Genomic DNA, 72,089 nt, shown 5'->3' with positions numbered 1-72,089 from the left:
TTAGGTATTTACCAATGAGTTAGGGCACACTCGGAATTTCTTTCCAGAGTTATCTTTGGTCTTGGAGGTACGAATTCTTGAAGGGAGTTCACAATCACAGAGGACGTCCTTATCTACTCTCTGATTGCTTGAACCTGTGGAGATTCTTGAGCCACTTGACATCTTCTTTCTTCTTCTACGAAATCCCCACTTTTATGTGTTCGAGTTTGAAGCTTCCTGAATTTGGATGTTAACATTCGTTTATAAGGAGTCACTAAGCTAATTAATTTTTATGCAGTTGTTGTTAGGGCCACGTGTGCTTTCACATCAGCAGAACCGATAGAAGTCGGTCAAAAGGATCTATTGTGTACATATTAATAAAATATAAGGGCTTAATTTACAAAAAAAAAAAATAAAAACAAAATGTGTACATTTTAAAAAGTAACCTACCCTTTAAAGTCATTTTCCCTTAACCTTTATTTATTTCACTTTGTTTAGGAATGGACCAATATACCCTTAACCTAATAAGTAATGGACCAATATACCCTTAACCTAATAAAGTTTTCGTTCGTATGTTCACCAGAAGAAAAAGAAACAGCGCAGCCTCCCTTCTTCTCTCGTCGCTCCTCAGGCGATTCCCTATTCCTCGTCGTTGATTGCTCACCGCCGACTTCCATCGTCGGATACCGTCGCACCCACAGCACCGGCGACCGTCGCACACCACAAATACGATTCATGTACGATTTTCTTCATCGTTTACTGCTTTCGTTCAACTGTATTTTGCTGCTCTTGATTTTCCTTTTTCCCCCGATTTCGGTTGAAATCTAAATCATATGTTTGTTGAAATCGAAATATGTATGATGTCTGATAATTTTAGATATATGTGTTCAATTGCTTCGATTTTATTTTTTCCCCTGATTTCAGTTGAAATTGCCTGCTGTCACTACAATGGTGTATCAGCGTGTCTATTCAATTGCTGTCTAATGGTCATAACTGTTCAATTGCTCCTGTTCTTAACAGGAAATACACATTGTGTTCATAACAAGAACATACACATATTGTCATAATATAAAAGGAAGCCCTTTTTGGTAATTTTGCCAAACACCCGCGAATCATCGGCTTTCTCACCTTTGCCGCCGCCGGAACTACCATCAACGTTATCGAAGCTCTGCATCTAAATCTATTTGATAAACTCTGCAACGAAACAAACGTTCACTTACTGTTTTTAGAAGTATGAGGGTTAAGGTTATTTCTCGCTCTGCAGATGATTTTACACGCGAGCGGAGTAATGATCTTCAGGTAATTTTGTTTCGGTGTCTGTATGATTTCGAGAAAAGAATAGCAAATATATTAGATTTACTACAAAACCCCGGTCGAATTTTCGTGTGATGAGTGCTTCGATTGACATCAAAATTCAAGTGTAGTTTTTTTTTTGAGACGATGGGAGTCTGATTATCTCGTTGATGTTAATTTCATTTCCTATTGTATCAGAGGGTTTCTCGAAACTACGACCCAAACCTTCGTACTCAAGAGAAGGCTGTGGAGTATGTTAGAGCCCTTAATGCAGCTAAATTAGATAAGGTAATACTCTCTCTCTCTCTCTCTCTCTCTCTCTCTCTCTCTCTATATTCGATACCTGTTTGATATGCTTTTCATTTTTCTAACTAATTGATTTGTTGTGCTTTGAATGTTAAAGCAAATCATTGTTTTTTAGTTATTTTTTGTTATAGTTGAGATTAATTTTGACATGGACACATGATAGGTATTTGCAAGACCATTTATTGGAGCCATGGATGGGCATATAGACGCCATCTCATGTATGGCAAAAAACCCTAGTCACTTGAAAGGTGTATTTTCTGGTTCTATGGATGGAGGTAAGCTTCAGTTGCCATATTTATTTGTTTCTTTTGGCCTATGTTTTTTCTTCTTTTAATTCAATAACACATACAAATAGATCAAATATTTTCTTTCAAACGTTTGTGAACTTAACTTGATATAGGGAAAGATGTAACACTAAGTTTATAACATTATATATCAATTTTTGTTTACTTACTGGTGATTAATTTTTCAGTAAGATTTAGTCACTGAATGCAATATGTATTATATGTCAAACTGACTTAACAAGTAGGTTTGTGAAATTGCCAAAGCCCCAAAAGTAAGAATGGTATTTTTGGTAATTAACCCATTTAAGCATACAATAATAGTGATGAACACAAGTGTCAATTTTGTATGAGAAGCTTATGTAGATAAGTTTGTCTGTTTGAAGTCAAAAGGAAGCATATATTTTTCCTTAAGTAAGTCGGAATATTCTGAAAAGACAAGTGTTTCTTTTGGCTATATGTTTTTAAAAACCAAGTTATGTTCTGTAACAACTAACATGTTGAATTTGTGATTCCTTGCAGATATTCGTTTATGGGATATTGCTTCGAGGTAATACTGAAGCGTAGGAAAACATGATATATTAATATATAATATAACAACATATGAAGAAATTTGTTATTCTTATAATTCTTTGGAAATCAAACTTTTGTATTCTAGGAAAACAATTTGTCAATATCCTGGGCACCAAGGTGCAGTACGAGGTTTAACTGTATCTACAGATGGTGGTGTTCTTGTTTCATGTGGAACAGATTGCACGTAAGCTTTATGATGTTAGATTTGGGTAGTGTTTGGTATCATGGAAATGTCTATTCAACCAAACTGAGTATTAGTATTTTAGCAATTTATAATCCTGAACTTGAACATTAACTTTGATGTGTTTATTGTTACTTAATTGAATCAGTGTTAGACTGTGGAGGGTTCCTCTTTCAAGTGGCATCGACTCATCTGATTCCTCAGAAAAGGTTAGTGCTAAGTGCTAAGTGCTAATTGCTAACCCTAGTTTGGTTTCTTGATTCTTGCTCATGTTAACATGTTTATGCAAATTTATGTTTTTATGATTGCAGTTAATTGCATCCTATGTTTGGAAAAATGCCTTCTGGTAAGTTTACTAGTATATTACTATCTCTTGCATTGTGAAACTCAACGATTATCTTTTTCATGTTTTCATGGATTTTGACTTTATTATTTTCAGGGGTGTGGACCATCAATGGGAAGGTAGTCTTTTTGCCACAGCTGGTGCTCAAGTTGATATATGGGACCACAATAGGTAATGAGCCAAATTTAGCTCAGATCATTGATACAATGGTGTTTTGTTTGGTATGATGGAATTGAGAAGGGATAGGAATGGAATGCGTCATTCCATTCCATTCAAGACCTGTATAGTTTTGTGTGTCTAATTGGTGTGCTCATGATATAGGTCGCAGCCAGTTAACAGTTTCGAATGGGGAAATGACACGGTTATTTCTGTCCGATTTAATCCCGGGGAACCAAATATACTTGCAACATCTGGAAGGTCACTTGATTCTATATAATATATATAACATTGGCTTAAATGCAAGAAACAGCTACACACTTTTCCTTCCATTCGTTCATCTCTAAAGTTTTTTTTTTTTTTTTTTTTTTTTTTGGTACTTGTGTGTAGTGATCGGAGTATAACAATATATGATCTTCGAACGTCTTCACCAGCAAGAAAACTTATCATGAGGGTATGTCTGCAAATATATAATTATAGTTGATAGATACATACATGTGTGTATAATATAATGCTATCTTCTTAGTTGTAGAACCATTTTTATTATTCAACTTTATATATTTTTCTTTTTTTTCAGACAAAAACAAATTCTATTGCTTGGAATCCAATGGAACCGATGAACTTCACAGCTGTAAGTACCAACTGGACATCATCTACAACATGCACTTTCCACATCCCCAAACCATTATAAATTATAAAAATATTGGAATAATCTACAAAAGTACACATCTTATCAATCATGTGTAAGTTGAAATATTCAAATCACAAAAATCTGAAACCAAAAAACACATCCCATCTGTGCAAAAGACATGAATGCCCGCCCTCGTATATGGTTTCTAACACTTCTTTTTGTGACAGGCAAATGAAAATTGCAATTGTTACAGTTTTGATGCAAGAAAATTAGAAGAAGCCAAGTGTGTGCATAAAGATCATGTGTCTGCAGTGTAAGATATCTACTGTGATTTTAAACATTTTTTATTTTTATTTTTTTGGTATAAGACACTAATAGATTTGATGATGGCTTTGCAGTATGGATATTGATTACTCACCAACCGGTCGTGAATTTGTAACTGGATCTTATGACAGAACAGTAAGTCCTTTTTTGAAAAAAAAAATTAATTTTAAGTTATATTTGTATTCATTTTAGTAAATAAAATATTATGGATTTTCGTAGGTGAGGATTTTTCAGTATAATGGTGGACATAGTAGGGAAATCTATCACACTAAGCGAATGCAAAGGTAATCGTAATTCCCCTTGATTTTGATTTTCTGTACATATGTTTGAAATATGGATTTGAGCATTAAATTGGGGGCTAAGTTTGATAATTGATGAATTTTCAGGGTGTTTTGCGTGAAGTTTAGTGGTGATGCAAGTTATGTGATCTCGGGTAGTGATGACACCAATCTTAGACTTTGGAAAGCTAAAGCATCAGAGCAACTCGGTGTTGTAAGTACATACACTTGTCATTAATATATTAGAATACTTTTTTTTTTGTTATATTGATGTTGTGTAAAATAATTGAATTTTGTGTGGCAGATTCTTCCACGAGAACGTAGGAAGCATGAATATATGGAGGCTGTCAAGAATCGTTACAAGCACCTTCCCGAGGTCAAACGTATATTAAGGTATTTCCCCCCTTTTTTTTTCTTAATTCTTAGTTAACGTTTTTGGTTTCTAATTATATCTAATTTGTTCTATTTTTAATTTATTCTATCTGTATACATAATATATATGTTTTCTTTAAAAAAAATAATAATTTGCAGGCATAGGCACTTGCCAAAACCAATATACAAGGCAGGGTTGCTTAGGAGAACAATGGCAGATGCAGAAAAGAGGAAGGAAGACAGGAGGAGAGCTCACAGTGCCCCTGGAAGCATGCCAAGAAAGTCTGTACGTAAAAACAGAATCATTCAAGAAATCGAATGAGACTCTCATCAACTCAAACTGGAAATTTCATCATCATCATCAATTTTGCTTGATTTATTTTTAAGAAAATCACTGAGTTTCAGATATAGGTTGCGACAACTTGCTTAAATTTGTAATGCAATACGAAAAGTATGGATTTTGTTTTGGATGCGTTTGTTTATTTCTCTGTGCGATAGTTTCAGTTTTTTTACCTTGTTAACGAGTAATGATTTTAGGTTGCAATTTTTGGGCTAAATGCGAGATACAGTATTATTCAATTTTCATTGAAATGATTGGCATATTATTATTGTGTTTTGAAATATGTATGCACATCAAAATACAAACCAGTTTCAAAAACTTTTTAAATTTGTATTTTACCATAGAGTTCTTATGTGAACAGCAACCATTTTGCCAACTCAAAATCTATATGAAACTCGATTAAACCCTTTATAATGTTTATGCATAATGAAGCCTGAGAGTAGGATCGTAGGTCACATAGTTGTGGATGTCAACCATCATGGAGTTTTCGTTTCTAATCCTTTTGTATATTAACAATGTACAACCTTAATAGTTAATGACCTCTTTTTTCTTAACGCCTAAAGATCCACAAATTTCATGTTTTCTTACAAAAATGACGGGCGATTGACCTTATATATGAGCCTTAAAATAAGTTTATATAGTGTAGTTTACCATTAACTTTTTGGAATGACAATATATGTAAATTATTATAATGAGCCTTTGTTTGATTTGATTCAACCTCTAGGATTTCTTTGGTGGGTTTATATTTTATAAGAGTAGATTAAAGATTGTTGCTTTCTTTGCAATGGTTGCGATTTGTGATGCAAGATTTAAAGAACATAAGCCTAAGAACAATTAAGGAACATTTTTGAAAATACAAAGTAGTGGGGGAAGGGGTAGGGTTGAGGGAGGTCATTACATTCCATGGGATGAGTAGTCGGAAATGATAAGGTCTTTTTTATATGTTGAGGAGAGAGATTGGTTGTTTTGGGTGGAGCAGTGGCGGAGACAAAGTTGGTATTTTGTTGCTGGTATTTCAAGACTGATACTGATTGAGACAAAGTTGGTTGCTATTGTTTGCTAATATGACGATTTCATGTTGATTCCAGTTTGATTTTCTACATTATCAAGCTCAATAATTGGTTTATGGTGTTGTTAATAATCGGTTTTTGTGGTTGTAACTAAGTTGTTTTCCTATATTTGGTATAATAATGCTCGTAAAAGTAAGAGGACGATGAATTTGTGATTATTAAACAAAAAAGTTTATGCATTGAAGATTGTACTTAAAGATATATTTCTTTTAATGAAAACATGATTTGACAAATTAATAAGGTACAAAATTACATAAATCGTTCATTTGGTACTCTAAACTCGTATATTTTGTTAATATTTTTATGAAGATTATCCTTATGTTTTAATTTATTGCGTAGCTTGTCCATGTGGTTCCGTTTTATTTCAAAATTGATCTGAAATTACTATTTTACTCTTGATTAGCTTTTATTTTCTATATTTAATTTAAAATTAATAAAATATCCTATTTAAATTTGATATAGAAAACTTTATTAAGCTAAATCCCCATCCCCAGGGAAACGGTGTCATCTTCCCCATCTCAAATCTCGTCCTCCTCTTTTCTGGTTTGTGACGCCCTCCGTTGCTCCTTCCTTCTTTTCATCTTTTCCAAAAAACCACAACAAAATTGATTAAAGCAGATGGACAACATTCAATATTAAAGCCTAAACACTTCATCCCCTCAATCTATCTTTTCTGATGTAGCCTCACTTGAATCAAACCCCACAAAAATCAACATAAACAAAGCTACCCATCACTTCTCCTACCCTCTATTGATTTTTTTTTAAAGACAATCTTTTGGAAATAATATTGCTTGTTGATCTTTTGGGCATACAAGACCCTTGATTTGGGTTATTGAATCCATGAGTTCCATGAGTTGTGATTTATTTATGTGTTTGTTTTTGGAGGTTTGATTCGAGTATCATGGATCACCATCCTTTACTCTAAATGAAATGACTTCAGGTAACTCACTAGGCAAATCCATTGTCTAACTTATTTTAATGTGTGATCAAATCGAAGACCTTAACTCGGTTAGGGATTAACTTGGACATTAAGAAGATCACGAAAAGTATGGTGAGCTAAAATCTTGTTTTAATATGTTTATTGTTAACAACCTCATTAATTTTCAAACTTGACTAACTATATTATTTTGGGACCAAAGTGTTTTTCCACAAAACATAAACTCTAAATTTTTAGAAAAATGTCCACAAATGATTCTTAAGTACGATTTCAACCACCCAAACGCAAGGTGTTACAAAATGTGATCTTGCAATCTTGAGCATTAACATAAAATTTGTGTTTTCTCACAAAATTGGGAATGGTAACGACACACTTTTCTAGAAATAGTGGCTGGCCTCTATGACACTTTAATCTCGATTCCCAAACTTATTTGTTGCTGAGAAGATGAAATGTTGCACTATTACAAAGATAATTTCCTATGATGGGCCGATGTGCGATTGGAAAAACTCGCCAAGCAGCTTGATTAAGGTCAGCGAACAGGGCCAGTCCAGACGGTGGGCAACCCAGGCGACCGCCCAGGGCCCACGAATCCAGGGGGCCCAAATTTTTGGGCTATGTAGTGAATATATATAAAAAGATTATTACCAAAATGATTTTTAGAGCCTAAAGTTAGTTCAAACTCAAAATAGCTCAAAAATAAACAATTTGACTTATTTGTTATTTTTAATTGAACGCGTTTATAGTGAATAATAAATGATAATTTTTTTTAATCTTTATTATATTTGTCTTTAGGGGGCCATTTTTTTTCTTTTCGCTTTGGGCCCCATATACGTTTGGACCGGCCCTGTCAGCGAATTAACTATTATTGTTAATGTTGTTCTTCATTTCTCTTTGCAGGCCTTCAGTGACTAGTGACTACCAACGATGCTCCCTTTCTCCGGATGGAACCTATAAGATTGATCATTGATCTCTTGCGTAAAAACATTAATGCAAAATTATCTATTGCATGCTCTGACCTAAGTAGATGTATAAAATATTTACAATTAAAGTTTTCTTGCTTCATTTGGTGAGCTAGTATATATTGAATCACTTTAGGCTTGGTGTTACACGACATAGGGGTGAATATCACATCGGATGATATGTAGTTTTTGTACAACTAATGTTGAATCGACAAACCACCTTCTTATCATATGTTTGTTTCTGAAGGACGTTAGGCAGTAGCTTCTAAGGTGTTGTAGCATTCCCTCAACAATAATTCTCGCCTTTTCAGAAGTATTGGAGTTACAAAATCGTGATCGTAAAATCGAATCAAGATTATAAGATTCTAACAAAAACATTTTAAAACATTACTCGATCATTTAACAATAAATAGTTTAAAATATGAAAAATACATCATTTAGAAATAAAAAATTCAAAAAAAGTTTTCTATGGTTCATATTCAATGTACTTAGTTATTTCAAGACAAAATTATATAATTTAAAAAAAAAATAGTAACAATCTTGCGATCTTATTATGATCTTGTGATCTTACTATGATCTTACCCAAAACGATTGACGTATTATTAGAATTGATTTACCTATGTAAGATCGTAGAATCGTATGATCCTACAGTCAAGATCACGATTTTAACAACTTTGGTTCACACTACCCATACTATGACGGGCAGATAATACTATGGTCTTTATTTGGTTCAAATTTAAACATAAAAAATAAAATATTAGTTGGTCATATTGGTATTGTTACCTTTTTTTTCTCTCAATTCTCAAAATATAATGTTTGAACTCTTTTTTTGGTCCCGTTGGTCTTGCTAGGCATGGGTTTGTTTTCCTCTCCAAAAATATGTTCTCTTTTTTTTTTTTTTTTTCGTAATATTGAATTTGATGTACGCGTTGGAGTTGGTGTGATGGGATGGATTGCATGGAGAACGGGAGACAGGGCTGCTCCCATTTCACAAGTCATTATTTATAGACTAAATTATAGTTTTGGTCCTTATATTTTAGATCAATTTATAGTTTAAGTCTAAGTTTTCAAAAACTGGTGTGATTGATCCTCATGGTTGCAAAATTATTCACAATCGGTCTCCAGTTACCATCAACACCTCTTCGTTAATTATGTGTAACATGACAAGGTTGCACCTCTTTTTTCATTTTCTTATTATATTTAAACAAAATTTCACCATTAATCATTTCCAACAACTTAACATCGAATCAAAAGCTATCTAGATTCCTTAATAATATATGTTAAAATAGTTCAATCATCAATATAATATATTAATGTAATCCAATTTTTAAATAATTCATTAGATTAATGTAATCCAATATAAAAGTTTTTTTTTTATAAAAATGTTTATTTATTTTAAAAGTATAACTATATTTTTTTTACGTATTTATGTATTTTTATTCAAGTCGTCTTCACCATTTCATCCAATTCGTACAACTTCTTCGAGTATGCCTAGATGATTTTTCTACATACTCACATATTCTAAGTTTTTACCATTCGCTTATCTTGAAATTAAATATTAAATGGGAAGAACTTAAAATATATGGGTATGTAGGAAAATCATCTAGATATACTCGAAGAAGCTGTGTGAATTAGATGAAATGGTGAAGACAACTTGAAGTAAAAATACATAAATACATAAAAATAATACGATTATACATTTAAAATACACAAAAAATATGTAAAATATTTAAAAATACAAACACACACACACACACACACACACACACACACATATATATATATATATATATATATATATATATATATATATATATATATATAACAATATGTTTATATATTTAAAATACATAAACATATATATAAAAAACTTTTAAAAGATACATAAAAATAAATAAAAATGCGTAATACATAAAAACATATAAAAAAATACATAAAAAATATGTAAAATACTTAAAAATACATAAAAACACGTTTATACATTTAAAATACATAAGCATCTATATAAAAAACTTTAAAAAATACATAAATACGTAAAAAAACATCTAAATACATAATACATAAAAAAATAACACATAAAAATATGTAAAATGGTTAAAAATACATATAAATAAGTAAAAAAAAATTATGCTTATACATTTAAAATACGTAAATATATACATATAAAAACTTTAAAAAATACATAAATACGTATATATATATATATATATATATATATATATATATATATATATATATATATATATAGGGTTAAGTTATTTTGTTTTCACTATCTATTATGTGCATGTATAACTGATTCTGGACCAATCATTTTAGTTATTTTAATAAAGTAATTAATGCATATTACATGTTGAAGATATAATAGGTATTAATTACATCTTCAGCATTTAATAAACATTAATTACTTTCTTAAAATAACTAAAATGATTGGTTCATAATCAATTATACAAGCACACAATAGATAGTGAAAACATTTGAACCTAACTCTCTCTTTCTCTCTCTCTCTCTCTCTCTATATATATATATATATATATATATATATATATATATATATATATATATACACACACACACGTAAAAAATATGTTTACACATTATATACAAATTCTGCATAAAAATCCTATTATTTTGAAAAAATTAACAATTTGGTCTCATGACCTACTGAACAGGTCAAATGGACTAAAGTGAACAAATTAGCCAGTTTCTTAGACTTTTCTATTTAAAAAGTAAAGAAGTTGAAATTTTTCTGTTTAAAAAATAAAATTTATAACTTTATTAATTTTTTTTTTCAAAATATTAAGATTTTTTTAAAGATTATTCTTTCGATTTTTGTCGAAATAACCCTTGTTAATAAAAATTTCAAAATATCATAAAATACAATAAATGAGTATAATGGTCGTTTTTGCATTTTTAACGGATTGGACGTGACGGTGACAATCTTAGGGACAAGACGTGTCAATTTTTTAAAGTATTAGGATGATCAGCATAATTGTTTTAAAATTGGACTCTAAGTCTCTAACTCATAGTTATGGACGGCAGCGACGGAATACGTGTATTAGTGGGTTGACCGAGTCAAGACGTAATAGCTGGTGGACCCACTATCAACGCCGCTTTTATCTTTCTCTCTTTCACACCTTGACACCTATCCGTAACAACCCACAAATTCCAATTAGGCTCAACTAAGTATTAACAAAAGGGAAACACACATTATTATAAGCTTTTATAAATATTTTATGGTAGATGAAATTACACTGTAATTTGGCATAAGATTATCCACATTGTATAATACAATGTAATTCATATATTAAAAATATTATATCGTTCTTTTTAATAATTCTCTAATATTTATACCGTATCACTATCTTTTAAAAATGTCTCATTGCCACATCAATAATTACTTTATATATTTGTTAACATATATTTTAAATATTAAACATTAGTAATTACCCAATAATAAATAATAAATATAATTATTATAGTTAGAAGAATATTTTTAAAATAAAATAATAATATAAAGGTCATAGTTTTTCCATTAGTGGAAAACTCAGTTTGCTTCTTATTGATTTCAATCGATCATCAACTTTATGAAGAAAGGTAAAATCTAAAATGATGTGACAACCAAATGAGTAAAGTGAAAAAAAATAAAAAATTTCAAACACTCGAGACATTCTGATGGCATGCAAAATAGGATTTTCGAGAAGTTGGCTCAATCATCTTTCATCTCCCATTGAAAAGAAAATGATATAATACATCTACCATTAAGGCTAAGGGGAGTGGTAACACTCCTAACATCTTTCCAAATCAATTTTTTGAATGCCATGTCAACTTTTTATCCTAACATCTAATTTTTAGCATTTGATAAGGAGTGGTGGTGTGTTATTTTAACAGAGTTTAGTTTGAAAAAAAAACTTAATAGAAAAAAGATAAAAGGGAAACAACCAATCATAACTCAGCTAACCATTTTCTGTTTCCTCTCTCTTCACGCTACATCTTTGGCGAGAGACATTTGGCGAATTGGCTAGCAAATGGGAAGGAATGGGGTAACACTTTACTAGCGAGGGAGGTGGCGAGGCTTAACACCTCCCACTCCCTTAGAGTATACGGTATGGGCAACGAGAAGTGCTATTTTTGCTGATGTGGCACCTCATAATTTAGTCATAACAAGATGAACACCACCCCTCCTTTTTGTTAAGAGGATGTTATGACATATCTTATTGTGACGAACACAAGATGCAACGGGAAGTTTAATTGGTTGTTGCTTTTATCAACCAATCAAATCATTTTCTTTCTTTCTTTCTCTACTTCTTAACATGTTATAACATGGGGAACACCATTTCCCCCTTGGTATTATGGTGGTATTATAGATGAGGTGACATATGAACTTGGTGTTATAACGTGACCCATACATAATGCTCTTAAGCCTAAGAGTATTAAGAATTTAAGATGACATAGTATGAAACACTTGAGAAAAGAAAGTGAGGACATCATTTAGATGGTTAGAAGATAGAGAGAATCACTTTTTAGATGTGAAGTTGGTATAATGAAAATAATACGGAAAGAATGTTGGCTCAAAATCTTTCAAAAAAAAAAGTTATGTGGTTTTGAAGGGTAGACCAATAACATTTGAAGTGGATGTTCTGGTTTTGCTGAAAGTCTTTCCGTAGAGAGGATTAATTAACCGGAAAACATAAGAAGTTAAATCTCTACTACATTAGACCATTCATTATTTTGAAAATTGTGGAAAGCAATCTTAAAGGCTCGAATTGTCTCATGATCTTGAGTTCCTGACGGTATTCATAACATATTACATGCATGTTATTTAAGAAGGTTTCTCGGGAAGAGTTTCATATTGTTAGGTTTAAAATAAATTAAAATATCTATAAAACGGATGGGAGTATCCTCTGTTTATAGAACATAAAGATGTAAGTAAATACTCCCTCCGTCCCAAAATTATTGTCCACAGACAAAAACCACACAGATTAAGAAAAACAATAATTAGTTTTGCTTTTTTGAGTAAAATGACTCCCTTGCCCTTTTTTAAAACCAATGGGAAATGTGTATTTGTAATTATTACAGTTTACTTTATTAAATGTTAAGGGCAACATGATAAAAATGTATATCTATTTTTGGTAGTGGATAATAATTTTGGGACAAACTAAAATAGTAAGGTGGACAATTATTTTGGGACGGAGGGAGTAAATAAAAACACCAAAATATAACCTTTAGGGGTGGAGGGCACTCCCAACTCATTCATAATATAACATCAGTTTCATATCAGTTTTTTTTTTCTCCTATATCTTTTATCTTTTTCAATCAATAACAAATAAAATTTTATTTTTCTAAACCCATTCAATTTTTAATTTTAAAATAAATATAAACTACTAAAACATCATACACAACTAATTTAAAAATTATTAGAAACATATAAAATTAATTCACAAACTGTTTTAAAAAACATACAAAATTATTTTGTTCCGAGTCTTAAAACAAGAGTACAAATACACAATGCATGAGGTACTAAATGATTACATGCATTATTAGGCCATGGGATATGGGGGTGTTTATGAAGAGAGATTGATGATAATGTGGAGTGATGTTAACCCACCCTTGACTCACATGTCAATACCACAAACTTGCCGTCGTTGCCCCAAAAAGTACCGACCTACGCCTCGACTCCGTCCACTATTATAAAGGGTTTTTTGGTTAGATAAAATAAAGGATGATGTGTTTAAAAGTGTTTAATATTATTAGCCCTATTTTCCATTTTTTCATAAAATATTCGATTGTTTATCTAGTTATATAAACTTGCAAATGAAATACTTCAATAATTATACCTAAAATTACAAAAAGAAACATCAGAAGAAATTCAAAAATTACAAAAATGCATAATTTATATTAAGAATTATAAATCTCCTAATAAAATACTGAATAATTACAGAAAATTTAACCGGTCGAGAAAGGGAGCTGCCCAAAATCCGGTCTGCCCGTCCAAAAAAAACCCCACCGTTCTACTCTAAAATACTCAAACAAATGACCCGAACCGGTCTACCCTCAGACGTTACATTTTGAACCCGGTTTGGTCTATTACCAAGTACACAACTATCTCTCATCTATCTTCTTAAACATCTACCGCCGGTGGCGCTAAATTTAGATCAAGATTAAGCTCTCTTCTCGACATGCTTGTATCACAAGGGGCGCTACAATCTGCAACTGATGAAGAGTCCGACTCGCTCAAAACTCCATTAAATCTGTTCACATGTTCCTGTTCAATCTTCGGATTGTACTGATGATACAAGTACGGATAACTCCGATCCATAAACACCATAATCGGCTGGCCATGGATATGGCCATGGGGATGGGGTACGACCGCCACCGTTTTCTGCCCGCCATTATGAAACAACTGGTATCCAGCGACTGAAACATCTAGGCGGCGCGTGAGATCAAGCTCCAACGGCCGGTGGAACGGAGGACGACCATCTAGGGAAGAAGTAGAACACTCGACGATGCTACTTTGGCTGGGGCTCTGGCCGTCGACGTCGTCTATGGATGGAGGGAAGTTGATCTTTGCCTTGGTGCCCCGGAAGTTGACGGCGGCGGTGTCGTATGCTTTGGCTGCTTCCTCCGCCGTGTCGAAAGTACCCAACCACACACGGGTTTTCGTTCCAGGGTCGCGGATCTCCGCCGCGTAACGGCCCCATGGCCGCTTTCTTACTCCCCGGTAATGTACTTGGTCCACACCGGGAATCTTGGCCTCTGTTACAGGCTTTGAAGCATTATTCTTCATAACCATTAGAGAAGTGTTTTAGTGTGTGTGTGTGTATGTGAGACAGTTGTGTGTGTTTATATAAAGGAAGTTGAGTGTGGTGGGGTCAACGAGGGGTTTGACTGAGTAGGCAAAAGGCGCCGCCCAATCGGGTGAATGGAGTAATGAAATGTGGGTCTCGTGGCACGCGGAAGCGGCTACGACGTTGATTTTTGCCGGCTTTATGTTTGGGCGGCGGGCGGCCGCAATTCTATAATAAAACAATTTGATGCGAGAATCACGTATTTTTTTTTTTTTTTATTTAGAACTGCAGAAAGTTTTATAAACAATAATGAAGTACATAAAATACATGAGGATAAGGAATCAGTCACTAAAAAGGTGTTGAATATAACGAACAACACCAATAAGGATGAAGCAGCAACCGTGGATACGATCATCAAACCCCTTGAACTCAGATTCCTATTGACTATTGAGAGGAATTTGTCTCGAAAAAACTCCACACAAATTATTTAATTTTCAATGGCACCCACTTTAAATCTGGATTTGACAATCTTTATTAGCTTCAATTGTGTATAACTTCGGAAATATTTCTTTTAACGGAACATCAGCACACACTACAAGTCTTTCCAAAAATAAGTTAAATTTTCAGCACCCACTTTTCTTTTGAATATATCTATTAAATAAATCCCCAAATCCAAAATATTGTTAGAAATATGGTTTAGTGGCATTTGGAAATCTGAGAATGGTGATAATCACTTTCAAATTGAAGTATTTGGGTGGTACTTCCAAATCCTCAATTGGATAAGACTCAGATAAAATCAGAGAGAAAAGAAAGAGATATTGAGATGGTCGATTGAAATCAATAAGAAGCAAACTGGGTTTTCCGCTAAATAGAAACATCTTTCCAATCTGGTCCAAGGTCATAGTTTACACCGGATGCTAAATAGAAACATCTTTCCAATCTGTTAAGATTCATAATGTTTACCATACATAGACCACTACCCATGTTTACCGTAGAACCTCCATGGAAATAATAAAAAGAAAGGGAGATAGAGGATCACCCTACACACCACCTCCTCTTATAGGAAATTCAATTTTAGGTGAACCATTAACCAAGACCGATGCTCTTTCTCAGTAAAGACAATCCTTGGCCCTCTCAATTTTATCCCAAGTTTCACTTGCTCTAAAACTGAGTCTAAGAATGCCTAATAAAAAGAGTCAAGTTTTTTGTCGAAATCCACCTCGAAGTGATATACCTTCTTTTTAACTTTCTTAGCCCAAGAATAAAAGCTCATTTAGGCTGAACAGAGTCGTGCAACTATTGTCGAACTCCACATCAGCAAAAAGGGGGAGAAGAAACTCGGAAGAAGAAGAAAGGGAGAAGGGAGGGGTGGGTTGTCGAGTGGGGGAGTAGGAAGGAGGAAGAAGAAAGAGACTCGGCACATCTCTACCGAGCTGTCGAACCGAGCTCGGCATGCTGAGGGGTCGGCCCGATGTTCGCCGAGGTCACCGAGCCTATTGTCAAAGCCACTCCGTCGAGCCTTATAAGCAAAGGGCCATCCAAAGTATTTCTTTCCTTCCATATAAGTCGATTGTTCTTGCTAATTACCTTGGCAATTGCTTTTTAGGTCGATTCACAAGCATTTTTGAGAGAAAGCAGTTAAAGTTATTATGATCACCCTACAATTTGGATGCTTTGGATGTTCCGGAATGGTGTTGTTTTCCAAAATATCAAGGTTGTAAAAAGCGTTCGACGGTCGACTGTTGTTAAGGGATTAATCGGTCTTGGCGGGGATTAATCGTGAATTAGTCGGGGACCATAGATTATTAATGAAATATTAAAATTAATCAAATATTGATATATCTTAAGAAAAACAAGTACTTCAAAATTAGAAAATAAGAAATTTTGTAATTTGAAAATTTAAAAGTACGAAAATATGAACATTTTTGTATAATATTTGAAAATTTTGGAGTAAAAAAAATTTTGATTTTTTAATTTTTAATTTTTTTTATACTTTTTTGAGTTTTTTGACTTTTGTTGACCGATTAATCCTGCCAAGACTGATTAATCCCGCCGAACCCGATTAATCATAAATTTCAGATTAATACCCTAATCACCGACGGTTGGAAAACGTCAAGCAATTAATCCACGACTAATCAACGATTAATCCCAATTTCTACAACCATGCAAAATATCAAGTTGAAGAGAATCTCTCTTTTATGATAATATTGTTTTGCATTCATTTGATTGGGTTTATAATATAAGTAGTAATAGATCTATTACTTATGGTTACAAAACCCAATGCTCCAAATAAGGACGGAGCCACCCTAGGACCAGGGTAGGCCTAGGTCCACCCTAAACTTTTTATTTATTTATTTATTTTGTAGGGATATATACAGTAAAGTCCCAATATTTTCATCGATTTGACAAGAAAGTCCTAAACTTTATTTTTTTGACAGTAAAGTCCAAATTACCGGCAGTTTTTGACACTTTTACCATTTTTCCCCGGTTAGCCGGTAATTAGGACTTTTTTGTCAACAAAATAAAGTTTAGGACTTTCTTGTCAAATCGTCAATTAGGACTTTACTGTCAAAAAAATAAACTTTAGGACTTTTTTGTCAAATCGTTCAAAATATTGGGACTTTAGTGAATATATAATTTTTTTGTTAGAAATTTAATGGTATGATACTCTTTAAGCATAACTCTTATTGAAACATTCTCTAATCAGCTAGATCCTATTGAAATCCTTTACGTTTGCTTCTTGTTAAATTATTTTTTTAATCTCAACAAACCGACATTGAAAAAAATTGAGATAATCAAGACAGAAAGAAAGAACCAAGGTTGTGTTGGCTTTTTGCAGTCTCAAAAATGGAGAAATAAGAAACCGAAAAAAAACGAAATTGCTTTCTTTCCCTTCTCCACATTCACACCCTTTTGACTAGGCATGTGTTGTTTGTGTTTGTATAAAGCTAGGGCAATTTTGTTTTTTTAGGTTTCTAATTTCTCCATTTTTGAGACTGCAAAAAGCCAACACAACCCTGGTTCGTTCTTTCTTTCTTGATTATCTCAATTTTTTTCAATGTCGGTTCGTTGAGATTAAAAAAACGATTTAACAAGAAGCAAACGTAAAAGATTTCAATAGGATCTAGCTGATTAGAGAAGGTTTCAATAACTCTTATGCTTAAAGAGTATCATACCATTAAATTTCTAACCAAAAAAATTATATATACACTAAAGTCCCAATATTTTCAACGATTTGACAAAAAAGTCCTAAACTTTATTTTTTTTGACAGTAAAGTCCTAATTGACGATTTGACAAGAAAATCCTAAACTTTATTTTTTTTGGCAAAAAAATCCTAATTACCGGCTAACCGGGAAAAAAGGGTAAAAGTGTCAAAAACTGCCGGTAATTTGGACTTTACTGTCAAAAAAATAAAGTTTAGGACTTTCTTGTCGAATCGATGAAAATATTAGGACTTTACTGTATATATCCCTATTTTGTATTTAGAAATAACATATTATTTTTGTACAAGTTATTTAAAAAATATTTGTAGTTGCATAAAACATAATATCTCTTTCTTAATCACCATGAGTTTTCTTAATCACTATGAGTTGATTCCATGGCCTTATGATATGTTTTTTTAAGTAATTTATTTTTAAAATTATATTTTTGGTCCCTCGTACTTAGAAGTTCAATTCTAAAGTTAGTTTTCAAAATTTACATATTTCACACCTTAAATTTTATAAATTTGCATAATTTTCATTTTTAGATAATTTTATTTATTTTTAGTTTTTCTTTTTCAAGTTTATTTTACTTATATATAAAAAAATGTATTTAAAATACCATTTTTACTTTTCATATAGAGCCTTTAAAATCAACGGACCCGGCCTTATATATATATATATATATATATATATATATATATATATATATATATATATATATATATATATATATATATATATATATATATATATATATATATATATATATATATATATATAATGGCGGATCTACTATGGTGGCACCGGCAACACCTAGTTTTTCCAGACGTAGTGCAAAGTTTTTGATTTTTTTTCTTTTTTCTACTATAAAATGTGTCATCGGCAACACCTACTACAGAATCTTGTATCCGTCTCTCTCTCCCTCTCTCTCTCTCTCTCTCTCTCTATATATATATATATATATATATATATATATATATATATATATATATATATATATATATATATATATACCAATTATTTTATAAGGATCACCCTAAAAAAAATTTTGGCTCCTACCTCCAAATCTCTTTGTAATTTTATTTTCTAGCTTCTTGCTAGTTGTTTCCTTTTTATAAAAATTACCTCTTAGAAAAAAAATTAACTAACTTTTAAGATAATTTTATACAAACATCCGATTAAATTCACATGTCTATAATCCTTTAAAGTCGAGGGGTCAAGAATTTTAGGAATTAACATAATAAAGGCGGCATTACACCCATTATTTAACTTACCCATGAGCTCAAATTCTTTAAAAAAATGCAAAGAAATTGACTTTTACAGGCTCCTAATTTTTTTTTTAAATTTAAAAATGAACTCATCCAGACGTGGTGTTTTTTTTGTCACAACAACACCAATCGCCCTTCTTAATATCTTTTTGAGAGAATGATTTTTCAAGAAAAATCTCATCTTCCTCTGAGATTATACGAAAGCGAAGATTTATTAGCTTTGGCCTTTCGAAATTTGCGTTCATCAAAGAGAAAAAGTTCCAAATTACCTCCTTGATTTTGATCGGATCAGTAACCCAAGTACCACAACAATAGTCAAACCATGTATTCTACATCTTTTTAATTCCCATTTATAACACAGTGAAAAAAATCAAGTGTTTTCTTCTCCCTCTATATCCCATCGAATCCTTACTTTTGTTTAATATCTAATTCATGGATTCAATATCCATAAGCCTTTTCTTCCATTATTGTCGATAAGGGCTTCATTTCAACCATCATCCGCTTTCTTTCTTTTTCCTCTCATTAACATCTCACTACTTTTACAATCATATCTCTATGCTCTTTTTTTTTGAACCGGCAAACATATATATAAATAAAGAAACCGCCTCTAGCAAGTAGCTAGAGACAGGGTAGTACAAAGTTAAGAAGTACAAGAAAGAAAGCTTAAATACATAACAACGGAACTGAGCACCATTCGCTCCAATTCAAGGTCCTACCATAAGTTCCCCGAAAATTAATCCAAGTGAAAACAAGAGATTTTATCAGGTCTGCTATCTTCGCTTGTGATGTTCGCCGGTTATTAAAGAGTCGATCATTCCTCGCCTTCCAAATGCTCCACAAGGTTCCATAGCAGATAACCTGAAGAATGCGCCTTTTCTTGGGACAATTTCCCCATCCAGCAGCGAAGTCAATAACCTCCACAATTGTGTGAAATGGCGTGTGATTTATACCACACCATTTGAGGATCCATTCCCACACCTCTCTTGAAAATGGACATTTAATCAGTATGTGATCCCCACATTCCTCATCATGATTACAGTATGTACAATCTATGGAGTCCAACCAAACTCCCATTTTTTGAAGCGCCACAACCGATGGAAATCTGCCTAGTTTTGCCCTCCACATAAAACATAAAACTTTTGGTGGAACCTCTTTTAACCAGTCCATTTTCGAAATGTTGGTTGGGATACTTTGGTCAATTCTGCTCCTCAAACAATGTACCGAGTAAAGCCCGTCAGGCGCAATTCTACACCTCCACTCCATGACCCCCCCCCCCCCCAATAACAGATTTTGAGATTACATCGGAAACAGGAATTCCAACTCTCACAAATTCCTTTTTTGCCCCTGCTATGTTTTTCCATACACCTGCAATTCTATTATCCGCATAATGATCATCAGGTTTGGATTGGAGGTTATGTATGCATGACACTACTCTACACCAAAGCAGAGATGGATCTGATCTTAATCGCCACCACCATTTTACCATCAGTGCTATGTTTAGAGCCCTGACTGATCCCATACCTAGACCCCCATTGTGCTTTGCTGTTGCAATCTTATCCCAAGAGACCCAACAGATTTTTGAAGTGTCATTTGAACCACCCCAAAGGAAGGCCCTCCTAATTTTTTCCAGTTGTTTAAGTATTCCCGTAGGAGCAGCAAAGAGGAGAGATAATATGTAGGCAAATTACCTAAGACAAATGTGATAAGAGTGAGCCTCCCCACAAACAAAAGGTTTTTGGATTTCCAGGACGTAAGCTTAGACGGGAACTTATCAATAATTAGCTTCCAATTTTTTTTTCAGATTCATATTCGCTCCAACGGGTACCCCTAGATAAGTGAAAGGTAGGCATGAAGGTTCACGTCCTAAAGAGGAGGCCCAATGGGAAGCTTCTGATGTTGAGGAACCGATTCCAAAAACTTTGGATTTGTTGAAATTTACTTTCAAGCCGGATGAGACATGAAAGCACCTCAAAATTCAGGCAAGGTTTTGAATGTTTCTCTTCGACCATTCGCCTAAAAAGAGTGCATCATCCGCGTACAACAAATGAGATATCACCGGTCCATTATTGGGAAGTTGAACTCCCTTAAAGATACCTTTGATACAAGTTATCTTCAACGCCACATTAAGTCCTTCCATGGCAATGACAAAGAGAAATGGTGAGAGGGGGTCTCCTTGCCTCACCCACCTTTCCATTGAGAACTCCTTGGTTGGAACACCGTTGACAAGCACGGATGCTCTAGCCGACTTTATACACCCCCTGATCCATAACCTCCACTTCTCTCCAAATCCCATTTGAATGAGTATCAAGTCTAAATATTCTCAATTTACTGAGTCAAAAGCTTTGTCAAAGTCAGCCTTGAAGAGCAAAATCTTTTTCTTGACCTTTTTTGCCCAGGTACATACTTCATTCACAATTAAAGGGCTAGTATATACCTGCCTTCCACATATGCCGATTGTACTTCATAAATACAATTCCTAATAACCCTTTTGAGGCGAGATGCCAGTATAGTAGAGATGATTTTGTACAAACAACCAATCAAGCTGATTGGTCGAAAATCACTGAAAAACAATGGATCTTTGGTCTTTGCTGTTGGATTAATGTCTAAGTCCATAACTATAATTGGTAAGACTTGACCCGACCCGGCATGGTCCATTTGGGTTGCATACCATCATGCACTTAGATAGACTATAATGAGAGAAATAAGACACTTATGGTTATTAATATATTATAAGTTCTAGTATATTAATAATAAGAATAATAAGATTATTTAATTAGTATTGATCAAGAATTAATCTAGGATTAATTAAGTGATCAAAAGAAGACTAATTAAATATATGGGTTGATTGTGTAAATCATCCATACTTATATAGTGGGCTAATGCTCCATGGATAATCAAGTTGGGCTAAAACCCATAGGATGGTTCATGGATGCTCCATGGTGTATTTGTACCCATGGATCATGGAAATGAAAGGCCATGTCAATTAGGGTTTACATGGTGTAACCCTAACTATATAAGCATCTTATTCTTGACCAAAATCGGCCACTAGTGTGTGAAGTGAAAGGGCTAGCCGATTTCATGAGTTGTAGAATTCTCTCAAGTTATTCTAAGTGTTTTGGTGATTGTGATTCCATTTGAGGCTTCCACACTATTGGGGCTAGGCACTCAAGCTTCATGAAGACTTTCTTCTATCTTGTTACACTCATTGTTTTGTATGCTAGATTAGGATTATACCTTGGAAGTTCTTATTTGCATGTATAATAGAGAAAACATAGATCCAAGGTATTTAGGGTTGCATGTACACCTAGGAGTGTTAGAATGCTCAAAACCCAACAGTGGTATCAGAGCGTAAGCTTGTTTTCCTGTTATACCTGCAATAGAAGCTGAAAAAACGAATTTGTTGTTGTCTGATCATCAGACTCGGCGAGTCCATCAGAGGACTCGGCGAGTCCATGCCTAAAATGTGATCAATTCGATCCAACTCGCCGAGTTGGTTCATGCACTCGACGAGTTGGACCCCCAGTCAACATATTTTCGAGTTTTTTGGCTAGAAATGGACTAGGAACATTACCTTAAGTTGTTTTTGAACTTATAAACTTGTTTTTGATGTGGTAATGTTCATGATAATCCATTTTCAAAGATAATTGTCAATAAATTCATGTTTTGTATTAGTTTAAAGTGTTACTCTAATTACATGGAAAAGTTTGATTTGAATTATCTTGTTCTTATGAGTTGCTTAGATTAATAGAAAAGTTAATTGATTATGTGTTTTCAATCCAAATTAATCTAAGAGTTGATTCTAAAATGTGTTTTTGTAACTTGTCCTCAAGTTATATGAAAAGTCACATTTAAGTTTCATAAAACTCATAAAAGTTGGCAATGGTTACAAAAGGAGAAGAGTCTTGTCCTTAAGTTATGGAGGTTCAAGAGTCACTTCATTAATAAATAAATAAATAAAGTGTAACCTTAAATTAATTCCTTAAGTTATAAAATAAAGAAAAGTTAATTCTTTTATTAGTTTAAAGTCTTCCATAACTTGTCCTCAAGTTATGGAACTTGAAGAGTTTTTGGATTAAAACTACTTTAAACACATAAGTTATGGAATTAATTAGTTTTGAATAGTTTCAAAACGTGCCCTCAAGTTTTGGAATTTGAAAAGTTTTCACTTATGAATACTTTAATTCCAAGTTAGCCCTTAGAATTTTAAAAGTTAAAATTCAACCCTTATACTTTATAATATTATAAGTTAATAATATATATATATATGTATAAGAGTAAAGTCAGTCTTACCGCTAGTACGCCTCATTCACGAAGCCGGACTATAAGGTGGGTATAAGGTTGTTGCCTATAAAATGGCAACTTAATGGGTGTCCACTCTCACCCACCGCTTGCTTGACCGGTGGAGGGTCGTTAGCCGAACGGGTTTGACAGGACTATAATTCTCCCTTCATTAAAAGTATTAATGATAAATACTAAGTAACTAAACTTTTAATAATACCCAATCTTAGTTACTTAGGAAAAAGTGAATAAGGTGCTAATTCATGAAATTACACTTTGCACTTTGTTTGAGTCGGTTAGTGGAGCGTGTGTGGTTAACCGGCACACTAACTCGTATTTAACAAGGTAGGCAAAGGGTAACTTAATGCTTATCATAGTATTGATGGAGCGTGTGTGGTTAACCGGCACATCGATTAAGGGGTAAACACTTAAGGGTACCAAGTAATTTGCATGGTTACTTCACACCTTGTTTTGTGATCCTCGGCATCCCGGTCACAAAACCTGAAGGGCACACTCGAGATTGAAACATGCCTTTGAACAGTTCAATGAATCTCAAAGATCTAGGAGTTTCAAAACCAATTAAAACCTAATAATACATTTCGTTTATCTTGGTGGAAATTGGTGAATCGTCATTCACCTACCTTCAAATATTTTATAGCTTGGATTACGGCATACCTCTTCTAAGTTATAAAATAGTTTGTTGGGTCCTAGCCTTAATATTTCATATTGGGTGTCATATTAAGGACTTTAAAATTCAACTATCTTGAATGTCTCCCAAAAGATGTCTGGTTTAGACATTTATGATCTTCCCAAATCTCTTGAAACAAGCTTTCCTAAATGAAGATGATGTCCCTTGGAAATCATACTTCATTCACCTCCTCCAATTATTCTCCCTAACCCACAAGTTCTTGAAAAAGTTTAAGGTCACTCAAGCCCTATTAGCAAGGCAAGGTCTAGGTGTGGTCACGTCTTGGAGATGTAGTCACATATTGACAAGCCGGGAGAGTTGGGTGTCAAAGTCTTGAGAAAGTTGGTGGTTCAATCACTTTCTAAGTCACATAGTGAGTTCCTTTGGGACACCTATGAAACAGACTATGACAAGACCCTTAATGATCTTATCTATTTGTTAAGATCAACTTCCTTAAAACTTGATGGACATTGACAATAATGACATTGGGTATCTAGTAAAGCATTCTCTTCCCAATGGAAAGGGATCGGCCATAGTCAACTCGGTTGACCAAATGGTAAAGAGAAAAGCTAAGTCTGTGATAGTCCCGTGTACCATTATCAAAGGGTCTATATGTTTATATTGCCAAAGGAAGGGACATTGGTTACGAATCTGCCAAATTTATCTAATGATGTGGAAGTCAATAAGTTTGACTATACTTCAGGTGAAGTCCACTATCTAACTCTGCTAAGTTTCTATTCTGAGATTCTTGATACATGATGTGACTGGGTCACATGGTGATGTTTTAAGAATCAAAGAAAAGTGAAGAAACTTAAAGAAAGAATATGTTGAATCTGATGGCGTAGATGGATTTCTATCGCATAGTTTGAAGATCGGATTCTTGAGCTACTTCTTAGGAGTTATGAGATATTGCTTAGGAATAGATAACAACAAGTTTTCATATGGATTGTAAGGACAAGTTCTTCCACAAAGTTTTTAAAATAAAAGGAAAATTTTTGATTTTATTTATTTTAAAATATCCTTACAATGGAATCTGTGGAAATTTTTGTTGCTTATAGCAAGAGTGGAAATATGAAATTGATTCTTTCATTTGTGGTAATGTCTAAATTTACCAAATAAGGAAAGATTCTCATCACCCAAGTTTCATTTGGACCGGAACTTGGAATTATGCAAGTTGTATAGCATGATGAATGAGAACTTTCAAGTATTGGAAAATTAAGACTAATTTCTTATTCACATGGATGTGTGAGTCAAGTAATTGACTAAGGGATCGAGTACATAGTCTTGTGCACTGATTAAGTCCACCACAAAAGATTGATAAGACTATTCGTCATAGTTTACTAAAGCTCAGTAAATATGATTATACTTAAAAGCTTAAGTGTAACTCTGAGACATTGGAAAAAGATTCCAATGTAAGGCAGAGCGAATAAGAAGAATCAAATTAGGCAGAAAGATAAAAGTTTCTCAAATCTGAAAAGATGGGAGAGTACTTTAGTATCAATTTTGTGATCATCTTAATGATTAAGAAACCATATCAAAATTAGTTCTCTAAGGAAATCTTAGTGCATTCTTATGACTAAGAAGAGGGATCTTGAATTGTTGAAATGGTTAAATCAAGAAGATGAGTCATACTTCGTTCCAATACAAGTCTTAGAGTCATAATCCAAGATTGTAATTTGAGTGACATGTCTCAAAGAAGGTTTAAAACACTTGTCAAATGTAAGAGTAAAAGTTTTCTACTCTAGTACATTTGAAATTGGTAAGTTGTGATGTTTTGGATAAAACAAAGACCAACTTAGGCCAATTGTGTGAAGTGTTTGTCTTGATTAGAATCCACACTATCTCTTGGATATTTGACAAGGGGGTCTTATAGGTCAAGAGGACAGTGGGAGTCTTAAAGGTCTTGAAAGTCTCAAGAACTAATCAAGAATAGAACCTGAAGCTCTTCACTAGCACACGACTTGAGGTGTGTAACCTATCGTGTTGACATATTTTGTGCCCATTCCAGTTAAAGTTGGCTTTGCATATGAGTTCTTAGAGTTCTCAATTGGTTGCATAACAACTTGGAAGCAATGGCAGGCCCTTGAGTTGCCAGGTGGCAAGAAGTTAAGATTGAGTTCAATCCATATGGTTTTGGATTTGTCATTATCCTAGCCTTGTGACTATGGTTTTGACAATTCACATGGGTAGGAACTCATACACCATATAAATCTAAGTGTCATAAGGTTTCTCTCCGATTCATGAAAATGATGGTGAGGAAACTCTTTCACTAAGTAGATTTTATCTAGATAGCAATTGTGATATTTGCATTCTCAAAGTCGTTAGTGGAGCGTGTGTGGTTTACCGGCACACTAACATGGACTTGTGAGAAGTGGCAAAAAGGTCTAACCATTATGATTACGGCATCCCTCTTCATAATTGTTTAGACACACAAGTGTGCTATCTAAGGGAAGGTGTATGATTTTGATAAAGTCTTATCAAAACAATCTAGTATCAGAAATCTGAACTTTGGTAAGAAAGTCAATGAAGTATTGATTTCTAGAAGTCCAGCTGATTTCTGAGTACATGTCAAAGCTAGTGGGAGCATAAGTGTTATGCTAATAATCATCATGTTAGTGGGAGCATGATAAGTATTGCAAGCTAGCAATGTTAATTATAGAAAACAAAAGGTTTCAATTGGGAAAAATGTTGTTTTGCTATAATTAAGGGAGAGGAAATTATACTTCATCTCAAATCTATAAGCTTAGATCATGAGGTTTTAATCATTTAGTCAAGGATATATATATGAATTTCATGTTGGAATGGCTCAACATAAGGAAATTCTGTATATGGGTCCATTATTTGCGTTCTAAAATTCGATTATGATTACGGCATCCCTTTTCATAATCTGAATTATGAGAACTTGGCAAATTGAAATGGTAATAGTATAGCAAAAGACTGGTTTAATTACCTAAGACAAATGTGATAAGAGTGAGCCTCCCCACAAACAAAAGGTTTTTGGATTTCCAGGACGTAAGCTTAGACGGGAACTTATCAATAATTAGCTTCCAATTTTTTTTTTCAGATTCATATTCGCTCCAACGGGTACCCCTAGATAAGTGAAAGGTAGGCATGAAGGTTCACGTCCTAAAGAGGAGGCCCAATGGGAAGCTTCTGATGTTGAGGAACCGATTCCAAAAACTTTGGATTTGTTGAAATTTACTTTCAAGCCGGATGAGACATGAAAGCACCTCAAAATTCAGGCAAGGTTTTGAATGTTTCTCTTCGACCATTCGCCTAAAAAGAGTGCATCATCCGCGTACAACAAATGAGATATCACCGGTCCATTATTGGGAGGTTGAACTCCCTTAAAGATACCTTTGATACAAGTTGTCTTCAACGCCACATTAAGTCCTTCCATGGCAATGACAAAGAGAAATGGTGAGAGGGGGTCTCCTTGCCTCACCCACCTTTCCATTGAGAACTCCTTGGTTGGAACACCGTTGACAAGCACGGATGCTCTAGCCGACTTTATACACCCCCTGATCCACAACCTCCACTTCTCTCCAAATCCCATTTGAATGAGTATCAAGTCTAAATATTCCCAATTTACTGAGTCAAAAGCTTTGTCAAAGTCAGCCTTGAAGAGCAAAATCTTTTTCTTGACCTTTTTTGCCCAGGTACATACTTCATTCACAATTAAAGGGCTAGTATATACCTGCCTTCCACATATGCCGATTGTACTTCATAAATACAATTCCCAATAACCCTTTTGAGGCGAGATGCCAGTATAGTAGAGATGATTTTGTACAAACAACCAATCAAGCTGATTGGTCGAAAATCACTGAAAAGCAATGGATCTTTGGTCTTTGTTGTTGGATTAATGTCTAAGTCCATAACTATAATTGGTAAGACTTGACCCGACCCGGCATGGTCCATTTGGGTTGCATACCATCATGCACTTAGATAGACTATAATGAGAGAAATAAGACACTTATGGTTATTAATATATTATAAGTTCTAGTATATTAATAATAAGAATAATAAGATTATTTAATTAGTATTGATCAAGAATTAATCTAGGATTAATTAAGTGATCAAAAGAAGACTAATTAAATATATGGGTTGATTGTGTAAATCATCCATACTTATATAGTGGGCTAATGCTCCATGGATAATCAAGTTGCGCTAAAACCCATAGGATGGTTCATGGATGCTCCATGGTGTATTTGTACCCATGGATCATGGAAATGAAAGGCCATGTCAATTAGGGTTTACATGGTGTAACCCTAACTATATAAGCATCTTATTCTTGACCAAAATCGGCCACTAGTGTGTGAAGTGAAAGGGCTAGCCGATTTCATGAGTTGTAGAATTCTCTCAAGTTATTCTAAGTGTTTTGGTGATTGTGATTCCATTTGAGGCTTCCACACTATTGGGGCTAGGCACTCAAGCTTCATGAAGACTTTCTACATCAAAGAGGTATGTATTCTATCTTGTTACACTCATTGTTTTGTATGCTAGATTAGGATTATACCTTGGAAGTTCTTATTTGCATGTATAATAGAGAAAACATAGATCCAAGGTATTTAGGGTTGCATGTACACCTAGGAGTGTTAGAATGCTCAAAACCCAACATTTGGAATCAGAGAGATAAAAGAAGAGTTGCAAGAAGAATCGAGCCTTCCAAATCTTTCAAAATATTTGACAAAAAGGGCGATTTCCCCAAACATAATATCCCAATATGCCTTGATAAATTTAAACATAAACCCATCAGGGACCGAAGCCTTTTCACTACCACACGCCCATACTGCATCCTTGATTTCGCCCAAAGGAATGGGTTCTTCTTAGTAGTTCCTGACAGCCTAAGAGATACGTGAAAACAAGGGATTTGAAAACTTGGGTTTGTCTGGCCATTTTTCATTTAAACTTATTTTGGAAAAATCGGTGCGCTTCAACTTTAATTTCAATTGGATTTGTGCTCCGTGTCCCATTGATCATGATCCCCATGATATTATTCTTTCTGATCCTATTGTTTACCCACCCATGGAAGAACCTCGAGTTTTCATCACCATCAGTGGCCCAACGGATTCTAGACTTCTGCTTAAGATCGAGGCTAGTAAATCTTTCCAGTTCAATTATTTTCTTGAAACCGTCTCTCCTGTCTGCTTTTTCTGGTGTCGTGAGAGCTCTGGATTCTGCTATGAGGTCTAAAGCCACCATCTTAGACTTCAGCGATTTAAGTTCTTCAACCTCCTTTGGATGATCTGTAGCCCTCCATTCCTTAATTTTATTCTTTAGATGTTTAAGTTTAGCAGCCAACATACAGTCTGTAGTGTCAAAACCTTGGAAATGGAGCCGTGCACTCGCCACAATATTCGGAAAGTCATCCCTATCCGTCCATGAGTTAAAAAAGCGGAATGGAGTTGGGCCAAAGTCAAGTGATGTAGTCGATAAAAGAATTGGACAATGATCAGAAGTCTCTCTAGGAAGGGCTGTGACCACAACATTGGGAAAAATGGATAAGAAATCAGAGCACACCAAGAATCTGTCGAGCTTACTTAGTTTTAGGTCGTCGTGACAAAAATACGTAAACCTATGTCCGCCCATTTTTAGATCGTGCAAACCCCCATCATGTATGAATCTGTTGAATCCCATTGCAGTGCGTGCACATAAGTTTGAATTAAACCTTTCCTCAGCTCTTCTAACTGCATTAAAGTCTCCTAAAATTAACCATATTCCTTTTCTCCGTTCCATGAGGTTTAGAAGATCAACCCACGGTTTCTCCTTTTTCGGGATCGCCTGAGGTCCGTATATGTTGGCAAGAATGACAGGTTTATCAATTCCAACCCAATTACCAATATTGATCAGACAATATCGAGATTTGATAACATCAATTGAGGTGAATACAAGAGGATCCCAAATGTTAATTAAGCCTCCAGATCTCCCAGTTGCGTGAACTTTGTATGCATCCCATTGGTCAGAACCCCAGCAATTAGCCACGTTTATATTGTCTGCATCCGCAAGTTGAGTCTCTTGAATACCAATGAACGAGAGTTTGTATGATCTGACCAATATGCTAACTCACGCCGCTTTACGATCTTCCCCCAACCCGCGAACATTTAAAGTCATAATGTTCATTGGATAACGTTTAACTCACCTGACTCGCCCAAAATCTCTTCTAGAATGGGGTTATCCTTATCGACCTCGAACCCAATTTCTCTTCCAATCAAGCAAGTCTTTTCAATTTCACTAAGGTTCTGAAAATCGGAGGGTTCATCACCATCTGGGTCAACAAAGGAGTGTGCAGGGGGTGGTTCACTGTTAAGGTCTAAGGAGTTGTGATTTGAGACCTCTGTGGATTCTAGTGATCTAGATCTTCTCCTTTTTCGTGAGGTTCTGTCATGTACCTGGGCCAGGTCAATATTCATGTCACTGGCATTAGGAATTTGATTTGGAGCCGCGGACGGGAATGGACCAAACCAACCAGGTGGTACATAGTTAGAGGGTCCCATGTCCATGCACGTATCACTGCCCACAAGTTGAGTATTTGATTTATCCCCATTACCTAATTCCAAATCATTCGAATCAACCTGTATTGTATTCCTAGTATTATCTCCTTCAATTCCAAATAGCTGCACCTCTTATATCTTTATGCTCAAACAACTTTTTTGACAACTTTGAATTTATGAAAAAGCACCGGCTTTTTATTACCAAACAATATGCACTAATCCCAATTTTTCAACTATATCACCAAACTATGGATAAAAATCTATCCTCCTTGCACATTACTTCATTGAAATTCCCCATGAAATTCAAATTTCACCTCTATACATTTTTAATTAAGGCAACTAAACCTACATATTAGTTCTATAATCAGAGTCCACAGGAGCATATACATTGACCATGTTCATAGTATCATCTATGTCTGACAAAGTACCCGAAACAAGAATAAAAAATATGTTTGTAATTACAACTTTTTATTGAAAATTATATGATTCAATACACAGAATAATCCACCATGACGCCCATTCGATTGAAAATCACTTTACTAACTTATGCACAAAAACATCTTCAACTTTTATGATCTTGATATAATGATTTAGAAGATATAACATTGAACTGGGTCAAAAACCAAAATATCATATGTTAAATCATAATGGGAAGTTTGAAGGAAATATGGGAAACATATACAAGTCGTGCGATCATTAGATAAAAAAACACTTTAGGTGTCACCAGCATTTTAAGTAATTGAAATTTACACAAATACCGATAAGATATATGATTTGTAAAAGACATAAATACCCTCTCATACATACTCGAAAATAGCCCTAGCAAACATGTTCAGTCCAGTCCAATCAGCAATAACAAACTGAAACTACCAAGCCAATTCGTTTAAAGCATCATGCACATCACAAAACTTGGAAATACCGTTTTTATATTTGTATATTAGATTTATTACTTTAACAAAAGATGACAAAAATGTTGTGATAATATATTACATCAAATGTAACTAGAGTCACCTAAAAGTAAATCAAGCATGTTTGTAGGAGTGAGAAAAGTTGTTCCACCAAGAACCACTTCTATATCCAATCGCCCACTTTCCAATAAAGCCTCCTGAACTTCAAGCACCTTCCATAATCCATACACAACACAACAAGAATCTTGTTAGTTACATTATCAAAAATACACAAAAAGAGATCAAAAATAGAGTTGAATACAAACCTCAATGGCATTCATGCCTCCCACAACAAAAACCAGTATAACATTTTGATCAGAGAGACTTGGTTTTGCCTGCACAATTACATTCCAATTCCATCAGCTTCTTTTCATTGGAATGGAATGACCAATTCCATTAAACTAAGTAGGAGCATTGGCATACCTGTCCAAGACCAAACCTTCCAAAACCGGTTTTAAAAAGCCGACCAACAGTAGACGAATGATACTCCAAACCGGGTACATCATCTTTTCTCAGTATTCTTGTCACAAGTTTATACAATAATCCCTTTCTCGAATACGGATCATTATCACTTTCCCAATTTACCCTTCCCTTCCCACCCTTCAAATTCGTTAATTTATGAAAAAATTTAAAAAGATTATCGACCCGATCCCGTAACTCCAATTTCAACTGCATATCACTATAAGCATTCTCATTACTCGTATTATTATTATTATTATCACCACCATCTTCTTCATCCCAACTACCCCATTGATCATCTTCAAAATCATCTTTAGCCACTCCCCCATCTCTTTTCTTTTTCAAATTAGCTTCAAGATCATCATATAACCCATCAAGAAACTTAAATTTTCCAAGTTCAGGATTCTCAAGAATCGCATCCACTATAGCTTCTTTTAAAAAATGTTCTTCTTGCCAAGAAAACGGGCCTGTTGAACTCGAAGTCGGGAAATTTTCACCAGCCAAAATATATCCAGTTATTGTCAACAACAACGCGTCTTCAATTGAAATTAAAGATTCGGGTTCTCGGGTCAAACTTTTGTTGATTATATCGCACATCTGTGATGAAAGGTTTTGGGTGGTGTCAGTGGCGTTTATCGCGAGGATTTTTTCCGCGCTAATAAAGGAATCCCATTTGGCGCGGTTTTTTTCGGTCATCGCGTGTGACGTGGCGGCCGCCAGCTGGATAATCCCTTTATTTCGAGTGAAAGTCGATTCGTTTTTGGATAAAGATTTAATCAAACGTTCGAATCCCGGTGGAATTTTTGTGTTTACAGAGATCTTTTCTTTACGGATTGTTTCCTGAAGCCATTTCTTGATTAATGTGGTCCCTTCTTTTGTTCTTTTATCAAGAATCGATTCAAGAAACGGTGTCCCATTGAAATTTTCGGTTGAGATTAAAGACCCGGAAAGCAACTCGATTTCTGAAGAACAAAGATTCCCGGAAAGTTGATTGGTATTACTCCAACCCTGTAAAAAAGGTTCGATTGTTTGTAGAAGATGAAGGTCTTTCGGTGGGATTTCTTGAAGGATTTCAGTTAGTGGTATTTGAAGATCGAGAGGGGAGCGGAGTAGGTTTGTGGGTCGGGAACGGGTACCCTTTGGACCGGAGGGTGTGCGGGTCCTACGTGGGATGGATGAAAATATTCGGTCAATGAGGGTGTCTCCATGGCAACAAGGGGTAAGAAGGTCAACTGTTCGGTCAATGAGTAATAACCCTGCGGGTTTTTTACGACGCCCAACATCGTAAAGACTAGACATGTCAGTTATAAGCTTCCCTACACTTCTTGATAAATCACCAAGCGAAAAGATTTCCAGTTTTAGGTCCATCTACAGATTTTAGAAACAAATGATAAGGTCATGAATCATGATGATGAAATTTATAATATACTCATTACCTTTGTTGTCAAATGATACAGAAATTGAGCAGTAAGAGCAACCCCAGGAGGTATATCCTCACCATCATGAAATGTCCCAGTACTTAAAGGAGGCAACCCGGAACTAATCGAATTCTCTTGATCACCTGATAAATATGCCTCAGAAATTGACCCTTCAGATGGAAGCACAAAGAACTTTGGTGAAAAGGGGCATAGAATCAAAGGGAAGTGATGAACATAAGCCATCAATTTAGGTCCTCCATCATAAGTATCTTTAGAAGTGGAAAAAGGTTGGGATTTAGGGGTATCAGATTCACGAGGGGTAAGCTGCAACCACCCTTCATCTTCAAAGATGGGATTCTCCTTAGGTTTGTTGCCATTTTTGTGTATAGAGTTTTGATTGTTTTTCTTCTTCAGTTCCTCGTAATCTTGGACAAGTAAGATTTGATATTCATGATAAGCATCTGGTCCTAAAGGTGAATCAGGGTAAGCCGAGTGACCTGTCTGCAATAGCAAGAGAAAAAATTGAAATTGAAGTCCATTCAAGAATAAGAAATAAAATCAGAAAGGATGATGATCAGGTGAAGTTATCAAAAGTTGTGAATAATCTAATATTTCGGATCATTGAAGAAAGAAACTTAAGGGTTTGCTTAGTTGGATGGAATTCTGGTGAGGAGGGCATTCACGTCTTTATCAAAGATATATCAAAGCAAAGCATCAATAAGTTCAAATAATTACAATAGCAAGGAAAGGTGTAATGACAGAATAGCACCTCTGAGATAGATATGTATATAGTGCACTGGGAAACATGTTGAAGTGTTGTTAGACAACGTAAAATGTATCGATGTGCATCACTTAGAAGGCGACAAGTGAAGAATACTACTTTTGTGAGGTCATCATTCTTCTGATTCCAATCAATTGCCTAAAAAACAGAAAGCAAAAAGAGTCATGGAATTATTCTTGATGTCCAAAAGTATTTACCATAATGAAGAAAGAGAAGGAAAAGAAAGCATGATAAGAGTGAAACTAATCATAGTCCCCACTTCATTTTAACTTGTTTTCTTATTACTCAATTATAGTAATTAACTTTCAAATTGCTATGTATTTGGATGGCATTACTGTAATTGGATAGAATAGATTGTTTATAGTACAATGAAAGTTGCTATTTCTTGTATTTAACACTAGAATATAATGAAGTGTTGATTTCTTACAATGTGAAATATAAGACAAATCATACTTACCATGTCAAGAGAAGACATGCTCTCCAAGCTGCAAACAGAAAGTACACCCATCTCTAATAGAACAGAGAATGCCCCAAGAAACTTGAAACTTTCTGTACATCCCGCATCCAAATAAACTACTGCACCTTTAAGTTCCTCAGATAACTGAACAGCACAAGAAAGAAATCACAAACAAGATATTTAGAAAAGATGGAAAACTTTGAGCAATATAATTCTTTAATTACGCTTTGCAGAATGGATATATTCATTACAATCATATTATCTGTAACATCTTTAGCCTAGTGTGCAGTTATAATAGCAAACACAATTCCAAAAGCATTTCAGAAAATTCTACATGGGAATACTGTTTGAGTCTTGAGACATCGGCATTAGGCCCAATGAGAGAAACTTTGGTAGCACAGGAATAATGATATTACAGTGAGAAAACAGATGGGCTAGTAAGAAAATAGTAAGAAGATAACTGGTTCATTATTGATCATATTAACGAAATATATGCGGATAAAGATAGAAGGGAGCGACTATTGAAGGCCAAGAGAACTTACTTCTCTGATGGAATCGAGGCAACAATTGATCACATTAACGAAAGCCATTTTTAAAGCTAATAATCTTCAGACCGCATAGGGATTATAATCTGTACAAGAAAAGATGTAGATCACAACAATGCAATCGGTAAAAGCCGGAAAATCCACGAACATAAAGAACTTACGTGTCTTGATTGTTGATGGATTGTTCAGCTGCAAGCCCTAATTCAGAAATTTAACGAATACTTGAATTATTATTTTTTTCTTTCAGTTTGGTGTGAAGAACTCACGCTGTTAATCGTCTAATATGCCACTGCTCTCTGCGATTAGCTCCAGCTCCGACGCTGAACTGTGATCCCTGCTCGTTCGGCCACCGGAACTTGATACAGTAGCGGTAATCCCCAAATCCGGGTTATTTTCCAATTTATATTTTAGTCAAAATAATAATAATAATAATAAATTATTTATTGGAATTTATAGTTCTTTATGGTCATTTTTGTGTCATTGAGCTATCTACTTAAGACTAATAGCCGGTTAACAAACGGTAACGTGCCCAGCCGGTCACCTCTTACCTTGAAACACCCATCCATCACTTTTTCTCTACTTACTTGTTCATCTTTTAGAATTCGAAAAGGGTTTTCATGCATACAATTAGTTTGGGAATAGGGGTTTGAAAAGGGATTCTGAAGAATCAACATTTTCACACGGAAAATTGTTGTTGAGGCACACTGCATGTGCAAGGTACGTAGGTTCGAACATGAAATTGAAGTGTATGTGGGTTTTTTCCTCACGTCATTATTAGTAACAAGTTCTTTATTGCACATTTAGCAGATGACCTCTGTTTCTGGTACTAAGAAACACAAAGACAAACGACCTAAAACTGGTACTAAGGATGAGAAAGGCAAATGACGTGAGAAGGTATACGTTGAAGACTCAGACTCAGATGATGATGTTTTTTACTTCAGTTCCTTGGATTTTTCACAAGAAACCTTCAAACCACCATCCAACCTCTGTAACGACCATTTTCTTAACTTTTGTGTGATGAAAATATGTTAAAGAGGGGTATAGACGGGTCGGGGATGATAATAATCAACCTGGTGTAAATGACGTTGAGCATGGCCACATACCAGAGGCAAATGATGGAGAAATTGGTGTAGAGTTTAGGGTCCATGATCCAAACCAACTTTGGAGCGAAACGAGACTTGAATTGGGTGAGTGTTACGAGTCCCCTGCTCAACTTAGGTTTGCATTAACAAATCATGTAGTCCATAATGGTTATGGTATTTACTTTGAGAAGAGTGATAGACTTAGGGTAATTGCTAGGTGTGGCAACAATTCTAGTAATAAAAAGCCATGTCCTTTTAGGGTAGCAGCTGCTTGGAAGTATAATGAAAGGACATTCCAAATTAAATCCATTGTTAAGACTCATCTTTGTGTTAGGAATTACAAATTTGGTAGCTTAGTTACTTCTAACTGGTTAGCCAAGCACTACTTGCAAGATGTCATCAGGAATCTTAAAATGACATTGGATGAGATGAAATAAGATGTTTTGAGGAGGTTTTTAGTGAATGTATATAAGGGGCAATGTCAAAGAGCAAGGTCACAGGCTAGGGAGATGATAGAAGGAAAGTTAGAGGAACGCTATGCTAGGGTTTGGGACTATGCAGATGAAATCCTCAGGTCTAATCCAGGGAGCACGTGCAAGGTTGGGGTAGATGTCAATCCTGGTGGAATAAACTATTTCAATAGGTCTTATGTATGCTTCAAGGCTTTCAAGGATGGATGGAAAAGAAGACGCATAAAAGTGATATGACTGGATGAATGTTTCTTGAAGGGGCAAAGAAAGGGTGAGCCATTGACTGTTACTGGTAGAGATGCAGACAATCATGTCTATCCAATAGCTTGGACAGTAGTTACAATTGAGAATAAAGACAATTGGTCTTCGTTCATTGAGTTATTGGTGGATGATTTGGATCTTGGTGGTGGTAATGGGCTAGTTGTTATTTCATACCAACACAAGGTATGTATATTATGGCTTTTAATAAAAAAAAATTATACAAATGTGTTACTTATTAATTTGTTATCATATTACAGGGACTATTGCAGGTTGTGGCACAATTCCTTCCACATGTTGAACACATATAATGTGCAAGACATATATTTGCAAATTTTAGGAAAAGATACACATGATTAGAACTAAAGAATATGTTTTGGGAGGCTGCTAAAAGTACAATAGAAGGGGACTTTAAAGCTACAATGGAGAACATCAAGAACATCACACTTTCATCTTATACCTATCTAATGGCAAGGAAACCAAAAACTTGGTGCAGGGACTTCTTTCCAATAGGATTTGCATGTAAGGCTGTAGAGAATGGCATTTCAGAATGCTTCCATTCTATGATAAGGAAATGAGGAAGAAACCTTTACTTACAATGCTTGAGGAAATCGGAATTTACCTAATGGAAAGGGTTTATCATCAAAGAGATTTGCCTAACCAATGGAGAGGTGACTATGGCCCAAATACCTTGGAAAAACTTACCGAATTTGGGAAAGATATGAGATAAAATGTTAACACATTAACTGTTTTAATTGGCTATAATATTATTACATATAATTGGTAACTAACTTTTTTATCTTGTAGGTTGTGTAAGGTAATACCAAGTGGAGGTCATTTATTTGAGGCTAGGTATGCATATGATGGGTATAGGGTGGATTTACATCCTCATTCATGCATATGGAAAATGTGGATGTTGTTTGGAATACCATGTGTTCATGGTCAGGCAGCAATCAACTATGTGCACAAAGATCCTCTTAAGTTTCTTTCTCCCTGGTTCCATAAGGACAAGTTGATTGCAACATATATGGACAATATATTGCCTGTTGGTGGAAGCAATCTGTGGCAAAGGACTGATTTCATCAAGCCACTACCACCCTTTGTGAGGAGAATGTCTAGGAGACCTAAAGTAAACAAAATGAAGCATGCTTCTGAATCTCACGACTCTAAATATCCAACTCAAAGGACAAAGATACATAGGACTGTCAGATGTGGAAAATGCCAACAAATTGGGCATAACAAGATTTATTGCAAGAATGAAGAAGTTCCCAAAGATCCTATTCCAACAAGGAAGCTTGGGAGACCAAGGAAAGATGGAGTTAGTCAACCATATTTTGACCACTTCCCACCTAAAAGGAATGGAACAAGGATGGATGGTGAATGGATAAGCACTACTCCTAACAATCTTCAACAGGAAGAAATTCAACTACATAAAATCTGGGGGATGATGTATCAACTAAAACTTGTCAAAATGTACAAGATAAATGGGATAAAGTGGGTAGTCAAACTGCTCACCACGAGAATGTGGCTAAGCAACCTACTCCTAAGAAAAGAATAAACATGAAGGCAATGAGGGGAGGGAAAAGCAACAACATTGGGAGGAGGGAAAAAACTAGTTGGGGGGGGGGGGGGGGAGGGACATGATATGTGTCCTTACTTGTGAAGAATTCATTAATGAAATCTTAATAGATACACCTTATGTTGATAATAAGATGACTCAAGTTGAGGTGAAAGTGATGTTGTGGTGAATGAGACTGCAGATAAGGTCAATGAGACTAAAGGTGAGGTGAAAGAGCTTGTTGATGAGGTGAATGAGCTTGAGGCTAAGGGGAATGAGCTTGAGCCTGAAGGGAATGGGGTTGAGGTGAATGACCTTCAGGTTGAGGGGAATGAGGCCGAGGTAAATGAGTTTAAGGGCATGATAAGAGACATGGTTTAATCTAGATGTCCACAAGTTGAAATTGAGTTAACCATGCAAAAGGTATGTAATTTATGTGTTCCTTTTTATATGTTATTGTCATTCATATCATGATATCTGTTTGCTTACATGTTAGAAGGAAAAGACATAAGAAGAAGGTTGTTTCACTGTCGAAGAGGAGGAAACCTTCTGAAAGAATCATAAAGATAAATCTAAGCAAGAGTGAACCTGTTTCGTTTTCTGAGAAGAGACCTTATATGAAGGACAAGATATTGTGTTTGGATTAGCATGTATGCATATTATAGGGGTAAAATGGGCATAAGTATTTAAATATGCCCTTTTTGAACACATATCCTTATATCTTTTGGATCAACATGTTTCATAGTATAGGGTTAAAACGAGCTTTAGTTTTTTGTCTGCCCTTTTTGAACATATATCTCTTGGTAACAGGTTTGCAATTCATGTCCAATAAATTTGGTAGAATTGGAACCTTGGTTCTAATTGTTATTACCCCTTTGTGTAATTATGTTGGTACTTTGGTCATACTACGTTGTATTTTGTGGGATGTTATTGTTGGCTAATGATAAAATATCAGCTATTATTACCTTTGGTTGACAGTAGACAATCTTTTAAACTTCATTATCTTGATGTTGCTAATTGAATTTACATTGTAAAGTACACTACCATATAATGTCATTGACATATGTTTGGGAAAAATGTACAAATAATAACCATCATAAATAACCATCATGTTCATTAGGGATGTTTCACATTACATGACCTGAATTACATCACAAAACACTACTACTATGCTTACACCTAAAAAAACTACATAAACATCAAAAGATCACCACCGCCTTCATAAGAAACATTATCATCGTCAACACCTTTCTCAAAAAATTAATGCCCACATCTTCAACCTATTTGAACCATCACTTTGTGAACCATGAAACCCAATAAAATCACCATTACCAGAAGAAGCAACAACATGATCACCACCACCTTCAAAAGTGTCAACATTATTCTGTGTCATTCTTTTGCTTTATTTGCTTGTTCCAACTCAACATACAACTTCCACATTGTTTCCTTATAGTGATTATTTGGTAGTGGTGGATCAAGGAACAAGATAAAAACACATTTTTTGGTTATGCACAGTGTCAAAAAGGATTTGCCTTTTCCTTAGTTCTTAGTTTAATAGCAACAAAATCATAAAAATCATGTCATTTTTACCTGATAGTTAGGACACCCTCGAAATTTTTTGTCCTGATTTTCATCTGTATTGGAGATGGAAAAGTGTCGATTTCATCACAATCACACCTAAGCTCTTTAGACCATTGATTCCTTGATGAACATGCTCTATACAACCTAGAATTTGAAGACAAAACTATGCTTTACCAGTGGGAGAGAGGGAAGGAAGAGTGTGTGTGACCTTCTACTATCTCTCAAGTGTTCATAAATAAGATTTGAAACCTTAATGACCGGATGAAACCGATGAAAACGGCTAAAAAGTCTAAGCCCAATACTCAACGACACAAAAATGGCCACATTGACCGAAAATTGAATTATAGGATTTTCCCCAATTTAATGACAAAATGTTGGGACCTTTATGGTATTTGCCCTTTTCGAAAATTAGCATCAATTTTGTATATTTTTAAGGCTAGAGAAAATAAAAACAAAAACAACTAAAACATTAAGTTTTTTCTAAAATTTTAATTAATAGTTAAACATTTTTCCAAAAATAACCATATATTTCGTATTTCTTACTTGTAAAATTGACACAATACCTATAAAATTATCAAGTCTTTTTGTAACGACCCAAAAATCACGACTAAAGATGTCTTTTAAAACATTACTAAAATGGTAAAACCATATTTATAACAACCGTATTATAAGTCCTAACATAATTTCATAGTATTAATTCGAAACATAACTTATTATCAGAGTAAAACATCCCAAGCTAACTGACTATGGTGTGTGCACTGCAACCGCTCCGAGCTCCTCTTTTGAAAATTGAGTACCTGAAACCAAAAACTGAAACTGTAAGCACAAAGTTTAGTGAGCTCCCCCAAACTACCACATACCATACAAACATATAAAGCACATACTGGGCCTTGCCCACTGCATCGGACCGAAGTCCGGAAACTGACTGGGACCTTGTCCCCTGCATCGGACCAAAGTTCGGACTAACTGGGGCCTTGCCCCCTGCATCGGACCGAAGTCTGGAAACCGACTGGGACCTTGTCCCCTGCATTGGACCGAAGTCCGGACTAACCGGGGCATTGCCCCCTGCATCGGACCGAAGTCCGGAAACTGACTGAACATAGCATAGCATAACATATCAACTAGCATGAACACATAACACATAAATCATGTCTGAGCCACGAAGGCATCAAACATACTAACTACTGCATCGGACCGAAGTCCGGAAACTAATGCTAACTAAACGGGCCGACATTGTGGCCTTAGACTCGTTCCTACTGGAAGGAAACTCACCTGCACTGCTAGAGTTCTTGTTGATACCCTGCTGACTGCTATCTGACAACTTCCGCACTACTACCCAATGACTCCCCGATCTACTAATACCAAATATAACGCTTAGTCCCAAACTGCCCTTCAACAGTCAGACTAAGTCAACTTTTGTCAAAGTCAACCTCCCAGGTTGACCCTACTTGCCGAGTCAGCCTACTGACTCGCCGAGTTCATAAGCTCAAAAACCCTCTCCTTCGCGACTCGACTCACCGAGTCAGCCCATGACTCGCCGAGTCTACTGATTTCCGAGTTATGTCCTGTCCAACTCACTGAGTCTTTACTCAACTCACTGGTCTGAGTCTTAACTAGAAGGGTTTGGGGTTCTGCGACCAGACTCGCCGAGTCCTAGGCAATCTTCAACAGACTCGCCGAGTTGTTCTCCAACTCGTCGAGTTCCTGCCCATCTCCATACAACTCGCCGAGTCCACTCGAAGGACTCGCCGAGTCTATTCAGTCCTTCATACATGCAGAGGCTATTTGAGTCATGCTTGGACTCCAAACTGTAGATCCACTCTTCAAAGGCTTATCCCTTACGTAAAGTGGCAAACTTTACGTGTAGATAAAGAGATCTAGGCTTAAATTACTATAAACTAGGGTTTAAGACAAAGAGGCTCTACAATCAACCCAAGGACAGTTACTTTATGCTTCTCTAGGCCAAGATATGCTTAGATCTGAAGTAGCAACTTCAGATTTGGGCTTCTAACTCGAATTGGTTCTTAAACATGGCATAAAAGCCCCAAATCTCATAACCAAGGTTGATCTATATGCGAAAGAGGGAAGGTAACGATTCATTACCTTCAAATGCTCTGGAAAGTTCCACAAACTCTGGATCTAAAGCCAGTCCTTGAAGTCCCAATGATTCCCTTCTTCCTTCTTCCTTCAAATCACCCAAAATGGAAAGAAAGCTTGAATGAGTAACAATGGAGGTTTAGGGTTTTATGTTCTGGATGAGAGAGACTCTAAGGAACCCTAATGGAGAGAATAAAGTGCTTAAATAGAGTCCAAAGTCCCGGATTTAGGGTTTTCCTCTTCAGACCCAACTCGTCGAGTCCACGAGCCGACTCGCCGATTTGGTCACTTATTCGATCCCCCGGATCCCGCTCCGACTCGTCGAGTTCCTCCCTGGACTCGACGAGTCAACTCTTTTGACTTAGGGTTTTCTTTCCATTTCTAAACCTTTCTGATTTTGGGTGTTACACTTTTTGGTGATTTTCATAGCTACTATGTCAATGTTACGAATGAGACCCTATGGTCCCACACATAGGGATGAGCGTGGGACAGAACCGGTACCGTTCCCAATATCACGAATACCGAATTTGATCAAAAATCCATCCTGTCACACCCCAAAACCGGAATGGCGAAATCGTTCAGGGGTGGAGGACTTCATGTTTAGTATCACGATATATGTATATGGTAAGCAAGTAATGAACAACCATTTCATTTCGAAAGAAAGTGTTTACAATGTCTGTGTTCACAAAACATAGAATTCATACACAAATAACAAAACAAGATTTGAAGCTATAATGCTTCATCTTCTGAATCCCCAGCACGAGCACCTGTCTAATAGTCTCTTGAGAATACAAGTTATTTGAAAGAGTTGATCAGCAATTAAGTTGGCGAGTTCATAAGATTTTAGTGATGTGAGTAAGTTGTAAAATGTGGTTGAAAATGTATATGTAAAAGTGGTGTAAGCTATAAGTTCTGTTTTGAAAAGTTCGCTTATTCCTCTAGAAAATCCTATATTTCCTACTTGAATGAAAATTAAGTAAAATGACACTACAAGCCTTTCTATGGGTACTAAGTGGGTACAAGTTATATAAGACTCAGAGTAAACAAACAATCGATTGTGCGCATCTGCCCTAAGCTCACAACCCAACGAGGAACAGAAAGTAAGGCGGATAGCACACATCCCATTGGTTGTTAGATCGTTGTCATATATAACCCTAGTGTATTCACTCATTACTCATGGAGTTAATTGTAATGGTTCCTTTATATCTGATGAAAAGCTCTTTAAGAAAACCTATATTTCTTATAGTGAAATAGTGACCACAGTGACTACTTTTATAATAGCTTAGTTTATACTGCTATATATAATCTGATATCGGATAGAAAGTTAATTGAGTGAATATGCCCTAAGCCCACAACTCAACGAGGAACAGGAAGTAAGGCGGAAAACACACATTTAACTACCTAATGGGAATTAGTTTTATATATAAACATGGTGTATAAACTAAGGTATTATAGAGTTAATCACCTAAAGTCTTTAAAATTGTACCGGTTTAATAAAGGGGATTAAACCCTTTTCTGGGGAGTTTCTAGTTTTGTATACCAAAAGTACTGACTTTGGAAAGTATGTTTTGTACTAGAAAAATTGTGCTTCGACTCTGTGTCCTATAACCTGACCCATACCTGGTACCCTTATGATGACTTAATGTATACTAAGCATACATGTATATAGAATCGGGTAGATAATAGATTGGGTGAATCCGTTCCAAGCCCACAACCCAACGAGGAATAGGAAGTGAAGTGGAGAGCACACATCCTATTAGCTGTCGAAACCTATTGTTATATATGTATCCTGTGGTGTATACATTAAGGAATCATAAGACTAGCATTATGGTCCTAACTTTTAATCATAGCCTTCTACCAAGGTATCTTCTGTTATGTACTAGACTCAACTGTTCCGATTGTCGATTGTAAAAGTATATTCTCCCTAGTTTATAACTATCTTGACTAGAAAATACTTCGACTTTCAAGTGGTACTGTCACTTTATGAAAGTAATGGGAAAAGTAAGTACATAGATGTCGTTTATAATGACATGCGGATGTAATAATAACCTAAAAACATATTTGTTTTATTACGGTCATAATGTGAAGGCTAGAACCCCTACTAAACGCTCTCCCTGTCTAGAGATTAAGGGAACCAAACGTGACCCCTGCAAATTCTTGCAAGCCGTATAATTCACATTAAATTTATATGATCATATATACCCAATATAACTATCACCTTTTGTTTAAAACAGTGAGTTAGTGATTCATTGGTATAATTAGATCCTGTGTGTGTTCTTATGCTATAGCAACTTAACTTGTTTGTTATGTTCTGTATGGTATTGTTTGATTCTCTTCACTGTTTGTTTGACTCTTGTATGAACTGACTCCTGTGTGCTTCATTGTACTAGAAGTAATGAATAGCATTCTCCTAAACTATACCTATTATAGTTTACTAATGTTCTACTTGGACTGTTATTGAAAAGACTCGTTTATCTACTAAGATATGTTTGTACCTTAAAAACAAAATTTTGTATAACTATAAAGTAACATAACTTTAAAAGAGTTTTGAAATGTGTTGACAACTTATAAATAACATAAGTAACATTTTGAAAGATGTTTGTAACAAACAATTACACAATTATCATTGTGTTCAACTTGTATTCCCCCCTTAAAAAAGTTAAAACAATTAAAAGATTCATTACGGGGTATGAACTCACCTGATGTGGGTAATTCAAACGGGTATGTGTGTAAGGATGAGAAGTTCCACGAATGAAGTCCCGAGACACAATAAGTCCTAAATGACATATAAGGACACATATTGACATGAATATAGTGTTTATAAACAACTATATAAAAGGAAACACCTTCCGGGACTAAGAAACACCTTGATCAAGTGTTGGAATCACATGTGATTCAACAAAGGGAAGTGAAATGGCACCTAAAGGTGTTTACGGTTTTGTAACCATCACCTTTGGAGTTTAGTAGTTTAAGATCGTAAACCCATGAGTTTACGGCCGTAAACTCATGGTACCTTGACCATTTTGTGTTTTGAAGTCTTACAAGTCATTCTAAGCATTCTAACTTCATGTCTAAGCCTTAGGAAGTGTTTGTGGCATCATTTCACCCCTAATATGGAGTTTACGGCCCATGGACCACTTCTCCATGTGTTTACGGCCGTAAACCCATATGGATTATGGTTTTTTGAAGTTTTCAAGTACTAAGCTCATCAAGGAAGGGATCTAGGCTAGTTTCCAAGGCTTAGAAGGGACTAGGGCACACTTTGGCACCATTTTTAGGGTTTACGGTCCAAGAACATCTCCGACCGTAAACACCTTTGATCTTGACTTCCTTGGGTGTTTTCTTGATGTTTAGAAGTGTAACAAGTCTTATAATACTCTAGGATAGAAGTACTTACTAGGTAGAAGCTTGAAAAGGTGCTAAAAGTCCAAGAACACTAGTGTGTGTTCTTGGTGAAACTTGAAGATCTACACTTTTGGAATGATTTCACGGATGGAAGTGTGTAAGATCACTATATTAAGTAATATATCAACTTATTAGGGCTAGAAACTCTTACAAGTTGAAGATCTTGAAGAATTATTGGATGATACTTGAGAGAGAATTGATTTTGGATCTTGATATTGTGAAAAAGTGATAACATAACTAAGTCTCACTTATATAGTCATTGGGGTTTACGGTCCAAACACCATTTAGGCCGTAAACTCCAAACTCTTGGAGTTTTTAGAACTTTGTTGATGCACAATAAACCCTAGGGCATCCTCTCTCCTGTTAACTTCTGAAGCACTAACTTTAAAACATTCAAACTTATTCCAAAAAGCTTGAAAGTTAGCAGAAACTGTTCTGACTTCTATTGAATTGAATGGTTGTATACAAGGTTCTAAATGGCGTGTGGCGTGGCGTGGCGGCAAGGTCAAGCCTCAAGCTTAACGAGCCATTGTGAGCCATAGCGTTTTTCAAGGCGTGATGTAAGGCGGCGATTTTGTATTAATTTAAAATTATATTACCACATAAATATAAATTTATATTAAATATAACTACTTTTTAGAAGTGTTAGATCAATAACTAGTAACAAAAACCACAATACTTGTATCTCCGATTAGAAAAGACATAACAAATAGTAAAAAACCGTGTCTCAAACGAAAAAACAGGCGCCATAACGCGCCATGGCGCACCATATCACGCCTTGCCACGCGCCACGCCTAACAGCAACGTTATGAGGCTATTCGTAACGGCGGAGCCACGCCTTACGCCATGACGCGCCTTTTAGAACACTGGTTGTATAGAATAGAAATTTTGGGTTGTCACACATCCCGAGTACCGTACCGAATTAACATTACCGATATTGGTACCGGAAATTGTATCGGTTTTTGGTACCGGTACCAGTACCTACCGTCCCGAATTTTGTGATTTTGGAGTACCGAGTACCGTCTCGTATTTTTAAATTTGGTACGTTGCAATACCAATTATGGTACGGGATCGGGATTTGGTACAAACTTTTCATCCTTACCTACACATTTAGATGCGTCTAAACCTTATTTTTCGTACTTTAATAGCTTCTTCAAAATTCTTTCACTTTTGCAATTTTTTTCTCTCTCCTTTTTTATATATATGTCTCGCTTTTTTTTTGCTCAAATCTAGAAATATCCTACATGCTTAAGCAAGGGAGCTTAACTTCAACATTTATTTGTTAGAGATATTAGTTTAAGGCGCAATGACTACATAAGCTCTTCTAGATATATTTATGGTACACACTGCAAAACTTTATGTCATTCAAACTACTAGATTACCTTTCATATCTCATGACTTTTTCACTAGGACTGAGAAGTCACAAATATATTATAACATATATTGGTTCAATTAAACACTCGAGTTTGCACGGATTGTCCCACGCAACACTAGTAACTTACGTATTTTTTTATATAATTATCACTAAATTTCAAGTTAAACCATTTTTCAAGTTCAAATTTAAATTCTTTTTTCGACCCCCTACCCCACACTTATTTCATACAATGCCCTCATTGTATGCATAAATTTATTTAAGCAAATAAAAACAGTAAAAATGGAGAAAAATGAACAGACTCCCCTGGGATAGTAGTGGAGAGACCGATATCTTGATAGTGTATGGAAAGCTTGAACACCTTGAATATGTAACTGGAACTTGACTTTGCTGGTACTCATGAATGTGCTGAATAACATGTGAAACAAAAAATTGCATCTTTGAAAAGTGTGGTGCATAAAATCCTCAAAGTAATGCATCTCAATGTGGGAAAGCATATGCCACATTGTAAGGTTGAAAGAAAAAAATGTAATGTGTGATATCTGATGACTCACGGCAGGAGAGTTGAGAGGTCACGACATGAGCATGGTTCAAATCGAATTCCCAATTGCGGTGGTATCTGCCTCACGACGTGAGTAGTAGAAGATCACATCGTGAGAACTGGGTCTTGGCAGAATGCATTTTTTCAACAATTCTTCTATGTATGTGAACATCCATTGTCCTCTTTACTCATTAAGACTTTTTTTTAAAACCCTTTATTTCTTTAATGAACTCTTTCTTTTCTCAAATCTATCTTCGCACATGAATGTCACCACACACTAATCAAAAGTATGGTCTCCAATTATTATCTCTAACGCTCACGACCTTCTTTTCTCTCAACATTCTAATAACTCTACGAACAATACAAACCATTGGTTGCAAGAAAACAAACATCTACCATTCGGCTACATGTCTTTAAAAACAAACCAAATGAAAACACACAAATTAAACACACTAAAAATAAACTAAGAAAATAAAAGCTCTTCCCACGTTGTTTTGTCGTGACCAAAGCTCTTCCCACGTCGGTATGTAAGGATAGTGAGGTGGCATGGTGGGTGAATGAATGCTCGATGTGGAAGTGTGAAAACAATACGTCTATGGATTGGTTTTGATAGTTCACTTCCCCTCGAAGATTGTCTAAATAAGTACCAACCCAGATTTGAAATGGGTCAGTGGGGACACCTCCAATGGGAATTTTCTCAAATTATTGTTGAGGTTGACCCCACTCTCCTCTCGCCCTCACATTTCAGCGTGCCCATGGTCTCGGCTATTCCTTGGGTTGTTTCACTTGTTCCCCCTCATTATCAGCTGGAATGCTCCAATGTGTTCCCATATTCATAATAACTTTCATTGACTCCATGTATGTAACGACCCAAAAATCGAGTGTAAAATTTTCATTTTTAATATAACCCAAACATAGATATCATTTATTCCATTCATTCCAAAACATTCTTAATTAAAAACATTTATCAGAGTTCATCCCAAAATCCTTCATTGCGGAAAACATGGGTGTGTGCGTTGCGATCAAGTTGAGCCCTTCCTTTCCAAAACAAGATACTTGAAACCATAAACAAAACTGTAAGCACGAAGCTTAGTGAGTTCCCCAGAGCATACCTACACACAAACACGTACAACATATCATGCTAGCTAAACAGCTATACAGAACGCATAAGCCATGCAAAACAACACATAAGGAAGCCCTATAAACCCTCCAGGATCTTACTCCGGGTGCCATGGAAACCCCCACATGGTTTTAGCCCAATGCCTCGGGAACCCCCCGAGGTGTTTGACCTAGGATGCCAAGGAAACCCTCCAAGGTCTTACACCTAAGTGCCTCGGGAACCCCCTGAGGTCTTGACCTAGGATGCCAAGGAAACCCTCTAAGGTCTTACACCTAAGTGCCTCGGGAACCCCCCGAGGTCTTCCATGCAAGTATCACAAAGACCACTAGCATATCATGTACCACAAAATCAATTAGCATACCACATAATCACTAGCATACTCCCTATCACATAACCAACTAACATACCACATGATACAACTTCAGCTAGTGTATCACATATCATAAAATGGACCGACATTTGGTGCCTTAGACCCATTGGTATGGTGAGGAGACTCACCTGGCACTGCTGAAGTCCCGCAGACTCAATCCTACACTACTGAAGTCCCGCAGACTCAACCCCAGCTGCTGGATGACAGATTCCCGAACTGTCAACACCAAAATAACACCCAATTAATAATTGGGTTCCACCACATAACCATAAGTACATACTTTGGATAATTACTACATTACCCCAAGCTTGGCTTATTCAAGCCCAAGGCCCAATCCTTAGGCCCAAAGTCAACTAGGAATCAAAGCCCAACATATGACCTAATTTTCCAAATTGGGCCCAATCCTATACATGGTCTTATTTTAAGGCCCAACATCATATAATCATTAAGGCCCAAACTATGGCCCATGTATGGCCCAATTTTCCAAATTAGGCCTAAACCCCTTACATGGGCCTTACCCTAGGCCCATTAAATTATTTTAGTCCATATGATTATTCTTGGATTGCTCATTAATAAACCCAAGTGAAATTAGGGCATCACATAAAATGATGATTAGGGTTAAGTTTTCTACTTAACCCATTAAGGACTTAATCCACTAAGGACTTAATCCATTAAGTCCAATATTGGTTAGATTAATTTTTGCCAATGATTATTATTTAATATCTCAAGTTATCAAATAATTCCCGTGTGTCCCGGTTAATTCCCCAAATTAGGGTTTTATTGGCATTAGGGTTTTCCAAACCCTAATTAGGGTTTCCAACCCAAATACTAGCCCATTTATCAATTTGTTGGGCTTTTAGGTCAATTAGGGCTTTATTGGTCCAATTAAGCCCACTAGAATATCATTAAGCCCATTAGGCTTCATTGGGCCCATTAGGGTTTCAAGCACCCCAAACGAATCAAACTCAACGAGGCGAGCACACCACCACCCGACACGGCGGCCGGTGGTGGTTTTCAGTTTTTCCTTTCATTATTCCAATTTGTAATTACACTTTACAATGCTAAATCTCAAATAAACACACATACCTACTAACACACACATAAACACGGTTGTGCATGCTGGCAGCCACCACCTTACGATGGTGGCGGTGGCTATCCTTGATTTTCCGGCTAGACAAAACACACACACACAAATACTTCAGATTGCATAAAACATTCCAGCCACCCACCTAGTGGCTCAAGGTGACGACAACGGCGGTTTTTGCGATGGCAGGCACCACCTCACGGTGGTGGCGATGGGTTTTCCGGCCAAAAGTCACCATTACAACCCTTGAATACAAGGCACAATCGGTACACTTGAACATACTCCAACACACACTCAGCAACCCCACCCCACAGTGGCTGGTGGCACAAGAGAAGTGACAGAAACGACAGCCATAACAACCCTAACAGCCAGCGACGGTTGATGCGATAGTGAAACAAGGTGGCGGTCTCTGGGAAGCTTGGCGGTACCGGTGCTGTGGATGACGATGTAACCAAAGACGAAGAAATGATTGGAGCTGTCACGTTCCCGACGGAACAACCCAACAGCGGCAGCAACTGAGTGGTTATCGTTCGTCGGAGGCTCCATCTTCATTAGGAATGGCGCGATGACAGACGAAACGTCGGGACTGGATGGTTGAAGGCTCCCATTGACGGCAGCGCCATAGGTCGGACTCGACTATCGTTTGGAGGCCATGGGTGGTCGGAAAACGAGCGAGATATCGGGCGACGGTTGGGGAAAATGAGAAGGAAGTGGCGCCGGAGGTGGGAGGTATAAGGTGGCGGGTGGGAATAGTCTTCTAGGGTTAGGGTTTCATATGCCTTAAATACCCGATACCTCTTATACTTTTTGCCATAATGACACAATTGGATCCTCCCCATAGAATCTTCTTCCCTAAAGTCTGACATTTACACCTTTAGCCCCTATTTCCATAAATTATTACAAAGTAAATCCCATATTTACCTTTTAAACCCTGTCCCTGAAAATCTTTACTAATTAAGTCCGAGATTTACAAAACAACCCCTTACTTGACAAATTCTTTTCAATTAAGGTTTAGAAATTACCAAACGCACCCTGACTTCTGAAACCTTTCTCAAATTAAATCCAGAACTTACACTTTTAACCCCCAACTTTAAAAATTATGACAATTAGCTCCTCGAAATCACACCTCACTATATAATTATTGATTTTAGGGCTACAACTCGATCATTAATTTATTTATTTATCTAATAAATAAACAGGGTGTTACATGTAACTCAAAGAAAAATCATCCCCTTCATTGCATGTCAAAGTGCAACTCAACCGCTGTGTGAAAATACCATATGACTTTGCCAAGCGAGTGGCAAAATGCCCACCCGCTATAGGACTCAAAGCTCATGAAGTTACCGCCTTGCTTCCCAAGTAGTACACAAGATGATATGGAATGTTGCAACAAACTATCGGTGCAATAATGGAAAATACAAAAAACAAATTGAGACTCGTGACCTTGTCTCCATGTTTTTTATGGTTTATGGAAAATGTTACAAAACGGTGAATAAGTATGTGAATGGGTGACCAAATTTGGATTTTTTGTGTGACACCCGAATGAAATGCCCCATTTGCAATAGTTTTCCAAAAATCATACCCATTCACCCCCGTAGAATAATCACGTACAATTGCCCTAAAAAATATGTCAAAAACTGGAGAGATCGCTTCATGTTATTCGTATATCCCCACCCTCCACTAAAATTTGGCCAAAATGCACTCGCGGTATTCGCCCCCAAGACGATAAAATAGAGCCCTTGCTTAGTGAGGATCCCCCGTGTGTTCTTTAAATGAAACCGTCGGGAAGAATTCAATACATAATTCCTTGAAAACCGGCTTGCTAACAAAAAATATACTCCTCCACCTGTTGCACGTGAAAGAAACCCCATCCCTAACGAATGCTTTTGTCAAGTAAGGGTTTAAACTTTCCATGATTCTAATTTCTTCTAGCTTTACCCAGTCAATGCTTGGGGAAATGGCGAACTACCGGTTGTACAACCACCCCAACTTATTCTTGTAATTATTCAACATGCTTTGAGGAATGTTGTCGGGAAATCAATACAACGGGTGTAGTTCATAAACATTTACTTGGAATTGTTCATTGCTCCTCCTTGGTCCCATTTCCTATAAAATAAACAACAAACAAACAAAACCACAAAAACAAAACAAGAAAAATCATTAAGACAAAAAGTTGTTTAACTATAATGCAATGCTCACATTGTGAGGGTTAATCCTCACGTCGTGAGAACGGTCGAATGGCAAATTCAAAATTGGTCATTACTCAAGCTAAATCGAGTCCAAAAATCACTAAGTTTTTTTTTTTTTTTTTTTTTTTTTTTTTTGTAACGGTAGTTTAATGCCCGAAAATCTAACATACAAGTTCAATTTCATACCAAATCGGGGGAATTTGTGACTAAATCAAACTTAAATATAAACCCTAAATCAAAAATACTTAAAATTGGTGGAATTAACAATGAAGGAACCTAGAAATCATACCTTGGAAAATGCTAATGTAAGGAAGTATAAGAAAAGTGAAATTGTTGGCCAAAATCGAAGTGGGGGGACCAAGTCGGAACTCACGCCGTAAGTGGCAAAGAACAAAATGGGTCAAATGGTACACAATATGTTTGAAGTAATGGTCTCATGTTTTTAACCCTCACGTCATGAGAGTCAATCCTCATGGCGTGGTTCGAATAGACTAGTTTTGTCGAGTTTTCATTAAAGGGCCATGACGTAGTATAATTGGGCCACATCGTGGACTTCTCTTTAAGTGACAACAATTCAATTTTTCTCTTTTTAAAAAAATAAAATAGATCATATATGAATGGGACCCACACTTGATTTTAGAAATGGAAGATGACTAAGACAACTATCCTAAGATGCAAAACAAATAAATAAAAGCAAAAAAGAAAAGAAAATGCAAACCGAGCTCAGGTTGCCTCCCGCGAAGTGCTTTTTTTTTTTTTTTTACAGAGTCGTGAGTTGGACTCCTTCCCGCCAATCTCTTTTTGTAGGCTTGAACCCGTCTTATGTATGCTTTCTTTGAATTTTTCCTTCTTTGTTTCTTTACCGCAAGTTCCAAGTTTTCTTTTGACTCCTTGGTATTTTTATCATTCGGTTCTTCTCTTAGTTTTTGGCTAGTTATGTTTTGTCCATCTCTATTCCATCAACATTTACCTCCTTTCTTTCGTGATCATCCTCTTCATCACTTGAAATGAGCTCTTTGCTTTCACAAACCTCTTCTTCTTGTATTTTTGGTGTAGTAAAGGAAAAGACCTCAAAGATCATCAGTATCAAGGCTTTTGGTTTAGTGGGCTTAACTTGTTCTTTAGGCTTTTCTCTTATTTGGACCTCTTTTTACATTAACTTCTCTAACTCTTCAAGCTCATTGTCTTCATCCATAACGAACACTTCATTTTTAGTTTTAGACTTCCCGAATCCTTCTTCAACTCTGAATGTTATCTCCTATTTTCCAACTAGCAAGGTGAGCTTTGATTCACGAACATCTACCAAGGCTCGTGCAATATTAAGTAATGGGCGTCAAAGGATAATAGGGACAAATGTGAACTAACCATAGGAAAAATGTGGATTCAAAACTAAACGAAAGTGCTTTTAATATATTGATAACATCCGTTCTTAGTTAAGTGTTTGTTAGTTTTAAGTTAATCTAAAATTGCAAAATCATATAAAAAACTCCCCATTTTAGTTAATTGGTTTTAGATTAATTTTTTGTAATTCTTTTAATAAACTAAATCTGTTCTCTGTGTTCGATACCCAACTTACTTTACTATAATGTAAAATGAATAGGTACACTGCCTATAGGTGCATTAGTAGATAAGTAGTTAGGTTGTAAATTTAAAGCCAGATAGGTATAATCTGCATCACATCACGTATTAAACGCAAATGGTATGAGCATGTGTTGATTTCCAAGCATGATTTCTCATGTTTTGTGACTTTGCATGTTACAGCTTTTGAAGCATCATGTCCTACCTTGAAACCCCCAATCCTCAAACCCATGTGAGGGGATACCCTTATAAGGTCCACATAAGCGTGTTTCTCTCCAACCCATCCAAAAACCAAAACATCAGCCAGCCTAAGGGTTGACCTTCCTTCCGTCGGGCAAGTCAAGAAATTCACAGGTGCCTCTTTCTTGGCGGAAACCCCGACACGCTTAAATATGTCAAACAAAACATCCTAACCATATTGTGTCGATATTTAAATCCCAGGGGTTCTTTACAATGAACCACATGCTTTCTAAAAGAGTCCAAACATGCCTTGCGACATACTGGACACATCTTGTCGGCTTGAAATATAGGAATCATGAGCCGATATTTAAGGATAGTGCGATACTCCATATGAGATATATGTTGGCCAAGCCCATCTATATGGATAACTAGAAACATCAGCCGGTCTAAGGGTTTGAACCCCGAGAGTTATTTACAATGGTACGAACACGTATTGATTTTCCAAACATGATTTCTCATGTTTCATGATTTTGTATGTGACAACTTTTAAAACAACATGTCCCGCCTTGAAACCCCCAACCCTCAAACTCACGAGAGGGGATACCCATGTAAGGTCCACATAAGTATGTTTCCCTCCAACCTATCCAAAAACCAAAACATCAGTCGGTCTAAGGGTTGACATTCATTATGTCGGGTCTGTCAAGAAATTTACAAATATTTTTTTCTTAGCGGAAACCCCGACATGCTTAAATATGTCAAACAAAATATCCATAATCATACCGTGTCGGTATTTGAACCCAGAGAGTAATCATAATGTGTCGATATTTGAACCCAAAGAGTTCTTTACAATGAATCACATGCTCTCAAAAAGAGTCCAAACATGCCTTACAGCACACAAGACATATCTCGTCAGCTGGAAATATAGGAATCATGAGCCGGTATTTAAGGATAGTGCGATACTCCATGAGACATATGTTGGCGAAGCCCGAAGATAGCTAAAAGAAAATATAAATATTTTTTAAAGTACGAATTTCTACAATATATTTTGAATGTAAAATACGTTCTAGGGCATAGTTTCTCAAAATTTCCTATCTAATTAGAGCGCAACAGGACCGGGACTAAATTAGGAATTTCTGGAGATTAGATCACTTTATGTAGTTGGGGAAAGGGAAAGGGTCAGTTTTATTCTCGAGGGCTAAAGGATCAAACATCGTATCATCGCTCATAGTTTATAGTGTGAGTTTGAAATTGAGATTGAGATTGAGATTGCGATCAAGTATCATGCAGGAAGGGAACTGGAATAATCCCACCACCATGCCTGACTTGCAAATATCTCCTGCTGGTCCGCATGGCGGAAGTCCAGGTAAGGATCAACAGGCGGCAGGGGTAGGCATTCTTCTTCAGATAATGATGCTCGTCCTTTCATTCATTCTTGGACATGTCTTGCGGCGTCATAGATTCTATTATCTTCCTGAAGCAAGCGCCTCCCTTTTGATCGGTAAACCATGCTCATATAATCCCGTATTCCTTTTATACTCATCCTGCTTTAGTTCAATTTCTTTGATTTTATTGCCTTTCTTGTATCTTCAACAATTTCCCTGTGATTTCGTACAAACTTGAGTTTCTTCTTAGTTCCAGAGTCATCTATGCGATGATGATCATGATTTCACGTTGGTTTTGACAGGGTTAATCGTTGGTGGACTTGCGAATATCTCAAATACCGAAACTAGTATCAGGTTCTTGAATGCTTTTTAGCTTCATGGTACCTCTCTTAGTTTGTTGAACATAGTACAACTAACTGTTGCAGTTCGATTTACCTTCTTCCCTTTCTACTGCAGGGCCTGGTTTAATTTCCATGAGGAGTTCTTCTTCCTCTTTTTGTTGCCCCCCATCATATTATATCCTTCTTCAATCTCCTTAATGATTTATTATTCTTTATCATCTGTTTTATTAATCAAAAGGGATTGTCTAGTTATTTCCTTGACCATTCATGTGTACCCAATCAGGATTCAGTTTGGCACCTGTAAGTTATTATGATTGTTGTCTAAGCCCCACATTCTGTTATTACATATATTAACTGTTGGCGTTTTTTCAGAAACCATTCTTTTCAAACTTTGGAGCCATTGTGACTTTTGCAATATTGGGAACTTTTATTGCTTCAATTGTTACAGGTCTTTTGGTGTGAGTATTCCTTTTTATCAGTAAAATAATGTTGATGAACATAAACTTATGTTAACTGCCTCAATAAATTCAGACTGCTTTCATGCTTGATCTTACAGGTACCTTGGTGGTGTAATGTATCTCATGTACAGACTTCCATTGGTTGAATGTCTGATGTTTGGTGCTCTTATTTCAGCAACAGATCCTGTCACTGTTCTCTCCATTTTTCAGGTTGAATTTGGTGTAGAGTGAATTCCTTTTTTCATTATTTTTCTACTATATGTGTATTGATCTGCTTGATTTGTTTTTAATTCAGTTGATAGGTTAGTTAGGGGAAAATTGGATATATCTATATTTAATCTTTCCATAAGCACTTGAAAAGGTACATACATGATGTTTTGTAGACCTAACTAAAAGTACAAAGTTACAACTGGATGGATTATTCATAGAACAAGGACTTAATAAAAAAAAATGGAAGCACAATGCTGTAATAGAAAGTACAAGGCCTTAATAAGAAGTTTTTTTTTTTGAAAGTACAATGTATAATTGGGTTGATTATTCATCTGCTTTTGGTAAGAAAGACCAAAAGTTCCTTTTTGTATTTCCATTCTTATATCTTTGTGAATTTATGGTCATTATTTGCTATGAAAACTGTAGGAGCTTGGCTCAGACATGAATCTTTATGCATTGGTTTTTGGTGAATCGGTTTTAAATGATGCAGTAAGTTTTATCTTGATTTTAGTTATCCCATTCCCATATTATTTGTAGATATTTATACTTATATCATGTTTTTTTTTCTTTGGTCTATGTTCTTTTATATTTTGCTCAACTTCAAAGATGGCAATTTCCCTATACAGGTTTGCATTACTCCACTTCTACTTTCTGACAATATTTGATACACAGGACAGGATATACTTCTAGGGCTTTTTTTGATGATGAGGATGAAAAGGGCATTTACGTCTTTTGCACATATGAAAGATCCATGTCTTCCCTTGTTCCACTTAAATGGGTGGACATTAGTCAGTCCTGTTTGTCCCCTTAAGCAGCCTCGATATACGTTGAGACACATTTATATTATGCAATAAGAAAACTTGAATACATAAACTTATAGAATTCATTTTTTAGGACAATGTCATTGGTGAGGAGTAATTCATCTGAGCAAAATTTCTTTTTGATAGTCGTGAGGTTTCTTGAGACTTTTGTTGGTTCCATGTCAGCAGGTCAGTTTAATGTCGGCTTATGCTTTTGTTTTTTTTTTTTTTTTTCTGCAAATAAATTTGAATTTATTACATATGCTATTGACCTTCTGTGGTAAGAAAATGCCAAACTTTAATATCTTGTTCTTGATGGTTTCCAGCCTTAAAAGAACAGTTTTATTGGGTTCTGGTTTTTTGGATTTTGGGTTCAACCAGTTTGTTTTTCCTTTTTTTTTTCCTGATTTTTGAGTATTTGGTTTTCTATAAAGTAATAAATACAGCAATCGAGTGTGTAGACTTGTTGAAGTCATCTATGAAAGCATGGAAAAGATATTTGTTGAATTTCATAATATATAATAGCAAAAAACATTCCAGAAATTTATATCTGATGAAACAACTAATTGGAGTGTAATGGAAACTATAAACACCTTAAAATAACTCGATATTTTATATGACATTTGTGGTTTTCTGATTTTTTTCTGCAAATTTCTAAAAAGTTAGGAGCTTAATAGGGAAGACCTCATTTCTCTAACTTTCACCTTTAAGTTGTTCTTTCCACATTAAGTCCAAAAGAAACACGCACATATAATATATAATATCATCTATTATCATTGTGTATTATTTTTCAGTATTGCTTTTGATTCATTGAGTTACTCAGATAGTTTTATTCTTGTGTGACAGGTGTTGGAGTTGGGTTCACATCAGCTTTGATATCCTTTAATAGTGATTGTTATTGTAAATACTAGGTACAAATTTGTCTTGTTTGTTATAAAGTATAAACCTTAACTGCAGGAAACCTATTCAAGTATGCAGGTTTGGACATTGATAAGTAAGTTGTTTACTTTTCTTAGATAACTCAATCTAAAAAAACTGTCTCATCTTATTACACTCATACTGACTATGGAACATATAATTCATGATTCTCAGCCTACAGAACTTGGAATGCTGTCTGTTTGTTCTTTTTCCATACTTCTCGTGAGCTCCCTAAACCCTAAACCCTAAACCCTAATTGCATTTACAGAATGTTTTACTCTTTTAATGATATCAATTTTAGGTACATGTTAGCAGAAGGTCTTGGTCTCTCTGGTATTGTGTCAATTCTGTTCACTGGGATGGTTAGTATATATATACATATGGCTTTAGCTGCAATTATCTGTTATGTTTTTTTTTTAAGAGAATATGTTGGTGTCTTTTTTTGTTTATGGGGGTAGGTTATGAAGCATTATTCCTTCTCAAACTTGTCAGAAAATTCTCAAAGATTTGTGTCTGCTTTTTTCCACTTGATATCATCTTTAGCTGAGACATTTGTGTAAGGAAGCCTGTTTTATTTCTGTTATCAATGTTTAATTTGTTTGTAACTATTTATTTTTGTTGGTTTTTGTGCAGATTCATATATATGGGTTTTGATATTGCTATGGAACAGCATAGCTGGTCCCACGTGGGATTCATCTTCTTTTCTATTGTATCCTTGAGTTGTTTGTCAAGATGTGTCATTATGATCAAAATCTCTTTAACAATCTGCAATACAGTTAAAAACATCATTATTTGATATTAATAGCACATTATAAATATAAATATACAAATACAATGATCAACTTTAATTTATAATTAGAATATGTATTATGAATAATGAAGTATTTTTTTTCTTAACTCACTCCTTGATTGCCCCAGATATTCATCGGATTAGCAAGGTATGCCTCAAGGAATCTCTTAGGATTTAAATGGGCAAAATACAGAATTAAAATTTTATCTGGAAACAGCTTTAGCTTTATGATGTAAATAGTTTCAATGCTATAAAATAGTAAAATAATTAACTGTTTTTTATGTTGTGAAGGGCTGCAAATGTCTTCACTTGTGCATATTTGTTGAATTTGGTTCGACCTGCACAACGACAAATACCTGTAAAACACCAGAAAGCACTTTGGTACAGTGGTAAGCATAGAAAAAGTTGTATAAGATTTTTATTTTACTGAATTATTACGAATATTTATTTATATTTTATTTATATATATTATAATATGATGAATCAGGACTTAGAGGGGCAATGGCTTTTGCACTTGCTTTGCAATCAGTTCATGATCTCCCAGAAGGACATGGTCAGACCATATTTACTGCAACCACTGCAATAGTTGTTTTAACGGTAGGCAACTCATTTTAATTTAATTTCATATATTAAATTATATCAAGGTATAAATGCAAGAAATAGTTTCACACTTTCTTTTCTTTGTTTATTGTAATATTCTACTTTCAATTCTTTCTATTATAATGTGTTCATCTTTCCTTGTCTGGTGGCCATCTATTAACACTTTTCCTTTCAATTGTTTTTTGACTTAGCTTTTTAAGTATTGATTACTTTGTAGCATCTCTTTGGATTAAATTGTTATTAGGGCTCATAAAATAGAAAACTAGATTATTCTAAATTAAGTGTTATTTGTTTTTGAACTAATAAGGGCAGGACTTAACCTGGTAAGCTATATGGGTGTTTCTTTGACTTCATACAGAACAAAAAAGAACTTAATAGAGAAAGTCAGGGAAAAAAGGCTTTCACAATATTTTACAACTCATAATCATGTATCGCTTGTAGATAGTTAGATATGCTTCTCACATGGTAATTGAAAATGCAGGTGTTGCTTATTGGAGGCTCAACAGGTACTATGCTCGAAGCTTTACAAGTTATAGGAGGAGATACCCATGATGGCCACTTGACTGATGTGAGTATTCCTTCTTTTTTTTTTTTTTTTTTTTTTTTTATATCAACCAAACTCAACTCAACTCAACTCAAATATATATATATATTTCTTCCTATTAGCTACTGTATTAAATATATAGTGATGATTGAATAAGATTATAATTTGATTTTGGTCCAGAGCTTTGAAGCTAATAATGGCTACGTGGCTCCATTTGATGGAGAGCCATCATCCGGAAACAGACTAAAGATGAGACTTAAAGAATTTCACAGAAGGTCGTGGTCGTGGGCCCCACCTTTTATTTTTTAATTTTTATTCTTAATTTTTCCTAATGTTTTTTATTTAATTGTTTGAAGCAGTGCTGCATCTTTCCGTGCATTAGACAGGAACTACCTTACCCCATTTTTCACCACCCAATCTGGAGATCGGGATGACAATGATGATAGCCATGGTAAGGACCATTATATTTTTTGTTGGCCTTTTCTATTAAAAAAACAAGTATAAAAGTATTAAACAAGTTTATCAAGTAGATTGAAGGAATATGCAGTAAAATACAAAGTATTAATAAGAGATTTGTAGGTTCATTTTCATTTAGGTGTATGAAAACGAAGATTTTATTAGAGTGAGCTATAATAATGTTTGAGAAATTTTTTGTACTTGTAGCGGAAGATTCACTGCTGAGGTCTAGAAGAGAAGGCTTCCATTAGCACAATTTATATTTTGATGATTTGAATCCTAGAATTCTACGAAATCTCAAAGTGTTAGGGGTAGTAGGCAGATATGATATGATTAGCAGCCATATATGTACATGATGATTAAACTAGATTAACAAGTGGAGTTGAGATGCTGTTTACTTTACTTGCATGGATGAAATTTGCTTATATTGTTTTAATTTCCCATATCAATTTCTTTGCATACTTTTAAGAAAGTGATGCTGTAATAGAAAAGATCAAAGTTAGTAGGGTATTGTAATTTGTTGGAAGTTTATATCTGATTGATGATGCTTGATCGTGAAATATATTTTATGTTGTATGTCAGTAGTAGTTGTAAATAAATGACAAAATGAAACACATATAAAATAAAAGAAAAACAAGTAATTTTAAAAAATACTTAGTAAACTTTGCTGCTGACCACCCTAACGCTTTTATGTTGCATCCCTTTCAAGGCATGGGATTTTAATATATATATATATATATATATATATATATATATATATATATATATATATATATATATATATATATATATATATATATATATATATATATATATATATATATATATATATATATATATATAAGGTGTTAAGTCAATTGATCTAAAAAACTTGACCGCATTAGGATTTTTAGCTCATGTTTGTGTATGGTGCATAATTGAATAGTACCCAGAAATGAAACCTTGCCGACATTTGGAGGTCTAATGACTAATAATGTCTGAGTTTGTATAAGTTGTTGATGGAAAGCATATAAAAAAGTTAGGAGAGTCTTCATGGATCAATGGAACAAGGATAAAGGAAACTAAAAGAGGCACTACTTTTTAAATCAATTAGGAGTTTTCCTTCGGTGACTACTTTACATGGATGGGAAGAGCTCCAATCTCGACAAACCCCCGAAGATGGTTAACCCACCCATCAGCCTTGAATTTAGTTGTTTTGACCACTAATTTTGATTTCTCCTAAATTTGCAATATTCTATAATTTGATTTGATTATGCTTTAATGGTTCATCATGTGAAATCAAGGAGTTCTGTTAAGTACATGATCTATTATTTATTTAATTTGAATAGATTGCACTACTTTTTTTTTCTTTAAAAAATATAAGGAATGCTTGTCAGCTTTAGCTTAGTCATAATTGAAGAGTTGAATACAAGCTTTAATGATCATCTTGGAATTCCTTGAACAATTCTTATTCTTTATTTTCATTCCGTGTCGGTTTGTATCAGAGCACATTAACATCTTGATGTTGAATAACATTAAATATGTGCCACAATCAAATCCTAATCGTGGGGTCGCAAAGCTAAAGACCTATAGCGTGTAGTAGACAATATTATCGGAAAACTTGAAAAACTATGTGTCATGATTGTAGGTGGTCGAAATGACCATAAGGATGGAGCATGCCATGGCAAAACTCTACCTTATCTCCACCTCACCTCCAAAGTGTGGCAACCATTTTGAAACCATGGGCAAGGGGCGGTGGTACACACACACACACACACACACACAGAGAGAGAGAGAGAGAGAGAGAGAGAGAGAGAGAGAGAGAGAGAGAGAGAGAGAGAGAGAGAGAGAGAGAGAGAGAGAGAGAGCAACTAAACCACGATCAAAACCGCATGGTGTATGTGAAGGATCCTCAAACCCTAATTTTTAGGGTTTAGTCCATATATAAACATCATTAACTCTTCATTTCTCATCCCCTCTACAGCCTCTACTTGCCATTTCGTCCATCTAGAACCCTAATCCCCTTGAGAGTGTTCTTGAGCTCATTTTTGTGTTTTGGTGGTATTCTTGAAGAAGAAGAAGTTGGTAAAGAGACATTGGAGCTTAGAAGGAATTTGGATATGGGATTCCCTACCTGCCAGCAACCTCCAGGAGGTAAAAAGCTCCTAGCTTGATCATCTTTTATTATAGATCTAGTAATTTCTTCATTTAGGGCATTTTTGGTCCCAACCATGGTGATTCTTGAGCATGACATGCTCTTAACCAAATGAGTCGTCCTTTCAGACCCTATAACGGGTCTTGAGTCATATAACAGGTCTTAAGTCATAAAAATGTGGTCTTGATGCTTAGTTCTTCCCCATGTATGCTCTAGAAGGTCTTAAGGTGTTAAGAAGTTGGGATGTTGTGTATTAAGGACTTAATGGGGATGCAAAGTCATAAAGTTGGAAACTTTATGACTTTTAGTGGTATTTTGGCCTTGGATCTGAAATTTGGACGTAAGAGCTTAACACATTAAGCTCTTAATATGGAAAATAAGACCTCGGTACGTACGCCGTGTGTACCTCTACGTACGCCGCACGTACGATGTCAACAACCCGATCTTGGTCAAGGCTCGTGTATGCCCCGTGTACATTCAAAGTATTCCCTGTGTATGAGGCCTGAGTTGACTCGCTGACTTTGACAAAGTCTTTAACACGAGTGTTGACCAAGTTTGACCTAGGGTATTTTGGGTATTTGAGATGTATTTAAGATTATGTCATTGGTTTTGGTTAGGTGATCGTTGAGCTGATTTTCAGAGCAGAATTTTATTCGGGTTGCATTCCGACTGAGATGTGAGTTTTCCTTGCTGTACCCATGGGTCGAAGGCACCAATGCCGACCCACTAGATTATTTTTCCTAATCAGGATAGTGTTATGATAATTTGTAGCTGTTCGGTAGATCCGTATGATTATCTTTATTTGTTGGCTCCATGTTTATGTTTATTTGCTGCATATGTCGACATGTTGTGTTGGGTTGAGGTGGTCCTGCTTTGTGCTGTAGGCCAAGATACCCATGGACGACCGGGTAGGCTGTAGGCCCTACGAGGCTGTCCAGTCATGTCGAAGGCTCGTAGAGCGGTCCAAATAGGTTGTAGGCCCTGTGAGGCGGTCCAATCAGGATGGCTGCTCATATTGTATGCTTGTTGTTATGTGGTATGCTGGTACTTTGGGGGAACTCGCTAAGCTTTAAGTTATAGTTTTTAGTTTATCGTTTCAAGTACTTCATAGGATCGAGGGAAGGCAAAGGTGTGATCGTACACAACTTCCTGTTTTATGTCACTGGGTCTTAGGAAAACTCTGATTTGCAATAATGCTTTTGAAGCAATGATTCTTTTTGTAAACAATATTGATTCATGGTTGGTTTTGAAAATTTTAAATTTATTGTGATTTTTGGAGTGTTACATGGTGGATCATAAACTGAAAACCCTTACAGAAATCAGTGCTCTTATCAAGAACATGGAAGAAGAGTCCAAGCATACAACTCAATAAGAAGAATGGTACAATGATGCACCAAGAGGAGTGAAAGAAAATTCTACACCAAAAATCGAGAGTCAACTTTTCGAGTTGACTAAAGTTGTGATGATGCTTGATAAGGACAAGGGTGTATAACCAAAAAAAGTTAGACCTTGTGGTATTTGTACCCAAGTTGGACACCCCACTGATATGTGCCCGATGTTACAAGAAGATATAGAGTCAGTTCAAGCCATAAGATTTTCTAGTCAACAACAAGGAAACTTTCAGCCAAAAAGCAACCTAAATTGGCACTAACCCAATACCAATTTTCAACTAAGGCCACCACCTTATCAACCTATACCTCCATTTTAGAATCAAATGCATCATCAATCAAATTTCCAACCAAACTTCCAGCCCCTTCAACCTACTTATCAATCTCAATTCCAACCTCAAAACATGCAACAAGGAAGTAGTTCAAGCGGTTCAAGAATGTCTTTAGAAGACATTGTCAAGAGTTTAGCCATAAGTTCTCTATCATTTCAAAATAAGACCAAAGCGAGTATCAAGACTTTGTAGCAACAAATGACTCAGATCGCCACTTCTATGAGTAAATTGGAGTCACAAGGCAAACTACTTGGACAACCTGAGAAGAATTCCAAGCATAATACATGTGCCATAACTTTTAGGAATGGTAAAGAATATGTAGGTCCAATCATGGTAGAGGAAGATGAAGAAATGGAGTTAGAGAAAGAAGATGAGAAATCAAAAGCATCCTCAAATTCAATACCCAATGAAGTGAAAGTTACTCATCCTCATTTTCCTACAAGATTAAACAAGTCAAAGCGAGAGAGAGAGAGAGAATATAATGAAATCATGAAGATGTTCAGAAAGGTTAAGGTAAATATTCCTCTCATTGATGTCATCAAACAAGTTCCTAGGTAGGCTAAATTCCTTAAGGAATTATGCACATCTAAAAAGAAGTTAAAAAGGAATGAAATTGTCAAAGCAAGTGAGAATGTATCTGCAGTGTTACAAAGATTACCTAAAAATGTAAGGATCCGGGTGTTTTCACGGTTCCTTGCAAGTTGGGTAACCTTCATGTTCCCAAACTATTTAGAGATTCTATCAATGTTTTCCTTACTATATTTTTAAAACTTTAAATATTTGCACTGTAACGCCCCATTTCTGGTATGTGATTTAAATGAAAAACTTTAATTCTTAAGGGGTACTCGACGAGTCCGTAGCCCGACTCGTCGAGTAGAGACGGGATTTGCACGCAGTTTAAGTTAGAGGGGTTTTCAAAAAGAAGCGAAGAAGATCTGGTGAAGGATTTTGGTGCATTTTGGAGTTAGAAGAAGAAGAAAGAAGAGGGGTTTTCAAAAAGAAGCGAAGAAGATCTGAGCTTTTCGTGTCATTCCAGTTTCCATTGAGGTATAAAGCTTGAATCTTTGTTTATCATCATGTAGATCTCCTTGAAAGCTTGCTAGGGATATTTTTGAGCCATTTTCTAGACATTGATGTCGATTTATGAGTAGTTAAGATGATTGGGTTTCAGATCTGAGCATTTCAGAACTCCTTAAGCTCAAGGTTGCCACCTTTATTGAGCTAAACTCCCGTTCCAAACCTAGATATCCTCTTTTAGCTCTTTAAAGGGCATTTGAGCTTCTTATGGGCATGCATGCACGTAAAGTTAGAAACTTTACGTGAAAAACCAGCCCTAGGAGCCCAGATCTATGAATGGAATGCACTGGATTTGAGCAGAATCGACTGTATAGTAATGGCATGCATAGGACTCGGCGAGTAGTTCTTCAGACTCGACGAGTCGAGTCGCGAGTCCCCGAGTCTTTCCCTGTTTGAGAGTTTAGAGTGGAACTAGTGAGTGGGAATGGGACTCGATGAGTTAGAGCTCAGATCTAGTAATAGAGAAACTCGGCGAGTCCAAGGCAATCTTCTTGCCTCAAGAACAAACTCGACGAGTTGTTCATACAACTCGGCGAGTCACAGACTGGACGTTTTCATAGGACGAAGGAGGACTCGATGAGTGTTCATTCAACTCGGCGAGTCAGATGAAGATAGACTCGATGTTAGTATCGAGGACGAACTCGTCGAGTCTTTGCCAAACTCGACGAGTAGAAGCGGGTAGAGGATTAGAATGGATGATAGGGACTCGGTGAGTTGGCGGCCCAACTCGGCGAGTCCGGTCAACCGGAAGTTGACTTTGTCTAGTAAGTTGACTTGACCAGGGGTAAAATAGTCATGTTACCATGAGAACAGTTATCAATATCTGATTTAGTGTTTATGGGATTTGTAGCCGGAGAGTTCCAGAGCAGCAGTCAGACAGTTTCAGATCTAGCATCTCAGCAGCCAGCATTACGAGGTGAGTTTCATTCCAGTAGGAACGGGTCTACGGCCACAATGCCGACCCATTTAGTTAGAAGTAGTTCCGGGCTTCGGTTCGATGCAGTAGTTAGAGTGCTTGATGTCTTCGTGATTCAAGCAGGTTTTATGTTATGTGTTCCGAACTTTGGTCCGATGCAGTATGCAGTATATGTGTCCATGCTAGTTGATATGTTTATACTATGTTATGTTCAGTCAGTTTCCGGACTTCGGTCCGATGCAGGGGACAAGGTCCCAGTTAGTTTCGGACTTCGGTCCGATGCAGTTAGTTTCGGACTTCGGTCCGATGCAGTTTCCGGACTTCGGTCCGTTGCAGAGGGCAAGACCCTGGTTGGTTCCGGACTTCGGTCCGATGCAGTTTTCGGATTTTGGTCCGATGCAGTGGGCAAGGCCCAATAGTTGTTTGTATGTTATTATATGATATGTGGTAGTTTGGGGGAGCTCACTAAGCTTTATGCTTACAGTTTCAGTTTTGGTTTCAGGTACTTCCGCTAGCAAGGGGAAGAGCTCGGGTTGATGGCATCGCACACACCACAGCTTCAGTTTTATCCTAGGGATTTTATTCAGAAATTTTTATATGATTGATACAAATTTTGTTTTGACACAGTTACTTGACTTTTGACTTACTCATTTTATGGTTCTTAGTATATATGACATTTGATGATGTGATTTTTAGTAATATTAAAACAAAAATTTTTGAGTCGTATTTTTGAGTTGTTTCAAGTTGGTATCAGAGCCTTGGTTTGAGGGATTCAGGCACACTTTCGGGTGTGACTGGACTCAAACTAAGGATATGGTAAAAAGATTTTCAAAGAAAAATGTTTTTGAAAGAAATTTTGAAAAAGAAAACTTAAAAAGAAAAAGAGTTTTTGAGAAAGAGAAAAGGGTGTGGTGCATGCGATCAGCCGAGCTCAAGTAAGTACTCCCAAATTACCCATACAAGTTTATGTTATGATTATCAGTTCCAATTTCAGTAGAACATCATGCTAAAATAGGACTAAGGATCTAGGAGGATGCCTTATGTGCCTGCTATATGTATGTTTCAGCTGAATGAGAATCGCATGCTAGTATTGAGTAGACAGCAGTAGGATAGCCTGTTTAGGTTATGCCTGATAGTATGAGCTTAGCATTGTATGCTAGTACAGTTTCTCATTGTGAGGATATATTTTCTTGAGTAGCTTCCTGTGTCCAAATGCTGCTTGCTTCGTGCTTTGTGGGACTCTGAGTAATGGGAGTTAGCCATTAGGTGAATATGTCACATCACATGTGATCAGGGTTGAATAGTCTCAGAATGCCGAACTTGGCCCTATTGCACAGCTCTTGTTTGAGTCCAACTGTTGTAGGGAAGAGTCTTTTACTCGAAGGATTATCTGAGCCTCGCCACATGTAATGGTATTTAGGTGATGGCTAATTGGCATTACCAGGAGGCCTTCAGCAACTGAGGACTGGATTTGGTGGAGTCAGAGATTTCCCTAGGGCAAGCCTAGGATGAGAGTAGCAGAGATCAGTAGCAGTAGAAGTGACTTGGTGGAGTCAAGGTAGTTCTTGAGGAAGTACGGATAGATGTGGAAGGTAGTATGGGCCCGTACTATTGAAACCAGAGGATCCGTACTTGAACCAAGGAAGGCTGAGATGAGACCAGGGAACTTGTAAGTTGTAGCGATCCCTCGATATATATATATATATATATATATATATATATATATATATATATATATATATCAGTGTTTCTGACGTTTATCATGATGTGATTTCAGAATGGTGGTTTTGCGCCCTAGGCCAGCAGTCGGCAGTTCAGGAGCCGGAGAGGGATCGGGACCAGGCTCGGGGGCCGAGCATTTGGATGAGCAGACTAAGGAGTTTCTCTCCTCAGAGATTACTCACATCATACTTGATCAGACTCCTGTGATCTTTGGTTCGATCAAGGAGGGTATTTTGGAGCTAATGGATGAGAGGTTGAATACCTTTCGTGCTGAGGTGGCGACCATGATGAGGTCGTGCACACTCACCTTCAGGGAGTTTCGGGTTTGTGGAGCTCCAGACTACCATGGGGAGCGAGACCCCATAGTGAGTACTAGGTGGTTGGCAGATGTCGCCTACACATTCCGCACCAACAAATGTCTCGAGGGGGACAAGGTTAGACTAGCATCCTGTCTCCTGAAGGATAGGGCACGTGACTGGTGGGAGGAGATCGGGCATGTCATCGGAGATGACGCAACACTTGATACGATGACTTGAGCTGATTTTACAACCAGGTTCAGAGCTGAGTTTGCACCGGTTATTGAGGTACAACAGTTAGCCAGGGAGTTTCAGGATCTCACCCAGACTACAGAGACAGTGGCGGAGATTACCGCCAAGTTCAGGGAGAGGGCTCTTCTTGTTCCTCAGTACGTAGCTGACGAGGAAATGAAGAAGGCTCGTTATCATGAAATGTTGCGAAGTGATATCCGCCAGTTTGTGAGCCGATCCAGTTGTAAAACGCTGGATGACATGATTGCTAGGGCGAGAGAGAGAGAGAGAGAGATTGATTTAGAGATGGAGAAGAAGAGGAAGCCATAGGCGACATCTGGCACTTGGAGTTCGGGCGAAAAGCCCAAGGTATCCGATCATAGATCCAGAGGTCAGCAGAGCCATAATCGGTGTGGCAAGTATGGGAGATTGCATGATGGGGCGTGAAAGGAAAGGAGTCCCGGTTGCTACAAGTGCGGCCAGACTGGAAATATGAGCAGAGATTGTACAGCTACTCCTACCGTTACCGCAACTTTTGATCTAATTTGCTTCCATTGCAATCAGAGGGGACATAAAAAGTCCCAGTGCCCGAGTTTAGCAGCAACAGCAGGGAAGGTGGCAGCACTTGCCCCTGCTACTTTGAGGATTACAGACGGCCGTCGGGGTCGTGCTGAGGCGCCAGTGGCAAAGAGTAGAGCTTTCCAGATGACAGCAGAGGAGGCACGAACGACTCTTGATGTGGTGACGAGTATGTATTTTCCCTCTTATCTCTTTATTAATATTGTTTGTTTCTCATGGTTATATGTTTTGTATAGGGCCGTTCTTAGTGAACGACATTTCAGCTACAGTACTGTTTGACTTGGGGGCTACCCGATCATTTGTTTCACTTGCACTTAGCAAGAGGTTTAGTAGAGCTCCGGAGGAGTTGGATTGTCCACTCGAGGCTGAGATAGCTGATAACAGGACCGTCAGGGTCACGAGCATGCATAGGGGGTGTTCGCTGCAGTTATTTGATGAGCAGTTTTTAGTAGACCTGGTTCCTATTCCCCTGCGAGGGAACAAGGTTATAGTGTGTAACGCCCATGTTTCTCTCTAGGCATATCCTATAAAAATATTTACGTCGGTCGACTAATGTAAACTTCTTGTGAATAAATAAAATAAAAATCATTCAAACATAATATGTGTGATTTATTTATAAATTATGTGTATATTTGTGTAAAAGCTCATTTTAAAATTTAAATAGGGCTAAATAAAAGTTTAAAAATAAAAGATCATTTAGAATATTAATCTAAATGAAAGCGGTAGAGACCGTAACTATTAGCCCGTCGATATACAAAACAAAAATAACTAAATATTAGATATATTTTCGAGATATAATTCCTGAAAATAACTGTCTACGTATATTTTATGACGTTAATAATAAATTATAAAATTTTATATGTTGTAAAATAATATTTATTATAAGTTTGGTAATATTTGTCATTTAATAATATTATAAGTGTCTTAATTAAACTAATCATTTTGAAAGATTATAAATGAAATGGATTAGTTATTAGTTTTAATAAGAAATGTATATATTTGTGAGTTTATAAAAGATGAATTAAAAATATATATTACATATAGTTGCAGACTAAGTTAAATTTCTTTTAAAAATAGTGATAAGATGAAAGAATACTTATACGTGTCAATATACGATGTCTAATAAATGATGGTGCAACCTCAAGTAATGGGTGGTTAGGTGTCAAAATTGTATGGTGACAAAGCTTTGATGATCTAAAAACTATAAATCGAATTCATAATATATATAGTTTGTATCCCACTCAAATTTTCATTACTCACATATATTTAGAAACCAACAGAATAACGGATAAGGTTTTTGACAATATAATAAGTTGGCAAGCAGTGTTGAACTTGAAGCCACAATAATAGTTAGTTTCCACTAACTAGCCAAGTGAGTACATAGTTACTTTCATCTTACACATAGATATGAAGTATTTTATATAAAATACGTGTTATGTGTATATATGTTGTTTGTTTATTTGAGACAATGTTGAATGATGTTTTATACATGTTTAAAATGATTTAAAATGTATATATATACATTTTATCTACAAATATGTTGGGTATAACATGGGTAGATGAAATAAGTTGATGTGTGTGAAAATGATGAGAGACCTCGATGTTGTTGTTGATTCTGTCATCTAGCGGAGTATGGATGACGACCACAGACTCTTCTAGACAGTCAAGTGGAACGCTAGCAGGCTCGCAACCTGTAGGTGTTTGTGAACGATGTGTTCACCGGTGTACTCCATCCCCCACATGGTTGCCTTAAGGACATTTATTGCTGAGGAATCCCCTTAGCAGTAGTGTCCATCCCGATGATGATCCTTAGGCTAGGTCCCTTATGATAGGTGTTTTAGGGATGTAAAGTGAGGATAACGAGAACGGATAATCGGGTTATTGTTGGTTGATGAAATTAAATAACTTATTTATTGTGGGTTGAAAACCCTATGTGCTCACCAAGATCCCAAGCCTGACCCACTCAGTTTCATGTATTACAGGTAGTGGCGCTCGAGCATAGATGTGATGTTTTGGATGAGGGATTACAGATATAGGCCTGTAGATATGAAATAATGTAGTATGACTTATATTATACTATTTATGCTTTTGATCTGTATCGAACATGACATCCCGAGTCTTTTAATGAAATACATTTCATTGGAAATGCTTTTGATAAATCTTTATCATAATTTGTTTTGGGACAAATTCCGCAACACTTTTATTTAAAATGTTACTCTGATTTTCAAACAAGCATAAACAAAATCGGTCTTTTCTGGCTGTGAAAATGGGGATGTCACATAGTGGGTATGAATTGGCTGAGCCCCAATGGGGCAGTGATTGATTGTGAGCTACAGTTAGTAAGGGTTCGCACTCCCAGTGGGGGAGAGTTAGTGATTCAGGGCAAGAGGCCACAACGCGGACCAGTTCTTTGTTCAGCAGTGAGAGCAAGGTGCTACGTTCAGCAGGGATGCGTGGGGTACGTCGTCTATATTATAGATGCCCAAGAGAAGGGTAAGGTGACAATTGACGATGTACCGGTAGTACGAGAGTACCCGGATGTATTTCCAGAGGATTTGCCTGGAATACCTCCTGAGAGACAGGTTGAGTTTAGGATTGACCTGGTTCCTGGTGCGGCTCCAATAGCCAAGGCACCATGTCGGTTGGCTCCTCCAGAGATGCAGGAGTTGTCTACACAGCTGCATGA

General features: G+C 36.1%; 4 protein-coding genes across 5 annotated transcripts; 2 read left to right on the top strand and 2 right to left on the bottom strand.

Annotated features, from left to right (window-relative positions):
* The first annotated feature begins 548 nt into the window (after positions 1 to 548).
* On the top strand, positions 549 to 5,199 carry LOC111886225 (uncharacterized). The gene is made up of 18 exons (XM_023882461.3): positions 549 to 716; positions 1,000 to 1,278; positions 1,471 to 1,560; positions 1,742 to 1,853; positions 2,382 to 2,409; positions 2,518 to 2,616; positions 2,762 to 2,822; positions 2,925 to 2,959; positions 3,053 to 3,127; positions 3,278 to 3,373; positions 3,503 to 3,566; positions 3,690 to 3,743; positions 3,971 to 4,056; positions 4,142 to 4,202; positions 4,287 to 4,351; positions 4,454 to 4,559; positions 4,650 to 4,738; positions 4,877 to 5,199. The coding sequence occupies exons 2-18, from the start codon at positions 1,213 to 1,215 to the stop codon at positions 5,037 to 5,039; spliced, it is 1,350 nt and encodes a 449-aa protein (XP_023738229.1). The 5' UTR covers positions 549 to 716; positions 1,000 to 1,212; the 3' UTR covers positions 5,040 to 5,199.
* An 8,697-nt stretch (positions 5,200 to 13,896) lies between these two features.
* LOC111886249 (ethylene-responsive transcription factor 4) lies at positions 13,897 to 14,827 on the bottom strand. The gene has a single exon (XM_023882490.3). The coding sequence runs from the start codon at positions 14,811 to 14,813 to the stop codon at positions 14,142 to 14,144; it is 672 nt and encodes a 223-aa protein (XP_023738258.1). The 5' UTR covers positions 14,814 to 14,827; the 3' UTR covers positions 13,897 to 14,141.
* Positions 14,828 to 31,646: 16,819 nt separating this feature from the next.
* Positions 31,647 to 35,753, bottom strand: LOC111886182 (sec1 family domain-containing protein MIP3). 2 transcript variants are annotated; one of them, XM_023882413.2, is made up of 8 exons: positions 35,611 to 35,753; positions 35,342 to 35,430; positions 34,800 to 34,943; positions 34,331 to 34,480; positions 33,580 to 34,062; positions 32,108 to 33,511; positions 31,951 to 32,019; positions 31,647 to 31,857 (listed from the first exon to the last, which is right to left on the bottom strand). In XM_023882413.2, exons 2-8 carry the CDS (start codon positions 35,387 to 35,389, stop codon positions 31,729 to 31,731), a joined length of 2,427 nt encoding a protein of 808 aa, XP_023738181.1. In that variant the 5' UTR covers positions 35,390 to 35,430; positions 35,611 to 35,753; the 3' UTR covers positions 31,647 to 31,728. The 2 variants fall into 2 exon arrangements, with proteins under 2 accessions (XP_023738181.1, XP_023738180.1); XM_023882412.3 differs by having other exon boundaries at positions 35,506 to 35,733.
* Positions 35,754 to 55,341: 19,588 nt separating this feature from the next.
* Positions 55,342 to 61,238, top strand: LOC111886226 (sodium/hydrogen exchanger 6). The gene is made up of 22 exons (XM_023882462.3): positions 55,342 to 55,727; positions 55,914 to 55,965; positions 56,068 to 56,127; positions 56,228 to 56,252; positions 56,325 to 56,410; positions 56,509 to 56,620; positions 57,047 to 57,109; positions 57,227 to 57,246; positions 57,515 to 57,609; positions 58,267 to 58,295; positions 58,383 to 58,414; positions 58,513 to 58,560; positions 58,640 to 58,700; positions 58,797 to 58,894; positions 58,972 to 59,047; positions 59,257 to 59,276; positions 59,420 to 59,517; positions 59,616 to 59,725; positions 60,210 to 60,296; positions 60,453 to 60,547; positions 60,632 to 60,723; positions 60,936 to 61,238. The coding sequence occupies exons 1-22, from the start codon at positions 55,511 to 55,513 to the stop codon at positions 60,977 to 60,979; spliced, it is 1,620 nt and encodes a 539-aa protein (XP_023738230.1). The 5' UTR covers positions 55,342 to 55,510; the 3' UTR covers positions 60,980 to 61,238.
* Positions 61,239 to 72,089: the final 10,851 nt, after the last annotated feature.

The sequence above is a fragment of the Lactuca sativa genome, chromosome 4 (assembly GCF_002870075.4).
Source record: "Lactuca sativa cultivar Salinas chromosome 4, Lsat_Salinas_v11, whole genome shotgun sequence".
NCBI classification, from domain to species: domain Eukaryota; kingdom Viridiplantae; phylum Streptophyta; class Magnoliopsida; order Asterales; family Asteraceae; genus Lactuca; species Lactuca sativa.
Note: the sequence above shows the minus strand (reverse complement) of the source record. Positions and strands in the feature narration are given on the sequence as shown.

Bases quoted from the DNA above. Each gene is read 5' to 3' on its own strand.
- LOC111886182 (XM_023882413.2), bottom strand. From the start codon at position 35,389: ATGGCTTTCGTTAATGTGATCAATTGTTGCCTCGATTCCATCAGAGAA. The intron at 32,020-32,107 runs GTATGCCAATGC...GTAATTGTGCAG, and splicing joins GAAGGTTTGGTCTTGGACAG to GCAAAACCAAGTCTCTCTGA. The intron at 31,858-31,950 runs GTTTGTATTCAA...GGATTATGGAAG, and splicing joins GAGGCATGAATGCCATTGAG to GTGCTTGAAGTTCAGGAGGC.
- LOC111886249 (XM_023882490.3), bottom strand. From the start codon at position 14,813: ATGGTTATGAAGAATAATGCTTCAAAGCCTGTAACAGAGGCCAAGATT.
- LOC111886226 (XM_023882462.3), top strand. From the start codon at position 55,511: ATGCAGGAAGGGAACTGGAATAATCCCACCACCATGCCTGACTTGCAA. The intron at 57,610-58,266 runs GTCAGTTTAATG...CTTGTGTGACAG, and splicing joins TGTTGGTTCCATGTCAGCAG to GTGTTGGAGTTGGGTTCACA. The intron at 58,561-58,639 runs GTGAGCTCCCTA...TATCAATTTTAG, and splicing joins GTTCTTTTTCCATACTTCTC to GTACATGTTAGCAGAAGGTC.
- LOC111886225 (XM_023882461.3), top strand. From the start codon at position 1,213: ATGAGGGTTAAGGTTATTTCTCGCTCTGCAGATGATTTTACACGCGAG. The intron at 2,960-3,052 runs GTAAGTTTACTA...TATTATTTTCAG, and splicing joins GTTTGGAAAAATGCCTTCTG to GGGTGTGGACCATCAATGGG. The intron at 3,567-3,689 runs GTATGTCTGCAA...CTTTTTTTTCAG, and splicing joins CAAGAAAACTTATCATGAGG to ACAAAAACAAATTCTATTGC.